The sequence below is a fragment of the Poeciliopsis prolifica genome, unplaced genomic scaffold (assembly GCF_027474105.1).
Source record: "Poeciliopsis prolifica strain line A6 unplaced genomic scaffold, Auburn_PproV2 SCAFFOLD007, whole genome shotgun sequence".
Lineage (NCBI taxonomy): Eukaryota > Metazoa > Chordata > Actinopteri > Cyprinodontiformes > Poeciliidae > Poeciliopsis > Poeciliopsis prolifica.
The window spans coordinates 10474598-10546686 of NW_026562382.1; the positions used below are offsets into that span (position 1 = coordinate 10474598).

The 72089-nt window shown below is 38.1% G+C and overlaps 2 protein-coding genes across 3 annotated transcripts; both read right to left on the reverse strand.

Annotated features, from left to right (window-relative positions):
• Positions 1-311: 311 nt before the first annotated feature.
• Positions 312-21030, reverse strand: atf2 (activating transcription factor 2). Of its 2 annotated transcripts, XM_055031870.1 has the most exons (13): positions 20973-21030; positions 20702-20793; positions 20333-20405; positions 19998-20094; positions 19804-19922; positions 19584-19709; positions 19110-19288; positions 16979-17093; positions 14873-14965; positions 10074-10316; positions 9558-9764; positions 6374-6479; positions 312-3176 (listed from the first exon to the last, which is right to left on the reverse strand). In XM_055031870.1, the coding sequence occupies exons 3-13, from the start codon at positions 20378-20380 to the stop codon at positions 2950-2952; spliced, it is 1560 nt and encodes a 519-aa protein (XP_054887845.1). In that variant the 5' UTR covers positions 20381-20405; positions 20702-20793; positions 20973-21030; the 3' UTR covers positions 312-2949. The 2 variants fall into 2 exon arrangements, with proteins under 2 accessions (XP_054887845.1, XP_054887846.1); XM_055031871.1 differs by lacking the exon at positions 20702-20793 and having other exon boundaries at positions 20973-21006.
• Positions 21031-22716: 1686 nt separating this feature from the next.
• Positions 22717-24768, reverse strand: atp5mc3a (ATP synthase membrane subunit c locus 3a). Its single transcript, XM_055031873.1, has 5 exons — positions 24672-24768; positions 24377-24473; positions 23576-23650; positions 23106-23296; positions 22717-23016 (listed from the first exon to the last, which is right to left on the reverse strand). The coding sequence occupies exons 2-5, from the start codon at positions 24413-24415 to the stop codon at positions 22902-22904; spliced, it is 420 nt and encodes a 139-aa protein (XP_054887848.1). The 5' UTR covers positions 24416-24473; positions 24672-24768; the 3' UTR covers positions 22717-22901.
• Positions 24769-72089: the final 47321 nt, after the last annotated feature.

The following is a 72089-nucleotide window of genomic DNA, read 5'->3' on the forward strand; positions in this document are numbered from 1 at the left end:
TTTGCCATTAGGACAATAACACCTGCATTTCTGTATTCCTCAAATCCTTATAAAGCAAGCCGTGTCAAAATCGACGTCATATGGGTCTGACTGCGCAGACGATCAACCGATTATCCACCAGGTGGCAGTCTACACCAAAGTAAGTATTCATTAGGATTTTGGTCTGAGCAGCAAACTATTGTGGAGGTTATTGTTTCAATCCCATAATGACTGTTTACGTCCTTTATTAAATCAAATAAAGAAATCAGATGTTTTTCATGCACAGCATCCAAAATGTAAGACAGATAACTATTTAAAGAGTTATTAAAAGGTTTATTACAACAACTTATCGTTTTTTTTTTTTTTTTTTTTTTACAGAACTTTCACATTACAATTACACTGTCAACACAGTATCACAACCCGTTTGTAGCCATACAGCTCGGGTGAAAAAAAAAAACAAAAACAAATAAAAAATCACAGAACTTCTACAAGTCAAGTTGTAATAACTTGTTTCATATTGTTTTGTTTTTTTAATTCAGACATAAATAAACAGTAAAATTCTCGCAGAGAATTGTTATCTCATGCAGATAGCACATAACAATAAAACCTTAAAAATCACATTTTAAGAAAACAATGTGTTTGCTGTTTATAAAACTACACAGTAGTAAGCCAGTAAAGACTAAGAAGGAAAATGTAAACTGACTTTTAAAGTTGAAATTTGCTTCTTACGGTTACTTCAATAGTCATAATTATTCAGGAGCTTTAGTTGTAGTGTAACTAATGTAACTGATGTAATTCCAGTTCACATCTGAATGATGGCATTTTACATGATAACCCTATTGAGTCAGTAAGAGGCTTGTCCTAAAGAGTCAGTTTGACAGCTAATGGAGCTGAGATCCTAAAGCCCTATCAAATATGAAGAAGGACCACATATGATACATTGATGTTGTTTTTTTTTACAATGTTTCGTAAAAATGTTCTTGTTCACAGAAAGCTTAACGTTCTGAAGAGTTTTGCATTATATGCTAAAGCCATAAAGAGTCACTTGCAAAGCAAACTGTTTACGAAGCAGGAAAATCTCTGCAGAACCAACATGTTCATGGGACCCTTTAAATCTGGGAAAACAACAATCAACTCAAGCTTAATTGGCATTTTAAAAAAAATGTTTATGTAAAATACATTAATGGCACTGAATAAGGTCAACATCACCACAGACTGAGAAATATATATATAAAAAAAAGGTACTGCAATCCTACAATCACTGCTTCAGGGACAATCAGGCTACAGCTGGAATGTTAATGAGAAAACACACAGATCTAAGCAGCTCACCTCCCTCAGACTATTTTACATGCAGAGGTGAGCTCAAACATTCAAACTTGCACTACAACACTACGGCTGAGCTCAGCCAAATTCAGCTATGTAATGTTTGTGTCAGCATTCAAAAATCTACTTCTAAAAAGCTGCCAGTGCTCAACAAACTCTTGGAAAGTAAAACCCGTCATCTCTTAAATATGTGCAAAATGGTCAAAGAACACAAAGTAAAAAACACCTTCGTCAAAGAGAGTGCTTATGAATCAATTAAGACAAATGAGCCTCTAAGCACTTTGGTAAACTTAATGATGGAGCAAATGACTGCCTTCAATTGAAAAAGAATAAGATACAGCAGGTGATAAAGTGTTGAACACCGTAACCTTTTTCTCAGTAAATAGTTCTCAAATGGGAATATTTGCATGAAATTCACACCATAGGTTAGTGAGAACCAAAATAATGCAAATTTAGAAAGAAATCAAAACAATACATACATTCAGACACGTGTAGTAAGTGGGAGAGAATAATTAAGCAGAAAAAGTTGAAAAAATTCACAGCCAGCCAGGAAATCAGAACAAATCTGCCAGTATTTAGAAAGCTATCCTCCATATCAGTACAAATCAATATAATTAGGTTTAGTCCAATTAAATGGCGTATGAATAAGTATCTCATGATTGATAAAAGCAAAGAGTTTTCTCAAGACCTTTCCAACATTGCTGGAAAACATACTGATTTCACTGCAGTTGCATTTTTCTGATTTGAGTTTTAGCACTTTGGTGCATCATTGAGTTGATGACAGAGGAGCCAATAGAATAATCAGAAGAGTTGCTCAAGAACAAAAGACCAATCAAAGAGAAATTGAGAAAGATTTAAGAAGTTCACTTTTTCCCTGAAAACAAAAATAAGTCACTGAACCTGGGGGTGCAAGTGCCAGACTTCTATGCTGAAGAAAAAAAAAACATTCTGATGCTCATTTAAAGTTTACCGTGAAACACTTTGGCAAGTCAGTGAACTACAGTGAGAATCAGACTAAACTTAAAACACTTAGGATGCTGTTGGACACAACATGTTCTGATGAAAAATAGCATTGGATATCAACCCAACAATGCCACACCAGCAGCTAAGTTTGGAGGTAGGAACCTCACGGTGTGGGTTGTTTTTCTTGTATTAAAGCTCTTATTACCAAAAAGATTGTTCTATGTTCCGTTCTATTTTAGTTGATAAACTAAATCTTAGTTTATTAAAAATAATTCTTATTTGCACACAGTTTGGGTTGCAACCAACATCTGGTGTGGATTTCATCTCAATAACCCCGTTAGAAGTAGAATAGTTGAGAAAATGTTAATTTGTTAAATACTTTTTTTGTTGTTTGCTGCTGTACAAAATAAATAAGTCAAACGTATATGAAAACAACTAAAAGCAACGTTTTTTACAAGTTACACCTAAAGTGCTTTTTTTTGTGAAGAGAAAACATTGCATCTTTAAAAGCATAGACTATCAAGTACAAAAGTTAACAAACATTTACCCAAACAATTGAGAATAAATTAAAGTGTATGGTCCACAGCTGAAGCTGAGCGACAACCCCTTTCCTCTGTTTGTCACAAAAAGGTTTGAGAGCCATTAGCACTCCAGTGTGGGACGCTCTGGAACAGTTTGGGATGATCAGCTCCCTGAGGGCTGGGACCGGGTGCTGGCCCTCCGCGGTTGGCTCTCCTCTGTGCTCTGCTTTGATGTGGCCGAAGCGGCGCTGGGCGGGGCTGAGACCGCCTGGGTCGTTGAGGAGGAGCTGCTGACCCCGTTGGAGGTACTGACGGAGCTGTGCTGGATGGCCTCATTCTGCGGGCTGCTGGGGACGGACATCTCCTCGCAGCTTTCATCTTTGTCGGAAACTGTGAAGGCATCGGGAAACATTCGGTTACTTTGCCTACCGTGCTCAGAATGCTGCTTTATTGGATTACATTCTAGCACATGACATCCAAAAGGCTCGGGATAGCTTTGTTGCAGCAGCCTAATACCTGCAAAACAGCTATCTGCATGTGGAGTTTGCAAACCATTTCATTAATCCCCATAATGCTACTTTTGCACCTCTTTCCTTTAATTAACGCTCCAGTGTCAATTTAAACCCACATCATAAGGGTGCATTACATTCTGGGGCATGTGGCACTGTTTCCCATCCCTAACTGCATTCTCATTTGTTTCTTGTTACCTTGCCAACTACTGCAGCGACAGATGATTACAGCACCTGATTTTAATGATGCTCACACTGGAGAGTAGGGAAGACTTGGAGTCGAAATGCCACCAGCTGTTAGGCAGTTGCCTTGAATTAATTGGATCCTGATGGAAAAAAAAGAGACTCCACTCTCATGCTCTGTTTCATACAGGAATAAGGAGCACAATGATAATTAATATGGCTAATGATATGAAGTCACTTGTTATGGCTCTCTGTAATTAATGACTGGGTCTCTGAGAATGTTTTAAAAAAAAGAAAAAAAAGATGAGATTTCAGCTGCCTTGCTGCCCTAAAGTGCTTTTTTAAAACTCTGTTTCAGGAGGTTAACTTCAGAATGAATTAACTTGGTGAGTTTTGTTTCATGTTCAAGTGAACATCATTACTTTTAACAACACTAAGTGGTGGCCACTGGATTTATCACAATACTCTATATTTCAGCTTCCCAGGTCAAAGAGGGCTTATTTCTGCTCCCCTGTTTTTTTTAAGCGGGCCTTCGCTGTAAACAGATGGACAGCTCGGCTTGCCAAGCGAAACCATGTCCTGGCTTGTTTGCGGGGCAGCCTGGGCTATTCCCTTCCACCTGCCACGGCTACGCCTGGGCAAGACGATGAAGGGTATTACAGGGTCTGGAGGGCGGAGCAGCCTTATGGGATTTGTAACAGGGAAAAAATAAAGCTTGATGAGATCTTTAGTGGATTGGTCAGAGTTTAATAAAAAGACTTTACTCATTAGCAAAGTGGATTATTTCAGTGACTTCCAACAAGAGGGTCCTCAGTGCCTTGCAACAGTAATACTGCCTTTGGAGCCTTTCCACATTTTGTCAACGTTCAATTGAATTGAATGTGGACATTGACTAGGTCATTTTCACACATGAATATGCTTTGATCTAAATCATTCCACTGTAGCTCTGGTCTAATATTTTTAATCCAGGATTGCCCTGTATTTTACTCCCGTCAGAACCAATCAGCTACCAGATCCTTGTGGAAGAAAAACAAACCCACAGGATGATGCTGCCACTATCAATGTAATATTTTATATTGGGAATGGTTTGATCATGATGTTCACAATTTTAAATAATTGTCAGGAGTTGTGGAATCCAAAAGCTTTTCGCTGTCCTTTCAACAGATTTTCAGATCTCAGCATCTCCTTCAAAGTTACAATGAACTTCTTGGCTATTTCTTTGTTTAGTGCTTTCAATTGTCAGCTGATGAATTGAAAGCAATTCACCAGCTTTTGCCTCATGACCTAAATGTCGCCACAGGCTTTCCTCTCTGACCTCTCTCTCTTGTTCTTTTATCTTCACAATGCTGTTTGTCCACTACTGCTCTCCGACAAACCTCTCTGATCAAAATATCTGGATTAAAACTGAAATTAAATTACACACACACCCACCCACCCACCCACCCACACACACACACACCCACCCACCCACCCACCACACACACACACACATATGTTTATTAATTATGTGACTTCTGAATGTAATTGGTGGCAGAAGATTTTATTTGGTATCAGAATAAAGGGAGGCAAATCAAAAATTGATACCACACGTCTCAGATTTTCATTTGTAAGAAATATTTATATTTATTTTACATTATTGGACTTTGCTGTTAATTTCTCTATTTAAAATACAAAAGATGTATGCACAAATTTAATTATAGATTATATTATTCATAAAAGCACATTAGACATTTTTAAAAAGCTGGAGTATATAAAAAACTAAGAAGTCTAAGAAAGGAGATCTAACAATATTTAAATGATTTTCAAACACTGTAAAACATTTTGTTTTGGTTAATATCAGAATAAATGTTTGATATTTTATTTAAAAAATTTATAGCCTCTATATGAACTAGATCTTTTGTTTATGCTCATATTAAATCGGTCTTGCCAACCAGATCAACTGATGTATCTGGGCAATTCCTCCAAAACAGGATAAAAAGTGCTTCAAGTGTCAACCTTTACAAATGTCCAGAGAGAGAGGAAAGATGACCATATTCTTTTGTGGATGCCACTAAGAACAATATCTGCACCACACCAAATGAGCCTTCAACCCCAGCCTGGATGCCCTGAGTCCCATCATGCACAGGAAATGTGTCTGTGCGATGGTAGGCAATAAGAAATGCATAATGAACAGGGCTGCTTGGCGGACGATTCACAATGAAAATTTTCTGCAGTCTTGACAAGACTGCTGCTTTAATGGACTCATTTTAGTGGCAATCACTGTCAATACAAGTCAGGCGATGTGTTTAGGGCTACAATGTGGAGGAGGGGGTGAGTTGCAATCTTGTTTTGCAGAGTGGCTCATCTGTGAGGGGAGGTAAGTTATGACCACAAAACCAAAATGACAGAGGCCCCATCTGACAAAAACGAAGAAAAATTGGTGAAATGATTCTAAATGAGAACATGTTATGATGCTCTGCAGAGTAAGCTGACAACAATAAATTTAAATTAAGAGCCTCAGAATCAGCACAGTCTTTAAGTGTTGATAAAGATGATCACTGTAAGCCGAAAACATTAGCGGGGGGAGAAAAAAAGTTTAATCACCACATACAGGTAAAGCCATAGAACAAGACACCTTGCTTGAGGAGCAGACATTGAACGTCATCTCACAAATGTTTTTCTGGGCGCCAGATGATGAAAAACATTTCACATGCCAGCTGTGGCCTCTCTGAAAGGATGGGAACAGCAGTACCACCAATAAAGATCTAAAGTTCTGAAAAGTTTTACAGAAAATAAAAAAAGAATAGAGCCTCACATGTCGATGGTTCTTTCTGCTAAGACATGTCCTTAGCTGGAGCTCATTTTAGACACGTTTCACATGCAGCCTCAGGCTGAGAATAATGGAACATTACTCACTGTGATAGCCAGACTTCTTCTGCATGACGGTTACAGGGCAATCTTTATGAGCCAGAAGAAGCTGCTTCAGCTGAGCCACTTCGTTTCTCAGCAGGGTGACTTCATTCTTGAGGAAACAAGAGACACACGACGGCAGTCAAAGAAATGGTCTCGCTTCAGAAAGAAGGTTCGCCACAACACCAAGATCAGATGTAGACCACTGCTTTGAGTATTTTTATGAAGAAGAAACATTTCTTAAGCTAGAAATATCTGAAAACAGAAATATAAAAATAGATTTAAAAATAAAAACAAATAAAATTGATTTTTTGCACTAGAAGAGCTCCAGTACATCAGCTGGTGAGCATAATCTGAATATTTTTAATTTGATTGACCTGACTGGTTGGAAACAATTAGATTTTTTTTCCCAATCATATAATTTATAGTAATCACTACCAAGTCATACCAAGAGCAACACTCTTTGGTTTGGTAAGCTCAGTATCAATGAGACATGTACCAATTAGGACAGAGGAATTTTATAGGAAACAGAAGAAGACAGCGAGACTTCAAAATGATAACAGGAAGGCTGAACAGTCTACAAAGTTGCTCAGCTTTAAGCTTTTGGCTTTTCAAATCATGCCTGATATAAAACACATTGAATTCAGAAATGAAATCTCCTATGTAGGTAAGGACCTACATTATCTGGAGAATTCACACAGACACTAAAGATTTATTACCTCTATTTACTCAAAAAAAGCATAAACTGTCAAAATGATGAGCAATTTGCCTTCATTTCAAAGTATTTGTTCAACCATATTTATGTCACACATGACGTGACCTTCCCCTTACTTCTAATATGATAAGTCACACCAGGAATGTATTTAAATTGCAGTCATTTCATTTTTTTTCTATTGTCTTAAAGGGAAATCTCAATAGGCTAAAATCAGTATTAGCAGGTCAAAGCTTCATTTCACAGATTTTGTGTATAAAAATATTTAAAGGCAAAAAGCTACTTCTAAGAAGGAAAATTTTATATCTGTGTGTTAGATGTTGTGCTACAATTTTACACTTATTAAATTGACTATTAGACAATGTTTACATATTAATTTTCTGTTGTTCTCTTGTAAGCTTGACATCTTGGTAAATTCTACATACAAGCTATTCAATGATAAGTGTTTTTGAACAGCCTTGTACTCTTGCTGGACTGAACCTAAAAAGGCAGATATTTGGTTGTTGATGTGGTTGCAATCTGCACCTTATGGCACTAGATGTCACCCATGCCCTTAGTAATTATAATAGGCAAAAGCTTTTCCTCTCATCCATGCAGTAAACATGAATAATAACGCGCACACAAGTACAGCTTCTATCTGCCTTTGTTTCGTCCCGTAGGAATAGCAACATTTTTTTAGAGCTAATGACGAAATCATTAAATTACAATATTCAGGGCCCCATTTGTACTTTAGTGCTGTGCATTATTCCGGGGAACTTGCATTTCTTCCCCTGAGAAAACAACAAACACAAGAATGGAGAAACAATATAATAAATTAATAGAGGATAAAGTATAAAACACTGCTTGCTGCACAATAATTATGGGCCTTCACTGGCTACCAACCAGCACATTTGTCAGAGGTGAGCTGTTAGGCTTGTCAGTACAACTTCGTAGAGGCTGCAGAGATTTACACTCCTGTGTCGTTACAGCTCCCAAGAGGGCTGAGGATTTCTGCATGTCGTAAAAGAGAGCCACATTACGCTGAAGGTGACTTTAACTGGATTTAGAGCGGCCAGGGGCCCGCGCAACAACCAGTGGCAGATTTAAGCTCCTTCTCTTCTCCTTTAAAGGACTGCGAGTGGCTTAATCTATTAGTTTAAAAGCAGCCAATTTATCTGATTCCATCTGTTTGGTTTTGCTGGTGTTGGCAGGGCTGAGCTATTGTAAGCCAGATTTAAACACAGCTGGAAGGAGCATATGTATCACATGTAGCCAGCACCATATTCAGAATGCTTCCAGCATGTCTGCTGCCATTTAAAGCTAATATAAACACAGGTGGGCTCTTTTTTTAATACTCCTTCCAATTTATTACAGAGATAAAGTTTTGACTAAAAATGTGACACAGGGAGCATGACGACAGATCTGCCGCTTACTTTAAAGGATCGTTTACATCAAATTACACCACAGCCACAAGTTAAAGTAACCTAAACAGGACAATGGAGAGTTAGAACTCGTTTCTAACTTAATCGAAAGTGAGCAATTGGGCTTTGGATAATGCTAGGAACCCTATGAGCTGTCTGGTCTGACACCTCATTAAAAAGCCAGTTAAGGATGATGTTAAAATAATTGTGCATCATTAGAGGCAGTTTCGCTGATCAGCTGGGCCATGTCAGCATGGGTTTCTTTTCCTTTTTTCTTCTCCACACAAAAGCTGCTCTGCTGATTAATGCTTTGATATAAAGTGGCCTTATATTCTCTACCACATGTTGTTCCCCTCTTATTTACAAGGGGCACTTTTCTCTGTTTATATACCTGCTCTTACTCACCTACGTCTTAGTTTTGATCCTCTCTCATTCAAATATAATTGTAGACAGAACAAACATGAAATGTAGTGATAACTTGATTTTGAACGGTGTTTTATTCTGAAGCATTTTTTATGCTGCCGAGTATTCCCCTTCTCTTTCCTACGTATCTCACTCTGCTTTGATAAAAAAAAAAACAAGACGGTAAGCAAGTAAACATCACATCTCATTTAATTGTCTGGAACACCGATGTGCCGCACCCCCGACTCACACTTATCAGCAGAGACAGCAGACACATGAACTGTTTCGAACTTGTCAGCATCAGATCCTAATTGCTTCCTGCAAAATGAAGGTTCAAAAAGACACCTTTTCCCTGGGAGATTTTTGAGGCCATTCGGTAAACTGCAGAGACAGAAGCGGCGACACGCTTGTGTGCGGCTGACATCTGGAGGATACATCTTTATTGACAGGGACGTATCGACGTAAAGGGCTCACACTCTACTGCTGTCACACGGCAGCTCGGCTTAATCGGCTTTAATGACTTCATCACAGCAGAGGAGGAAAAGAGTGTGCAACATCTCTTCATGATGCATGCTGAATACACACACATATTTATCCATCTGAATGCTAGCATACACAAAAGAATTGAACAAAATAAATAAACAGGTTGTTGCATGCAAAAGGTGTCTGGGATCACCTGTAGTTGTGTATTCATGGAGCCCAGGTCCTCAGCCTTCTTTTCCAGAGACTGGACCCACACTTTCCTCTTCTGTCGACAGCGAGAAGCTGCGGCCCGGTTACGCTCCAGGAACTTGCGTCTCTTCTCATCGGGGTCTTCGCTTGTGGTTCTGCGCCGCCGGCCCCCTGTGGTTGGAGGATTTGGCACAGGAGGAGCAGGGGAAGCCTGAAAAGTGACAATGGGAAGGACATACATGCATGTAGTTCTCAAAAGATGTTCAATGATTGCTCATGGGAAAACTTCAGCACTACAGTTAGGGTAGTGTGAATATACTGAATGTCAAATATGAAGAGTTTCAGAACAAAAAAATCTTATTAAAGCAGTTGGCAAATTTGTTCTTTGATACTCTGTTTTATGCAAACAGATCATCATTAAAATACCTGCTGAATTTTAGAGGCACACCTCAACAACATCTTCTGCCACTAAGTGGGGTGTTTTCAGGGTACAAGTTGGACTGTTGGCATGAAAACCTACGGGTGTTTCTGTGGTGGAGGTGGCTGGCTGCTGAAGGGAATGTGTGGAGGCTTCCTCAGTTGTAGGCAGTTGGGGAGCCGGAGTTAGGATGGCAGCCGGCGCCGGGGATGGAGTCGGGACTGGAGTCGGTGTCGGAGCAGGGGAAGCGGGATTAACATTGTGGGTTACTGCACTGGTCTGGACGTCGCCTCCATCTCCATTGGTTACCTGAGGAAGCTGTTGGCTTAATGTGGCTTTCAGTTTCTGCGAACAGAAGAGGTCAGATGGTTATTGAACAGCTTGAAAAACAATTATTATAAACAAGAAGCGGTTTAAAACTATGTGTGTACAGCTAAATCCTAACTTATTAATACATCTCAGATATTTTGATTTAAAATTGTTTTTTAATAAACGAGAGAGTTTGTATCTGATAGGAAATCGGACAGGCATCTCTCAAATTATTAAAATTATTTTCACTGTTCTCAATTATTTTTTAGACATTAAACAAAATGCGTGTTGGCCATTCAGTCATCAAACACTTCATGCAGCTGTCCCTGTCAGCCAGCTAAAGTAATGCACTTGGAAAACACTAAAACCTCTAAATTATTGCACACATCATAACCTTGCATTTTTCAACTTATTTCAAGTGCAATATTATGCTTCTGCAATAAAAATACATTAGTTTTAAAGTTTTTTACTCATCTGCAGTTGCTGTGTTAGAAATTGCAGCATTTGTCATAAATAAGCAAGATTATGAATACTTTTATAGTTACTAGCTTCTAAAGTCATACAATGCTATAGGCTACTTAAAAATTTAAAAGGGGAAATGCATATTGATAATCATATCAATATAAAAATGCCAGAATTAGCCAAAAAGCTGCTTTCTATCTCTATCACATGCTGTCAGAGAGAGAGAGAGCTGTGTTGGAAAAGTTGAAATAAAAACAGTAAAAAAAATGTAGTGAGTAGATCTTAAAATCTTGCTTCAGAGAAGGCTTAGCACTAGCTGCAGAGGGGGTCTGTTTCCTGTCCTCCAGAGACAGAACAGGAAAAACTCCTCATGTCATTACTGAGAACATTTACTAGATATTGTAAAATATCCAATTGTACAGCATATTTGACTACATTTAGTTTAGTAAGAATTAATATTCAAGTTTTCTTCATAGACCGTTAAGAAAAAATATGGTTGATTTATGATACTGCTTCTAAAACACTTATAAGCTAAAAAAAATCATGTGTATATGACACTTAAATACTTAACACACAACTGAATTAAATGTTGTTGGTTAGCAGAAGTGATAGTTAGCAAAAGACCCGTAAAAAATGTCATCTTTCCCATTTTTGTCACGACTTGTCAGGCTTCGCACAGTTACATCGCATGTTTAATAGTGAAAGAAAAAAACGGTGTTTGGTGAAATCTACTGATGACTTGAAATAAAAACTGTCTATTTGCAGGATCTCTTCCTCTAAAAGCCAGTGTGTGAAATTCACAGGTCAATTTTTTTCAACATCAAACCTTCCGCAAACAAGGTGAAAGTGAATGAGGCTCTCCAAGCAATAACAAAGTGAGAGAGAATACATTTACATGGCAAAACAGAGCACCGCATTATTCTAACAGCTACCTTTGCCAGACCAATCTATCTACCAAATTAGTTTATCGTGTAATACCCTTCCAGAAGCTCTTCTGGCAGAAACAAGATATTATTCTCCTGGAATGGCCTGCAGAATGAGGGAAAAGCCAGTCAGATCCATATTTCATCTCTGCCATAGAAACCTCATCAGTGTAATAACCCTCCATCTCATGGGTGTTATTCAACCATCTGCTACTATATTACTTATCTTTATTTTGCAACTAATTAACAGCATAATCTTCTAAATTCAGCAAGTTAATTATCATTATTGTGGTCTTTGCAGCATCATCAGTCCTTGTAAAGTGCAGTCTACGCCGGCTCCCCTCCTCACGAGAGCCGGGTGGGGGTGGGAAGCGGGCAGGTTGAGCTGGGGGTCTGTTTTCTTGATGCAGGCTCATTAGGTGTTTGCTGATGAGCCGGGTGTGGTGAGAGGCGCTGCTAGTGAGGAGGGCGGAGGAGGGGGGGATGCAGGTCAGGCAGGATTCTGCTGAACAAAAGGTTTCATGCGGGGTGAGGCTGACTTAATGTGCCTCGCTGAGCGTTTGCCAGGATGCCCCCAGCTGGCTTTCGCTCGTTGCCCCCCTCGTGCCCCTCCTCCTTCCCGTCAGGTTGGCCCTGGTGACGGCGTGCTGTGCAAAACGATGTCTCGGCGTTTGTCATCTCTACTCTGCATGATCTTGAATAACTCCCTGCCCCGCCCTCTATTATTCCCCACCAGTCAGGATCAGTTCTTCCCAATCAACAGACACACTTCTTTACAGCTTGGCTGATAATTTCCACAGGCAGAGCATGCTGTGAACACTTACACGATGTTCACGGGTTCTGTGATCTATGCTTCATCATATTGCCTCTGATGTCTCGCCCACACACTTCAGAACAGTGGGCTTTAACTATCACTTCTGTTATATAGAACTGCTGTGACCATCCTCACAACATAGAGGGTTAATATGATGCATTTCTTTTGCACAAATACATCTAATTATCTTTTCATAAGACACCATATGAAATCCATTTTTAAAATGTCATTGTCAGAAGTACAAAAGCTATAAAAAAAGAAAAAGAGGTACAAATTACAAAACTTTTTTTTTTCTCTATCACCTGCATAACAACAAATGCCTTATTCAATTGAATGTTGTTTCAGAGATAGTTTCCAGCAGGTGGTTCAAGCTGGGAAGGAAACAAAATGATGCCAAAAATATAATCATTTCTGTACAGTTATCAGAGTTCCTGGAAGAAGTCATACGTTGCACATAACAGCTTTCTTTTTAGAAATTGTTGTAACAAATCATCAATATTCCCATCGTTAATGTTTTCCTACTGTGTCTTTTCTCAAACAAGAAAGAAATTCTTTCACGTTGCTTTTATCTGATACCATTGTTGCTGAATTTTAGACAATATGTCATGTTTTTGGTGACTTATGTGTCTGAGAAACATAAGTCTTCTATAGCCCAAGGTTATAGAAGAAAGAAAAATAAAGGGAAACTGACTGGTAAAAGGTCAGTCTAAATTAAGATTGAAAGATAATTGGCTATTTATTTTGTTAATCAAAGGGTTGTTATTAATGAGTATATATTATTTTAAATTAATTTAAACAAATTATTCTGAACACTTTCCAAATTGGTTTTATTTGTCTCAGTGAGTGATATATGGTCAATATATGTTTAGCAGTTCTTGCTTTACCCCCCCATGGAGCTGATTTTAATTCATCTTTAATAAATATATTCATCAGCATTAAAAAATTGCTTTTTTCTACACATCCTGTAACAAGCAGTCTTTTTAGTTATATTAGAACCCAAAGCAATGTAACTGTATGTGTGATAGCACTTGCTGTAAAAATAGGTTTTATGAGCAAAGACAAAACAATTATAGTCTTGACATTTCAGGCGCCTTAAATTTTCTGTTCACACATACAGTGTTTCTAATTGTGAAGCTCTGTAGCGTCTTTCAGAACATACTTCCTTTATCTACATATGTTGAATGGGCCTGACATAAAATGATGAGTTAAAGTTAACCCTACAAACTGTAAGGGACGATACTGGATTACATAACACAATAATTTCCTCATCCCATATAAAGGATTAGTAGTTGTCTTGAGACTTTTAAGGCACTTTTAATGACCTACCACAACTCTTGACATCTTAATTTTAATAATCCATTATTTTTATTGAAGCAATTTTTTAGGTTTATTTCAGGATGTTCCCAATAGGTCGGTTAAAATTATATATAAAAAAAGGTTTATTGCATCTTAGAAACTTCATTTTGCATAAAATTAAACTATGTGGTGTTGCCCGAGTAGTAGTGGTTATCGATCTTTACTGCATGTATCACTGCATGATCTGTTCAGGAAACGCGCTCCGAGCCTATAGCTCATCCTGTTGGACATCATATTTCTCAGATCAGCAACACAGGAAAATCTTGCTGTGCCGCTACTTAGTGAAAAACTTGTGCTGATGCTGTTTTGACTTTGTTTCAAATCATTACTCCACACTCTTTAAAGAAATATTTTTCACTGCTTTAAGTTCATAATAATTACAAGTTTGGGAATACTCTCTGAGGGGGATTAGGGAAGTGATTTTGGTTGTATGACTTCAAATCCCCATTCGGTATTAAGACCTGAGGTGTAAAAGACGTGACAATCACAGAATAAGTAATGATCTAAAAGTGGGTTTTAAGTCTTCTTCACAACTCTTCTACTCTGAAGATTGTTGTTAAAAAACAAAACAAAACATATTTTTGAGTTTTCAACTAGCATGTTAGCGTCAAGGGCTGGTTAAGCTCAAAACAGTCTAATACCATCAACCAACAAATTTTAAAGTCCAACTCTAGTTTATGTTCTAAAACTATTTCTGATAAAGCTTTAATGTATCATTTTTTACTATTTGTAGATAAAATTTTGCCAATGACCATATAATATATTGTGCGTTTTGTAAACATGTCATGTTTTTTATGACTTATGTGTCACAAAAAACATGGCACATAAGTGTCATGTTTTTTGAGCGCATCAACACCAGAAGGATTGTTGAAAAAAGTATAATTAAAATCTTCCTGGGCGGGGGGGCGTGGCTAACAATTGTATTACTCCTTTTATGCTTGATCCTCTTATTACCTTGGCTGTTATCATCTCCCTTAGATGGGAAATAACAGACACAGCATGGAACTGATATCTGATGTAAATGAGTTAATAAATACCAGCTTTGCTTCTGATTGGATGGGTTGAGGCTGTGGCGAGGGAGGTCCAGGGATTCCAGGGACGGCAGGCACTACGGTGACAGGTCTGACAAGCTGACAACAGAGACACAGACACAGATCAGAGCAGAGAAAATTAGTCTTCGGCGGCAAAAAGCCTGGTGTTGGCCCCCTCCTCCTCACCCCGCAACACAAACACTCAAAGCTATGGCAGACTCTCAGAGTTTCCCCCCATATCTCAGCCTCATTAGGTTGGATGGCCTGTTATTTTGCGGAGGCAGCGCCACATGGAGATGCAGCATGCACGCTAATGAACCTCTGCCTGCCTGAGTGAGAGCATATGGACAGGGAAGCTGAGGAGAGGATGGAGAGACACGAGTCAGAAGGCCAGATTTAGGCCCCTTCTCACAGCCACTGACAGAGAGACAGTGAGGGAGGTGGGGAGCACTTGAGAGAGGTAGGGAGGAGGAGATGATTGAGGAAAAGGGAGCCCCACTGGTGGCTCGTGTTCTCCATCTATTTTAGCCCTTCTTTACTTGTCAGAGGCTACATCAGACAGGGGAGATGTAGGCTTCCCTCCATTTCCCCTGATATCAACACTGTGATAGAGGCACAGTTTTTTGGGGCCAGCACACCCCTGTCCATTATCCAGGTCCCTCACCATTTTTTTTTTTTTTGATTACAGTAAACCTCTCTTGGTTTACCGTTATGTCCTATTTAGTTTCTTTCTTGTTGCGAGAGCTGTGGTGCTACCTTTTCATACTGGTCACTTTTAGCACCCATGTTAACTCTATAAAATAAACGTTCTCTATCGTGGTATCGCCAATGGAGGGGTTCATTGATACACAGTGAGTGTATCGTGATTTTAGTTACATAAGAGCGACATTTCGTTGAACATCTATGGAAGCGGGCACATCCAGACGGACAATAAAAAGCGTTTTAATACAAGCTGCTGCTTTGACATGATCCACAGCACTGCCATAACATATGTACAAAAATCCAAAATAAAACATAAATATTTGAAAATCAGGCACCAGACAAGTGAATCACAGCAACGTCATCAGCCGGTGCGACGCTGAACTGATGCGGTGAAGCTACCAGTAGCAGGAGAAGCTGACAGAAACACTGAAGAGAAGAAGAGCGACCATCTATACAGTTGCAGCTAAGCATGTTTTAATGTTACACAACACAGTTTTAGCAAATTGCTCAAAGTCTAAACTGGTATTATTGTGCATATAAGGTGTAAAGTTTACCTTCGAGCAAACGCCCCCCAAAGGAATCCCAGCGCGTCCCCCTTTTTGTAAAAATTCCCGCCAGCGCCCCCTGCCGTCCTCTGAACGCGGTACCGCCCCCGTTGAGAAACCCTACTCTATCAGGGGATGATCATTTGCTGCTCAGCGTTCCACGCAAAATAAGACAGGCTACAACGTGAGGGAGTTGCACTGTACGGACCACTCGTGAGGTTTATATTACTGAGACAATCAAAAAAGCATTTCTGTACAACCTTTCAATTGTGCCAGAGATGAAAACCTGGTTGTTTAATTCTACAAGGACAGAGCTCTGTAAGGCATCCTGGCCTGAAGCCTGAAGCAGCTTAGCTAAATCCTGTTTCTTTCTAGCACTGGCAGACTGTTTTACTTGTAAGTTCATTATTCTCTGAGGTGACTGCCAAATCACGATAGAGAATCTCTCAGAGTTCCTTTGTATAATATAATGTGTTTTATGCAATTTTGAGTAATATTTCTGGAGAGATAATTTTAAACTTACTTAAGTGTGAAATTGTGTATCCAGGTCAATTTTAAAACAAGAATATGCTACAAGTAATTACATTTAAAAAGAGAAGCCAGCAGGTCAGCAAAACTCACTGTTTCCCAAACATCAGACTCTTCAGTTTGGTGCTGACCAGTAACTAGCCAATTCCTCAAGCTAAAAGCTGGTTGATTCCAGTTACATGCCTATTTAATCTCTATGTAGTATCTTTGTTTGTTACAGCAATTGAATTCTGCGTTTGACCAGGACAAAATACAGAAAACCCAAAAGATCTGATACAACACAGAATGTAATTTCTGGAAGTCAATTTGTGAAAATTATTTTTGGTAAAGCACTCACTGGGATTGTAGTTGGGATATGTACACTTGAGCTTGTTATTGATGCAGGTATTGCAACTGGCATGGTCTGGCCATTAGGCAACTGTAAGAGCACAGGGAAGGTACCAGTCACTGGGCTAAAAGAGAAAAGAAACCACAATTAAGTAAAATACAAAACAACTGTGCAATCAATGCATAAACAGAATGTCTTGAAGGAATAAACTGATTCATTTTAATTCAGGTTTTGCAGAGTTATTGTCAACAGTCAGTGTTTACCTGCTGTAAATAGTGGCCCAAGACTTACTGAAAGCAAAAGAAAGTAATTTTGATTGGTGCTAATAACTGGTAATAGCAGAGTAAGAACCAAAGTTACACCGTTATTTTAATTGCATAAACCAGCTATTTAAACTGAAGGTCCATGCTTGTTGTCAATTAAAACTCCTGCTTCGCTGAACAAAGCAGGTGAAGTGACATGACAGAAAAACTGAGTCACCTGTTGATTTGAAAAGTAAGTAAATGTAACCCTTTTTCTTAAAAATTGGAAACTTTAAAGTAGATAACCATCCACAGCGTAAGAAACAGCAGTGTAAAGGTTCATAAAAACAGGATTAACATTATTTTTTTGGGGCTGGAAATGTTTAAAGATATTCATTTTAGAACATGTCCGCTTCAGATCCAAGTCACTTTATCCACTCTTTTGTAAAAAGTATTTCTTTAACCTACGTAACTGGTCACAAGCTACCGAATGTGAAATACTGACTGCTGACAACGCCACACAACCTGATTTGGAAAACAAATGACAAAACTATCCCTACAAGACAGAATGATTATCAGTATACAATTATGACAAATTTACATGACAGAGATAAAGGAAACAAAATAAATAAATAAATAAAAAAATAAGTTCCTAAACCTCTACTCTAAAATGCAAATATCACAGACCATACAGGAACGACTCGACGAAAAAGAAAGACTTTACATGACACCTGATAATAATGATCGGTGTTGCTCAGATACAGTGTTATTTCCTCAGGGCAGATGCAGAAAAATCAACTGAGTTTGTCAAACTCTTCTGATACTCATTGCAATCATAAATAGTTGTTCCTGAAAATACATTTCTTCTTCACAATTTTACTACATTCAAAAGGTTTTCTACTTCTTATACTCAAGTAGCACTACAATAAATTCTTAGAACAAGCTAAAGGAATGCATAGATTAGCAAAAATGTATATACTTAGCTTTGCTTCAGACACACAGACGAACAGTCATAAATTCTAACCAAAATACATCCAAACTTGTGTTCAAATCCAGTATCAAAAACATATACACATGCTTCAAATGCATCTTTTTATTTTAAGTTGAACGTCCCTTTGCCAGTTGCCCTTAGAAAACACATTCCTTATCGCAATCAACAAACTTCTGGAATAATTCTGGTGGGATATCTCTCCACTCGTCCTTACAGAATCAGTGTTTGCTTAAAATTATTTCCTTTCTGTGCAATATGTCAAGGAGTCAAGGTAGCACTTTCAAGATCAGGCTTCAGTGTTGTAGCCACCACTGTCAAGCATAGTGGTGGCAGTATCATGCCAATTTTCTGTTTGCTGCCTGTGCTAATGATTTGCACAAAGTGGATTCATATACACAGTTTATGACCTTCATGAATTGTGTATATGAAGGTCTGAATAAAACACTGGGTTTCAGTCCAAACTCAGTTGACTTATTCAACTCTGCCTGAGAAAATCTGTAATAAAAAAATCTAACGTCAGTCGAACAGCCAAAGATTATGGGCACGCAGTTGAAAAATGCTTTCTAATAGAGAAGATTAAATACAAAACCCAATCTCTTACTTCACTTCTCACTCAAAAAAATAAACAGTATCTGAACAACACCAATATATATATATATATATATATATATATATATATATATATATATATATATATATATATATATTTTTTTTTTTTTTTTTTTTACTTTATGAACATAATTTCTTTGCAGTTAAACAAAAAATTTTCAGAATGCAAATAAATTAAAAAAACAACAACAAAAGAACAAGCGCATGCCGCATAAAATGCAAGCTCACCACAATATACTGCACAAGTGATTTGGTAGAAACTGAGATGTTTTTAAAATGGACGCATTTTGTTACTTACACTATAGGCCTATTAGTGGAGGGGACTTGGGTAATAACAGAGCTAGATGTTGGCGATGGGAGAGCTGGCTGTATTACAACACTAGCCTCTGTGGTTGCTAGAAGTACATTGGGAACTTGGAGGGATGCAGGGTGGACTATAGTGGATGTTGGCAGTGAGGCTGGCTGCAAAGATAAGTCCTGAAAACACCATACAAGACCATAGCTGCAGGAATGCGTCATCAACACCAGATCAGTTAATTGTACACCTCTAACATGATGGAGTCACTCATTTATCAGGAGAAGAAGTAAATCTTCATTGGCCCGATAACTCTCGGGCTAATGCACAACGTTGGCCCGACTGTTATCATTACACAAGTACTGTATTTCAAGCAGCTCATAGCAGTAAATCCACAAACTATACAGGAAAGTTAAATTGATAAGACAATCAGGAGAAAATCACAAGACACAAGTCAAGCAGACTTTTAAGCTTTACCTTATCATCACTTGTAGTGGATTCAGGATGAGGCAGTGGGCTGTCTCTATGTGTGTCTATTACTGTGGGTTCTTCAATTTTGTTGCGTATAATTGGTGTAGCAAGAGGCGACAAATCCAGGGGTAGCTGCAAAACAAGAACCAAAAACAGAACAAGGATTATCAGGAAAAAAGTTCAAAATGGATCGAAAAGTAAGATGATCGAGAAGCTAGTTTAACACCTTTTTGATGTCATCTTCAGTCGATTTTTTGAAGTCATGATCGAAAGGACTTGCAAGTTCGTTAAAGAGACCAACTTCCTCGCAATTCTTTAAAAAGCGGGTAGGTGTAGGAGTTTGATCTGAAATTGACATTATTGTAAGTAAGAAAATACTTGTCATTAAAGTAGCCCACCTGAAATTAGTAGTGCACTCACCTGCAATGATAAGATTGTCATTTCTTGCTGGGCCAAACTTCAGTGTCATCTCATGTTTGTGTTTGTGGACAGCCAAATGGTCTTCATTAGTGAATCTCTATGTAAAGTACAAATAATAATAACAATAATAATTAAAAATAATAATAATAAAGATGTTATTGTTTCTTGTGGCAAAAAACCCAAACATCTTTACATTTTGTTACTTTTTATTGTAATACTTTATATATAAGTGTATAATATGAATGAGGATACATGATAAGGATCATATGGTATATGAAGTGTATGTTATTTATTTTTAATGCTATTTTTAATGACTGAAAACTGCAAGGATTTACCTGTCCACACCCAGGAGCAGTGCACTGGAAGGGTTTATCATCACTCATATTAAGGAGTTCCTTTTACTTCCACCTATAATTTAATAAAAAGCTATTTAAAATATGGGAACGAATTTCAATGGTTTATACATGTGACACAACCTTACTGTCATAATCAGATTTTTGCCCAAGATCAGAGTTCATACTAATATGTAAATAAATGCAGCATTGATTGTAAATGAGAACGCTCTGAGCAAATCTGAACAAAGCCTTATCGATAAGGGGCGGTTGCGGTGGTTGCTTACAACTCCATGTTCTCATAGAAAACGTACAGATCATGTTATTCAAACACAACAGTTATTTTGTCCTATCGGGTGTTCCATATCTGACCTGCAAATAATCACTCTGCGCTCACAGAACAGCTGTAAGGACGCTACAGAGGTTCATCTGGTTCCAGTCGCTTCCATGAAGCAGCCGTAGCCCTGCATTGACACACAGCCGTCGCCATATTAGAAGCTAACTGTCACTGTAAATATGAGACGTCAGCGTCTAGTTTAGCTCTGGTTTTACTGCACCAAACACGAGTAGCCCACGGTCACACAGATGCTGTATTTTAACACAGATGAGAACACATCCGTTATCAGTTTATGTGGTCACTTACCCCCTCTGCCACAACCCTCGATTTCTAAAATCCCACGACTGGTCCAAAATATCGCGAGAGCAAGTCGACGTCTTCCGTAAACCTTACACCCGTATAAGCTTGTTGAAAAGAGAGTAGAAGCTAATATTATCAAGGAATGATTAATAAAACATCTTAAAATGTAAGATAAGCCTGTTCAACCTGTATTATATTAACTACATATAAAGTGTTACAATTCATGTTTATTTCAGTTTAATTTGGGGATTGATAGATCACAAGAAATTAAAACTCCCAAACAGTTGAATAAGAATATCAATACGTTTTAATATAGAAGAGCTGCTCTATTATATCATCATAGAGCAGTTCTGCTGGAAGTTATTTCTTACTTCAGTGTCCAGCAAACTGCCACTGGCAGAAGTAATAAAAGGCCTTTGCCAAATACACTGAGATTGCTGCAAGCATATCAATGGAAAATCGAGTGAAAGGAAAAAGTATGGAAGAAGATGGACAAACAAGAGGTACTGTCAAAACCTTAGAGGATTGCGATAAAAATGCCATTGGGAGAGATTCACAAGGTGTCATTTCTTCAAGAACCACATGGACCTACCCAGATCAACTCACATTTGTTGCATTAAATCCCTCCTAAAGGTAAAACGATAGAAGAATCTTACCTGGTCCAAGGAAAAGAGATGAGTTAAAAATCAAAGCAGTATGGGCCCAACTGTGACGTTTTAACAGCCAGTGGTAATTAAGGGAGGCATATTTTGGTGTCGGTCCATCAGGCTCAGTCAAATCCAGAAGCAGCACAATCATTCTCCAGGTTTCTTTTTTTCGTACTTAATGCTGCACATTGATCAAAGCTATAGACTTCATTTTAAAGGTCTTGCATTTCAGTCAGTACCAGTACATGATTCAACAACCATATAACTGTTCAATTAGCCAACAAACTGACTAATTGACCAACCCTCAAATAATTGAATAGGAAAAATAACATGACCCAACAATACAGATGGATTGAAAGCTGCTAATAGAGGAACCTGGGCTTACCATAGTAATGATGCCAAAGATCACCCAATGCCAAAATGTAAGCTTAAAAAAAATTGTATTTGAATACAAATATGCTGTAACATACAGAAGTAGAGTTCAGAAAAATCATCTCTTTATTTTATAACTTTCAGAGAAACTAGATATTTTCCCTTCCATTTAGCTGTATGGCAGAATAATCAAAAACAGAAATGTTTTGTGTAGAAATCTGTAGGGGTTCTGAACTACTCAAATCCCATTGGACATTTACTTTGATGTCCAAAAAAGTAAATGTCTGAAACTAAAGCAGTTGTGTGCAAGAGCTCAAAATTTAGTCTTTGAGCTGCCCATAAAGTGTTCCCTAAACCCTGGATGAGTTTCACTGTTTAATTTTTTTTTTCTAATTCACCAGTGACGAGCTAATCAGAAGCTCAATGACTATCTGCAGCTATTTGTAGCTTTTGAAACACTGTGGTGGCAAAGGAAAAGGAAACATTTAACTCAAATTATCTACGTTTATTCAGTGCCATATACAAAAGCAAGTTGCCACTTGCCGTCTAATTACAGAATTAACTGCAGCTGAATGTCAAAGTTATTAAGGTGGACCCCAAAAGGCTAGGTGAAAACGAGGTTTATGGTAGATCTAAGCAAATCCTGAAAAAGATGACATTCACAAAAGCTAAACGCTTCCCATTTGAACAGTGTGATGTTCCAGACAAAAGTAACTGCCATTACTAAATAGTCAAATCCATGTATTTTAATTGTGTAAGATCTTACATTTGTACAATACATGTTTTGCTTATTTGGACAGTGTCTGAAAGACTTGAAAAATGTACATTTTCATGACACCAACACGGAACAATTTTGGTAGCCACAATAAAATATGTAGTCACATCTGTGGAAGGAAACTGTTGCAGAGGGATGATTTTACATAGCAAACAGGATAAGGAAAGCGACCATCAAACAGAAGAGTCCCATAGCTTCAGACAGGGCAAAACCCAAGATGGCATAGGAGAACAGCTGCTGCTTCAGAGATGGGTTCCTATAAACAAGTCACCAGTAAATTAAATCAATAAAAAACACTGGCGTGCAAATTGCTGCTACATATTTTTGTTAAAATTAAAAACAAACCTGGCATAGCCAATAATGAGACTACCAAACACAGTCCCAATTCCAGCACCAGATCCAGCAACTCCAACTGTGGCAGCTCCTGCTCCAATAAACTTGGCAGCAGTGTCAATGTCCCGGCTGATGGCGCTGGTCTGGAAGCCTCTCAGAGAGACCTGGGTGAGGGGATTCTGTGGCATCACAGCAACCATACTCTGCAGTGGGAAATGACTAAATGTCAGAACTTTTAAGGTTTAAGTGCAATAAAATATTAACAATGACAAAGTCAAATATGAAAAACCACAAAAGAACCAGTTGTGGCCTAAAGTCAGGACACATGCATCAAAATTTAAATATGAAATTTTACAAGAGTAAAAAAAATACTGCATTTTCCATCAACTTCATTAGGTCACACAATTACTGAATTGATTTTAATTGTAATTAAAAATTTATTTAAAAATGTAAACAGCTGATGTAAAGCTTAGAATCCTGACCTCTGTTTTGGCCTCAGGCCTTGACAGTACAGAGGCAGACAGGGGTCTGTAAAGAGCCCGGGAACCAGCACGCACCTGCAAAAACAGAACATGAAAAGTTACATTTAATTCATTTTGATGGCAGAACACCTGTCCATGTTATCACATGCAAGTGCATATGAAAGGCACCTTGAATGCCAGTGTTTGAATGCCAACTGACAACTGTGGTATTCAAAACAGTCTCCCAATGTTGTTTACACTAACAAGTTTATTTCGTTTTGTTAAACAGCATATTGGCAATTAAAATGTCCTCAGTTTCCATTACTGTAGAATTTGTCAAGATATTATTGCAGAGTACATAGACTAACTTATTAGAAGATATGTATGCGGTAACATGACCTTGGAGATAGGAAAGTGTCTGGTCTACAAACACCTGACAGTATGATCAGATAGGCAATGAACATGTAAACTAATTGCTTTGAATGTAAATGTTTTTAATTCTTGCAGCACGGTTAGCTACGTTGGGCTAACAATGAGTTTAAATGACCTTATCCAAAATTATTCATTAAAGATGTCCGCTAAGAGTAAAAGCAATTGTAGCACAACATTTTAACTTAAGAGACCTAAAACAGAGCTCATGCAAACGCTAATGTAGCACTTTATGTGAGAGAGCCTGGGCTAGGTTTAGCATTAGCTGCTGGCTAAGCTTACAGGCCTAGTCGGTGGATACCCTTGGCATCAAGCTATTCAAGTTCAATAGGAGGCCTACATCATAAACCCTAACTATAACTAAACAGTTCGGATAGGAGATTTTTAACTCACCACAGCCGGCGTGGACACAAACTTTGCACAGGCATACATCTTGTTCTTTAGGTAGTTTTAACCGGTTCGGTCAAATCTGGAAGAAGCCCGGGTCTCTCTGAAGAAGGAAGAGCGGAGAAGTAAGGTCAAACGGCTGTAAAAATGCCCAACTTACAAAATAAAGACATTTGAATGTCTATTCACATCCATCCTGCATGCTGTTCACACTTGTATAGAGCAAAGCGAAGCTAAGCGAGAGGATGAATATAGATTTATGAAGATTCGCTTCTCATTCAAAATGCCATTACAGACTTACCGACTGCAGAGGTCGAACCACAGTGGAGGAGAGAAAGCGCCTGCGCGTCGTGATGTGCAAGAGTCCCGGATGTGAGTGGAAGGTCACGTCACGAAAACTTTATTGAAAATTAACACAAGACAAAGCAACACAGTCACGCAAGTGAAAGATGTTTAAAGAACAAAAAAATGGCCAAAGATGAATGTTCATATCGTCATTAACATTCATGGCCGTTTTTATTCATATGAACGCGAATGTTCATTTAAAGATTCATCTTTGGCCATTTTTGTTCTTTAAACATCTTGCACGTAGGTTTGGAAGGTAGGCAGGATGGAGGTTTGTGAACCTTCAGAGCCAGTTGTTTTATTTTTTTTTTTTTCGAGAAGACTGAGCATAATGCGAACAAAAACTTGAAGAGAGATTTTATTAAACACGTAATGAACAACTGAAATAAACAGAATTGAAGAAAATTACTACATTTTGAAGTTTCAATGGCGTTTCTAGCTGAAAGTATGTGGAAATAGTTAGCTACGAAAGAGCTTAAAGATTTTAGCTGAATTTTTCAGAAATTACAGGATGTTCCATTCATTTCAATGCTTCATATTTCCTAAGCCGTAGGAGATATCAATAACAATATACATAGCCGTAATGTCCTGAAACAGCAAAAATTGAATGGCTGAAATAGCGCAAAGTATGCAGAAATAGCTAACTGCGGAAATGTGTCCGGAAAAAAGTGGAGGAATGCCTACAGCATCGACACTAATGACTATTACAACCTAAAATACATTTTGTTTCGACATACATTTGTAAAGTAACAAGATACTTTTTGTCCGTTACATCTTCGGTCTTGTTTTTCCTGTCAAGGTGCTTTCATGTCAACAGTTAAGCAGGAAACTGTCCCTTCAAAACATAAGCATGAAACCCCAAACAGGAAGTTAATCATAGTTAAAATTAAAAAAAGGCAAAATTTTAAAAAGAAACACAAGCTAATACAGAAATTAACTCTGTGTTATTTACAACTACTTTTCACCTTTGCTTGATTAAAAATAGCTTGGCAGTGCTATTCTTAATTTAGCTCAGTTTTTGTGTACTCTACCCAGTGGAAATGCTTTTCTCTGTCAGCAGCATGAATACTACAGAACCCGAAAAACATATGAAATAAACACTGTGAGAGGCAGCAATAAATTTCTAAAGAATTTCAATTTTTCTCTAATTTTCTGTCAATTTCACAACCGTAAACTTAATGCTGGTTTCTCATCTTAGCTGAATCTGTGGCAACTCTCATCAACATTTGAAGAATCAGATGCAGGCATCTTGCATTAATATGTTTGCATCTTTCAGTCATGTGTCAGGTGCTTGTTGTTTCCTAAGACAAGACCTTTTTGACATTCATGTGCTTTAGCTATATTTCTTACCATGCCTTACACAGGTCCAGTTTAATTATTTTTCTAAAAACATTTGCAAACCATACAGGATTCTGTGATTCTCAGAATTTAGTTTTTTTTTCTTTTCAAAGAAAAAACAACAACAACCTGTTTTTAGCTATCACCTGTTTAATTTAGCACTGTGTCTGGAGCGGCTGATGGCTCCAGGTGATATCTTTGTGACTTGCAGGTTGATGGTGGAGCTGCAGGCTACCAGCAGTAGGCAGATTTATAATCGTGATGAATGACTCCGCAGCAGCTGGTCTGTGATGGAAAGGTAATGAGCAAAGGGAGCCTGCCTCTGCTGCACACCAGGCTTTAAGGGAGGAGAGTCCCAGTGGCTCCTCAGGTATGATCTTTTCAGTTTCACAATGAACATAAAGCCACAGATTCCTAACCTCTTAGGCAGTGAGGAGAATCAGCTGGTGCATCACACACAGTATGAACCAAGCACTGAAGAAGACAGTGACAGATCTTATTTATTAGGATAGCAAACAACAGCTGAATACTATACTGCTTTATTTTTGTTTTTCTCTGTTCTGGCTCTCACCATTTTATTTTACTTTGTCATTGGTACAACATGATAACCAAATATGCTGGTTTAGACGCATAGTTTAACAGGTTGCTCTGATTTAAACACAGGAGCATCTTTAAAAAGTTGGGATATCAGCAAAAAGGTCAAAAGTGTCACTTCAAAAAGTGAAGCTATTAGATAACAGTCTCTGGTCAGTCATAGAGACTGCCTAATGCATATCTCCAAAAATATTGAAATGAGATTTGCTTCACAACCCTCTCAATACTGCAGTTATCGCTGTTTCATGTGCACTTTTTCTGACATTTTTTCCCCACTTAATTTTCCAATGAATCTATTTAGGTCTTTAACTTTTTGAATCAGATTACTAAAACAAATTAACTTTTTAAAGCTTTTCTAATTTATTGAGAAACTTAAAACTTTACATTTTCATTGCATTGCTCTTAGATTTGCTCCAAAAAGTCCTGAAGTTCAACTATAAAAGATATATAACTTATTTTACATTTAAAATTGAAATTTTGTACATGATTCAGAGTACTGAATTTTTTAGTGTTGTTTTAAATATGTATCTTTTTATTAAGATGTGACCCCCCAAAACAAACAAACAAACAAACAAACAAACAAACAAATAAAAAATATTGAAATTAAATATTGAAAAATGTCACTGCTCATCCATTGCAGGTACTTGAGCCATGCAAGTTGCATACTTCTATAGCGATAAAGAACAGTACAAGAAACAGTTGCAAGTCCTTGTAATTTTTATCTCAACTAGTAAAGGTTTATGTACTTTATGTTTTTTATGTCATCAGTACAATCACCTTTTTTCCGTATTTGTCAACAATTAATAAACTTTAGCAACAGTTTTAGGACTAAAAAATGTATTGTTGTTCTACTAAAGATCCAGAAGAGGGCGCAATGGTGTCTGATGTGTTCATTGCCTTTGTTACTGGGGTTATCGTTACCTCAGTAACTACAAGATGAAATCAGATTTTATTCCTTTACAATGTTTCCAGCAGGTGAGAAAATAGAATATTTGTATTTCTGATCTCAGAATTAACATAAGGATGTAAAAAGTTGTATCCTCTCCTCTCAGAATTTGGTTCCATACTAAAATCTACAATACTGTTTTATTTATTTCTTTGTGTGTGTGTGGTGTGAGAGGATTTTCAAAGCAAAACTACCATAAAATATACTCAATGTTTTTCATTTCTGGTAATGCAAGATGTAAAACCAAAGAGTGAACAATAGGCCAGAGTGTAATGCAGATTCTTATAGGTCACATCTAACCAAATGGTAAAACATGAACATCTACACTGCATTAATTGCAAGACAGCACATATCAAAGTGGCCATTAACTACCTGAGGTCAATGTCATACTATCTAATTAACCGGCCAGCGGCTGTGTGGTCCCTACATGGCTGTGGAAGGTGGAGAGTGCAGCCCATCCCACTACACCACGCCACGCTTTACCCGCCTTTTACTTCCCCCACTTTAGCCGGTATGCACGCACTCGCTGTCTGAGTTCTTGCATAGACTGCTGTGAGACATTCCATTTGCATGCCCGCCCCATCAAGCTGGATGCACTCAGACTGGTAATAAAAGGCATTGACCCCCTTAACCTTTATGAATTACAATTTGTGCCTGCAGCACGTCCTGTCAGAGGCCTCAGAAAAGCAGGCACCTCAGTCGGAGAGTGTGCATGTTGTTTTGCAGTTGTTAAGGAGAGGGGAAAAGGTTTTTACAGCTCCTCGTCGGAGCTTCTGACAAGCAGCTCGGAGGCGGCCTGACAGCACAAGCAGGATAGGGAGGGACTGCGATGCTGCTGATGGCTCTGTGTTAATCTCCATGGCTGGATGCTGCTCAGAGCTGAGCAGGTTTCTTTCTTTGTCAAGAGCAAGGGCTGCAGTTTAGCTGTCTGTCTTCGCCATCTATAGCCATTCAAGCTGTTCTGTGGGAGCACTTGTTGATTTATGCTGGAAAATTACTTCTTAGACTTTGATTCATTATCTCTGCTTACTTGACAATTAATGCCTTTTTGTGTGAAAAAGGCATTAAGTATATACATATGCCTATGTATATAGATGTATACATCTGTCAAGTTTCACATTGACAGATCAAAACAAGCAGACTTTTTCCACTTGTTAAAGGCATCAAAGTTAAGAACCCTCCCTATTTTTTGTCAATTTGCTTCTGCACTGAAGTAGGTGAAAACTCCAAGATAAATAAAGGTGATTTGATGATTTTGGTGATTTGGTGAATGTCCTCTATTCTTTCCCATTTTGAACTGGCCAACTGCTTCTTAAAGCAGTTGGCCAGTGAATTCATGGATCACAAATGAAAACTTACTTGGAGTAACAGTAATTCTGGCACCAGTGATTTAGATAAAAATAATAATTTATTAACATTTTTCCCCAATGAATACATTGACTCGTAATGATGGATTTTTCAAAAATTTCCAGCTTATGATAAAATGATGGCTTTTTCCTCAATATTCAAAACATATTTGCACATGTGAAATAATTCTAAAAATATTAATAGTGAATGACTTGTACTGGGCTGCACAGTGGCACAGTTGGTAGCACTGTTACAGTGTTATAGTGCCAAGAAGGTCCTTCCCTAGAAGACCCTGGGTTCAATTACCATCCCAGGGTCTTTCTCCCACAGTCCACAAACATGACTGTCAGGTAAATTTGTCTCCTTAAATTCTCCCTATTTGTGTGTGTGCATGGTTGTTTGTTCTGTCTGTCTCTGTGTGCATCCAGCGATGCATAATAAAGAAGGGTTGGTAAATTATATGAAGTTACAACTAGGTTTTGAAAAGTTCCAGATTTGGAAAGTAAACATCACCAGACATACAGCTGCTACGTTTGAAGTCTATTTAATGCAGATTTTATTCAGAAATCTGCATCATGAACCTTATAATTACAGGTTTCCGAAGATTGACGTATCAAAGCAACCTGGGCTTCCTACACCTCAGCAGAACCACAAGCTTTTCACCTCCATGCCATGCTGCACTGATGCAGTAATTCAAGCAAAAGAAGAACCAGTCATGTATTTAGTGCATCCAAATGAACATACTTCTCCTAAACCTTACATTTTTGTTGAAATATATTATTTTCAACAAGAAATATCTTATTTCAAATTTTCTGGATGCTGAATTATGTGATTCAGCATTGTGGCTTAAATTGTTATTTAAGCCATAATAATCAAAATTACAGGAATAAAAGACTTGAAATGTTTCACTCTATTTAATGTATGGATACAATAGTTTCACTTTAATTCGGAGACTGTTGAAAAAAATGTGCATGAGTGTGTGTGTAGGAGATGGTGGGGTAATATTTCAGAGTTTAAAAGGTTATGTTTTATTCCACAAAGTACATCAGAAATTCGCAAAAAGAGTGAAGCATTACCAACAGTGAGGCATGCACATGGCATGATTATGGTCTACGGATACTTTTCTTAAGTTGAAAATTATATATATATTTTTCCAATTAGAATTCATTTTAATACAATCCAAAACATTTTGAACCAAAACTTTCACTTGATTGCTTGTAAGCTGAAGATGAACTCTTTCAGTATAACAGCACATTTCACTCGAGCAGTCAACAAATGGCTGATTTCAGATAAAGAAAAGTGATGGTTTTGGATAGTTAAAAAACAAATCTGATAGAAATAAGGACTGTAGCCAAAAACCTTTATTTCACTTTTTTTTTAATGTATGTTAATATGATAAGTGACATCATGGTACTTTTACACACTTTCCATTATTCTGTGAGAATCCCCCACAGGCTTATGCCTCATGACAACTGTAATAACCTAACCTAAACTCCAACAAACAAATCATTCTTGGAGAAGCTCGATTGTGTTTTAAATAGTTTTTTAAACCATCCATAGTTGATCTATTGTCTTGCAAACTGAAACTTAAGAGTGACTGCAGCTTGAGATACGCCATAATTCTTATCTGCAACATTGTACACACCATACAGTGTCTGTCTATCAAATCCATCCTCCATATGCGGTCCTTAACAACCTTCTGTCTGCTAAAACAAACATGCGTACCGTACGTATGCAGGGCATCTGAAAAAAAAACAAAACAGACAACAGCACAGTGTAGCCACGGACCACAGCGTGAGGTCAAGCACACTCCTCTGACTGTTTTTCATCTTGCTGTCATGAGTTTTGGGAGGCTTTCGCTAAAGTTTCATAAGCCATTTGATTGTAAATTTTAGTGACCTTAAAGTCACTGGAGAAAGCAGAGATCCGTAAACCAATCATCGCTCGGCTGCCCCTGTCAGCCACGCTCCTGTTCACACGAGGACTGACTGAATTTCCTGATGTTGAACAAAGAGAGGAGACAGGATTAAAGCTCAGTTCATGCTTGTATTTGTGAGAACATCGTGCCAGTTTGAAACTTCATTGAAGCGCCAGCTCATTTTGGAGGAATAATGCTTCTGCTAAGGAATTATTCAATAAAATGTGTCTTTTCCCTTGAATACTCCCAGGGCATCCAATAATATATATTATTGGATGCCCTGGGATATATATATATATATATATATATATATATATATATATATATATATATATATATATATATATATATATATATATATATTATATATATATATATATATATATATATATATATATATATATATATATATATATATATAAATGACTCGTAACTGTATCTATATGGTAGTTGAGTGGCTTCTATGACCAGCTGGTTGAAGGAAATCTCACAAGTGTAGATTTGGTTGAACCTCCATGTGATTATACACCTGTTCTCCCGTTTGCTCAGGAACAGAGGCTTCATGTATTAACATGGTTTATGTTCACCACAGCAGTGATTATTAACTGTGTCATCTGGAAGAAATGGCACAGTCAAAGCTTTTAGCATCAATGAAAATGAAATGAAGGGAAAATGGTCATTTGGTGAAAAATTATTGTTGTTTGCTATACTTAAATGGTTCAGTGACTTTCTGGTTATTATTTCTTGTTTCAAGCTTATAAGGGTAACATGAGTGAACAAATTTCCACACGGTTACTTGAGATAACTTTAGCCACCAGAAATATTATCAAACAGCCAAATAAATCTTGAGTGGCAGCCATCTTAGTGTGCGGGGAGGGGATACACATTTCTTTATTCTCTTTTGAGAAAATTCTGATAGATCCAACAGTTTCACTATTCTACAGGAACCAGAAATAAAACATTAACAGTGACTATGAGGACCAACTTCACCAATCAAAGCTCATCCACCACAGGTGATGAGTTGACAGCTGTTCTGACATGCAAAATAAATGTTATCTACTAATTTTCTTGTACTAAAACAACGTCTATATTTTCCTTATCCCAGGAAAGTCCTCGCTTGACTTGCTTCCATTTCAAGGCTCCAAAATTCATTTAACGCAATGATGCAAAAAGGTTCCAATAACACTCGATGCACATCCGTTCACTTTGATACATGGTAAAAAATTGTTTGCCTTTGTCCCATTTCATCACTCCTGAGCACCAATGCACATTGATTAAACCAGAGTGCAGACAGTGCTAGGTAGTATTTTTACTCCCTCTTGTGGTGACAAGTTACAATAATACAAATAACATAAAGTGGCTCCAACAGTGACTTATTAAGACCTTACAGTGCCTTATAATTAGCCACATAACTTATTTAAAAAAGCTCTTAAACTCAAAATCTGTATACTGGTCATTATCAAAATTACCCAAACAATAGTAGATTTCAGGATTATTGCTCATAAGCTGATCTTTACCAGCGTGCTCACTCAGCAGTCATATGGAGGACTGTTGATTTTTATGGGGTGCATGTGGCTGTATTTTACTGTGCTTAATTAAAGCTCTTTAAACTAGGATTAACGTTTCGGAGCAATAATCTATTATATAAAGCCTTCTCTGAAATATGCATCCAACATTCAGCTGCTGTATACTGGAGTTGCAATACTAGGGTGTCAGAATCGCTGCTGTCACAACAGCATTTACTGAAAGAGAGCCCTTCCTGCTTTTAATGACCTGACCTACATCCCAGTTCAGAGAGCTAATAAAGGCAGCCTGGTGTAGGTCCTGGAACTGCACAGTGTCATTCACAGATGCTCAACTCAGCAAGATCCGGAATGCTCAATTAGTTTCTTTTATAGGTCCCATTAATATGCATTAACTCTCTTTCCAGTATGCAGGTAGAGACAAACACAAGGTGCTGGCGAAACGTCAGGTAGGTAGGAGAAGTTTTTCACACTGCTAACAAAAAAATATCACATTTTGAGTAGTTTCCAGGTCTGGACTCTGGAAACTACTACTGCTTACAAATAGCTAAGACATGTGAATACCTGAGATCCCCTAAAAAAAACACAACTGCCTACATTAACAGTTCAGCCAACAAATATACCTTAATATGCTTTAATGCACACAGTGGGAAAACCATCTCTCTTTCTTATCTCTTCACAATATTGAAGGTACAGCCAATCATTGCCAGGGAAAATGTCAGCCAATAGCATGTAAAGTAGCATTGTGCCAATGTATTTCAGCTGCCTAAGTTACATTTTCTTTCAAGTATGTAATAGCCTGTCAAACATTTACAAGTTAGGCTCCAGGGAAAAATCCACAAATTTAAGTGAATTATTGAAATTATGTTCCACAGGAAAATCTGCAAATACTAAACCAAGAAGAGGGAGTCCACTATGCCTTGTTGCATCTCTGATTAATGTTCTCCTTGCCCAGAGCAGCCAGATTGACGGCCATGTCAAGCCTTATCACTGGTCTGCTGTAAGGATTTGCAATATAAGAACACCACGGATATATGATGCCAATGATGGTGATCAAGGAACAAACGACATGAAAAAAATCCCCCTCAGATCTTTGTATTTGAAGTCTCTCTGTGTTGTAGCTCTTGGTCTTTGAGCAGCTTTTGTACAATCTGGGACCATTCCTCCCACACAATAAACTGATCTGGCCCAGAGCACACTTGAATCAATCATGGCACTTTATTATCCTGTCACTACTCTGTTTCCTGCATGTGTATTTACCCCGTCCATGGCCCTGCAATTGTGGCTGTTCAATGTACATTAAGGCGGACATAATTGAGATTGTGGGAGGCCCATAGTACAGGGCTCAACCTCTTGTCGTTAATCTGTCATATGGTCACGAGTCACGGCGGTGGTGACCTATGAGCGGCTCCATTTTGAAAGTTTAGCTGAAGGCGTTTTCATGACAGAGGGGTATCACCTATTTTAAGTTTTATTAGTTTGCCACCAACAGAGATCCCCAACAAAGTGTGATCTATTGGCCCACCTATGGCTTTAATTTTCTGATCTTATCTTAGTTTATGTTCAGATGGCACTCTATTAATCCTCATCCCCTCGACATTTAGTAAAGGTTTTGATGATTCAGTTTAGTAAAGATCTGACTTATGTCAAGGTGTTAGAATAAATTATAAGTACAAAAAACTCTTAGGAGCAGCAGTCATGCTCCATATAATGAAAACTTAATTCTGCTTTTTGTAACATACCAGATTATTCAGGCAATCAATTTGAATTAATTGGAAAATCTTCAGATTTCAGCACTCTCTTTAAATTAGATCACAGATGGCTGTGCAGAAAATTTGCCTTCATTTTGTGCAAATTAAAGCTGTGGGAAAGCATTCGCAGAATAACAAGATATAAATGAATGCAATCGTAATGTTGGAAAAGGTACTTTTTGCAATCACGGCCCATGTTAGAAATAATAGCTAAATCTTGCCTCAGCGGCCTATTATTAATTACCTGGCAAATAGAACCTGTCTGTTTTCAAACTGAGTTATAGCGGAGGCGAGAGATCACCAAAGAAAATTAAACAGCAATCAAAGTACATTTCTATCATCATAATTCTGATTGTCAGCATCACCTTTTCCCGAGATTGCGCACAGCAGCATAACAAACCCAGTTTTTTTTATTAAGTGCTTCAATTTTCTGCTGTTCATATTTCATATTTATGCCGTATTACAAATTCGTCACGTGTGCATTCCGCCTTGTTTTCTTTGCTTGTATAAAACAAGATTTATTAGACATGCAGAATGCGGCCATGAAACTGGATCTAATTGATAGTTAGAGAAACCGTAGCTTGTGGCATCTTATCATATGTGGCAGAATATGTTGACATCACTCTAAAGCAGGAGCAGGAGCAATAACATGAGACTATGTGGAGGTTTTTTTTTATCACATGATGCATTTCAGACTTGATTTTTCACTGCTGAGATTCAAAAACCAATTGGTTAAAGCCTTAAAGAGGATGTTAAGTTTCTGGTTATGGCTCTTTAGACTGTGGCTTCCTTTATACTCGGGGGTTATATCAGCCTGGAGACCCATAAGTTATGAAATGTCAGGATTCTATGCATTCTAATTGACTGTGGAACAGTTAATGGCTCTGGAAATTCAGCCGCTTGACGTCTTATTCCCCCGTGTGCCGTTTCACAGCCGAGCCCATGAGCCTCAATTAAATGACAAAATAGGCCTATTCTTGAAGATAACAACAATAAAAATATGAGCCTCTAAGGCGATGATATCAGGTCTTACCTTGAATCAACAACGCCGGCAGCTTGAAAATGGCTAAGACACTGAAAGGAACATTTTTTCTTGTAAGAGGTCTTTATCTCTCAGGTATAATTTTTCAATTAGTCCTTAAATGTGTGTCTGATAAAATATAAAATATGTACCTTGCAATTTCTGAATAGCTGAATAGCTTAAAATGTGTTTTCTTTTCTTTGAGAAGGACAGAAAATTGTTAAATTGGAAAGTGAGTTGTATGCACTTGGTGCATACACGACTCCAGTCAGAAATTAGCAATTGGGTTTTCCAACAGGAACACAATCTCAAATAAATATAAATGCTGGTTTTGCAATGGATAAATACATTAAGTTTCCATGAAGACTCTGACTTCATTCCTGCTGAAAATGCATAGACTTCTTAAAAACATGACCACAGAAAAATGAAAATGGAATACATACATTTAAATAAAGCGCTACCACATCTAATAGGTAGAGTGGTGAAATATCCAGCCAGAATTATACCAGAAATTATTGTGGGCTTCAAACAGCACAAGTTTTATCTACAACATGTTAAGGGACATTCAAACAAATATTTGGATGCATGTATATTATTTGCTTCTGAATGTAAAGAAGATCTATCAGAGATTCCACGTTTTTCTAAATGTATTGCAATATTTTGAATTCCATTCGCATTGCAGAAAAAATCTTTAAAAAAAAAAATAAATCAATAATTAAAATCCCCCAACTGATATTAATTCCATTAATGAGTGTATATGAACTCCTGTTATCCTGTTGTAAACAAAAGAGAAACTCATCAGTTTATGTCAAAACTAGCGCAGGGCAGGAGGAAATTGGTCTGTCAGAGGTGTCCTGATGTTTAGATGTTTTTCTCACACTCAAATCATTTTTTTTTTACACTTAAGCCTTGTGTCTCAAAGCTTTCCTCTCCGAAACCTACTTACTTATGTGTAAGTGAATAAAACTTTTGAGATACCGAATCACTGCTGCTTAAACAGTTTCTCATTTTCAGCAGAAGTCTGCAATCTACAAATGCACATGGAGCATATCCTATTAAACCTTGTGACACAGTGAGAGCCTAAATATTGACCCATCTCTGATTGGGGAGGATTTTTTTTCATACCCTTGCTTATTGTTTTTATCACTCTACGACTTTAACCCCTTTACTGCTTCGCTGATTTCATGCGGCAAACAATAGCTTTTCAATAATTCAATTTATAGCTCACTATAAATGGAATTCAAAGGACAATGCTGTTGCAAATAAACAGCAACGATGCCTTCTGGCTGCAGCAACGGCCCTGCTTGCTGGAGGAAACTGAGAATATTTATTTTATGGTGCCTCACATCCCCATTAAAAGGAGGAAGCTACATTTCCAAGCCTGTGGAGTAAATGTAATATACAGAGTTGAAAGAGACAGATGGTGGAGGGAAAATCTCATGTGGCAGCAGTGTGCAATGGTAACACTGCAGCCAGTGCCAATGAAGAAATCCTCCACAAACCATCTGAAGCCGGAGGAGATCCATTAATACGTGTTCATGTGCATGTGTCGTGTTTCTGTTGCACATGCACTGTCCGTGTGGGCAGTCTGATCCACTTTGGTCAAATCTCGTTCATCATTTGTTGCTGATGCCAAAGCCGAGAGGAGTTATCTGTGGAAATGGATCTAAGACACAAAGCAGAGAAATGAATTACAAACCTATTTATTTATCCAGGCCCTTTCTGTCAGTCACAGCCATAATCAGAGCTAACTCATTCAGATTTTGAGAAAATGAAGGATGCATTCCCTCCAATTTTCAATTTGGAAGTGGCCACTATGGCCATGATGAATGTCTGAATAGTCCATCTTCCTCCCCTCATTTCTCCTAACCTTTCCTGACAGCTTAGATATTGCCTACCTGGTAATTTGCTCGACAATAATTGTTAGTGTGAGATTTCCCCCCAGCTTTTTAACAAGGATTCTCAACACCCTCTGTAGGTGACGAAATGCAATTACAAACACAAGTTGGCCCCGTGGAGACCGGTCATCAGCAGCTGCCACCCCAACTGGTCCCCATTAATGTAGAGAAAAACAACAAGGCTCTGTGAACATTTGCTGTGAATAAAAGTCTAATTAAAAGATATGACTTTGCTACATTGATAAACGAAATCAGCGACTGAAGCATACACCCTTGCCTTTTTTCTTCAATAATTTTTCTATTTTGCTCCCGCTGAGATCATTTATTATTGCTGGTTATTGATAAGTGTGTTTGATGAATGCAGATGTGGCTGTTAGGAGAGTGGGCTTGCTGATGGAGCGATCATATTGTGCGAAACACCAGGCTCAGACGAAGAACAGCTGTTCTGGCTCCATCCGGTGGGACGCCATGTTTCACCACCACCCCGGGTGCACATGCAGGCGTGGTGCTGTAAAGCTGCTGCGGATGTGTTTGCACCGCTCTAACAACTCTATGAATTTTATGACACATCACCAGAGCTCTCTCATCTCTGTCCAGCACTAAAGCCTTAATTATTGGACTAATTGCTATGGCTATATACATCTCTCGGTAATCCTTCAGTGATTACATTTTGTGTTCAATACAGGGCTTATCCTTTAATTAAAAAGATTATTAACCTTTAAAATGGAGCCATTTGGGATCATACCCTCAAATTCTAGTGTCTATTCTTTTTCTACCAAATAAGTTGAAAAATTGCTCCAGTTGCTCTAGGTTGCACTGGAAATGGACTTACATAAGCAATAAACCTTGGTCCATATCTACTTCCAATTAACGTCGACAAAATGCTGACACATTGTGCCTGGTGGGCTAACAATCAGTGCAAATAGATAGATAATGATACGACTCTGACCATGGAGAACATAAACGTAGTGAGAGCAAGGTGAAAGGGTGAAAAAGTCAATGATAAAAAACGGGGGAAAATCTCATTATAGAAAAACTAGGAGATCTTCAATGTGAGGAGCTTTCAAGGCCTTTCACCTCCAGAGCAACATGGCTCAAGGTTCAAAGTCAGACTAAGCAGAGCGAGAGGGGAGATCAATGGAAATCTTGGATTAATCAGAATTGATTTCTGACACTGCCGCACGGAGGAACAGTTTGTTACACTTTTGCAGTGTGGCAATAAAATCCTGGGTTCAGAACCCAACCTGGGGTCCAACTGCATTGAGTTTCCATGTTCTCCCAGTGTTGCGAGGGTTCTCACTGAGTACACTGGCTTCCTCTCACTGTCCAAAAAATAGTAGGTTAATTGGTCTCTCTAAGTTGTCCTTAGGTGTTTGTCTTTGTATTGCCCGGTGAAAAACTAGTGACCTGTCCAGGGCCCAATGACCTCTCAAGACAGGCACTCCCCTGACCATGTAAGGATATAAAGGAACAGAAAATGGAATAATGGATACATGTATTTTAAATAGTGATGGTGGAAGACAGATTTTGTTGTGAAATCATGATTATTGAGTGATTGACATGCTAGTTCTTATTGTGAAAAATTATATTTCTTGTTATTAGGCCTCCAAACTTTGATATGCAGGTCCTTCAAGTAAAAAAGGCCTCAGGGAATAAAACTATTTGAACTGCCTTGTTACTGAAATCCGCTGTGCAAAAACTTTTGACTTATCATTCAAATTGGCTCAAATGTTTTCTGTCTGAGAAAACACAAAATACTTTATTGAGTCAATGACTTGAAACAATTTTGAAAGAATTATTAGTTGAAAACTTGAAGAGTAGATATAAAATGGTTGTTGATGGATTGTGCAGGTTCTTTTTAGGTCTTTGCTGGATTTTTCAGCTTTGACTTCCATCTGCTGTGGGAACTTTGTAAGAGCTAATACTGGGGAGCTTCTTTCATCTTCAACTTTTCCCACATCTTTCAAGCAACACATTGTGTTATCACAATCACATAAAGGAACTGGAAAACGTTTTAGATGTATCTTCTAGTGTCCTGAGAAACTTTGGATCAAGACCATTTTAAAAGATTATGAGGAATGTATATCTTGCAAGACATGAATAAATAAATTAGCTGTGTTTCAAAGCTTTGCACAGCACTGCTGACAGGCATAAAAGATGTTCTGTTGATAAGTTCACTGTCATGGCTGTTGCTTTGGTAGTCCAATATAACAGTGACATAATGTAATTTTGTCTGTTCAATACCTGGTGTCATCAATAACTTAGATCAGCTATTTGGCACCAATGAGCCAAGCAAAGGCACAGGACCATGATACCCGCCTCGGCTGTGTCATGCAGTCGGAATCAAGAACTGTTTGCCCATGCAGCATTATCCAGAGCAAGTCTTCATTTGAATGCCCTAATTAGTTAATTAGTTGGTGGTTAAGGATGATATGAGCATCTCATCAATCTCGGTATCTCTAAGAGTAAACACCCTGGGACGACCGTGGAGCGTCATTAGAATACTGATGACTGTGGGAAGTGTGTGTGAGGATGAGAGGTCCGCTTGTGACACTCTGTTTCCATAAACCACCCGAAAGACACGAAGAAGACTGAGGAGCACTGCGCTGTGTGCACTGTATGGATGGCAAGCCAAGCATGGTGTAATGAGTTTACGGGAACTCTGAGGAGCTCAATTAATGTTTTTTCAAGCGTTTCTTTTTGGAGGATCCATTTGCTTGTTTATCACTGAAGGAGGGAAGCGAGAATAAAACAAGAAAAAGAAACCTGCTTATTTTATTCCTTTTTTTTCAGGGGGAGGGATGCGATTAAAATAAATTTAAGAAAGAATCAGTCATGCTTCAGGTGTCAAAGGGGAAGGCTTGTGACTTCTTATGTAGATTTGAAGTGATCATTCCGGATAAAGCAGCAGCTCAGAGATTTGGTTTGTTCTGTATTTCCGCAGAAAGAAGGATGGTAGAAGAGAAGGAAAGAACAGGTTAAAAATAGTTAGCACATGTCAGTGTATGATTGAGCTTTCAGGGCTAAAAAATCTCCCTCTAATTATTCAACGGTATGGCTCTGTCATCCTTCCCTACATGAATTTCTTTGTGCAGAATTACAAGTGACTCCAAGTAATATACATAATTCTGCCACTTAATTGGCACAGATCGGGTGAAAGTGGGCTAAGAAATCTCCTTAGAGACTAATAGGGGCACATATCATTGGCTCCATCAGAACAGCAGTCCCACAGGTGATAGGAGTCAGCATATATTTCATGAGCAGCGCTATCACGGCGTCTCACCTCTGGAGTCTTCTGCACTTTCCTGCGAGGAACACTCCGGAAACGGTTGCACTGTCAAGTGTATTTATAGCAGGCCGGGCCCATGACTGATGCTAATGCCACTGAAATTATGCAGTGCGCCGCTGCTGTCATAACAATGAGTTAAACTTAAACAGGAAGGTTAACTAAACTAGTCATTTAAGTTATAAGTGGGCCACTGGTGTATGTCTGAGTACACAGATATGAATTAAACTGAGAGCTGCTTTAACCTCAGCCTGCTTTAAAATTAGCCTGGTTTTGATTAAACTAAGTTCCTTTGTGGAGGAAAGTATAGCCTACTGCCTGGGGATTAAATCCATGATGACGATCAAAATTGAGAAAACATTCATTCATCCATTGCCTACCTGCTTACCCTCACAGAAGTCATGATATGATCATGAAGATTCAATCAGGGCAAAAACAGCAGAGAAAGAGAGTACCTCCACAAAAATACCCACATGCCATGAACGATTTTCAATTCTGTCACATTGTAACCAAAATCTGGAATTTATTTTACTGGGATTTTACCCACACAAAACAGTGGCAAATAAAAAAGAATATTATATGTCTACAAAATGGAAGATAAATTATATATGGGTTTTAAAAGTTTTAAAAGTGTTGTGTATATACATACATATATAAATATAAATATATATATATATATATATATATATATATATATATATATATATATATATATATATATATATATACATATATAATATATATATATATATATATATATATATATATATATATATATATATATATATATATATATAGAAATATATATTTGGCCTATTTCAATTTGATACATCTAATTAAGTCATCAAACTGCGTTCAAAAGTCACCTTTTCAGTAATAGAGTCCACCTGCATGTACTTTAATCTCATTTTATATCCATCTGTTCTGTGAAGGCCCCAGAGGCTTTTTTGGAGAATATTAGTAAACAATCAGCATTATAAAACCAAGAAATAAAGGTCAGAGGTACAATACACCGTCAAAGCATATTTATGTGCTAGAATGACCCAGTCAAAGTACAGATTTAAACATCATAGAGAACCTGCAGAAATATTTGAATATAGATGTTTAGAAATATTTCTGCAGGTTCTCTATGATGTTTAAATCTGTACTCTGACTGGGTCATTCTAGCACATAAATATGTGTCCCATCTGACTGGCTTTGAGTGATTTTGCAAAGAATAAGAAGCAAACATTAGCGTGAAGCTGCAAGAAACATACTACAAAATACTAATTACAGCAAAAGTTGTGTCCACAAAGTGTACTTTTCATATTTTTATTTAGAAAATGAAAAACTAAATATTACTTAGTGTTGGTCTATGTAAAATCCCAATGATATACAACAAAAATATCTGGTTGCTGACAAAATGGGAAACATTTCAAGAGATATAATTACATTTGTAATATAATTATATGGGATAACTATTCACTTTACTATAATGGAATTGTTAGATAATGGTCTAAAAACCGTAACTCACAATCATAAGTATTTTTAAATGCATATGATCAGATTAAGGAGCTAAAGTGAGAGACAGAAACCCGTAAATGGCTTGTTGAGTCTGGTGAGAGCAGTCATTCGACTGAGTCTTTAGCACGGATAATCAGCTCAGTAAGATCTCATAATAGGTAGGGAATATGAGGCTATTTTGCAAGACTGGGTGCACCCTAGGGTGTCAGTGCTGTTCACTCAAGATGCTTCTGCATGTAATTACAAAACGAAAATGCCACAACTACATATATTTCAAGAAGGCTTTCAAAACAGCCTGGATGAAGAGCCCAGCAGTTCACTGCACAGTTCAGGTCGTACATGACAACAAACAAGGGCAACTGAGCTTGATATTCACATCCTGTTCCAGCTCAGGCACTTCCATATTCCTCTGTCTCGTTGTTATGCAGTGTTTATGGCTGTGATGGTTAAGCTGGTGGGAGCATAATAATTCAGTTTTACTGCAGTGAATGAAAGCTTAGCATATTTAGAGATGAATGTTTGAAAGAAGCAGCCTAAATGTTTTCTTCCAGGTAGTTTTTAAAAAATATATATATTTCTATTTCACAACTGGTTCATTTTAGCTTTCAAGGCTTGAGTATTTTCAGACTTTAGCTTTTGTTAGAAAATGCTGGCTCAGACTGGAAACCTACATGGAAAAGCCCTTTTTAAGACCTCTTTTGTTTTCCTGTTTTGCCAGATTAAACTGGTCAGATCACCAAACTAATTTGAAAATCAGACAAAGATATTAGAATAAATCTTTTTCTATTTTCTGCTTTTTCAGCAAATGGAAAAAGCAGTTCTCAGATGATGACTTAATTTATTAAAGGGAAAAGAAACTGGCTCAATTTGAAAAAGTAATGTTCCCCTGAACATTACTTGGCTGCGAACTATCAAGTACGACAGCTGGCAATCGTTTTTTTTACGATGCTCTGGACAACTTTTCTCACTAATTTTCTTTGCAGAATTTTACTTCAACCACATTGGAGAGGGTTGGGGTTAGGGCAAAGCAGCCCCATTTGTCTGTATCATTTTTTATTTCTGATACCAGACGTAATGGTCAAAGAATATTTTCCCAGCTGTTTTTTGGGATATTTAACATAGGAAGTATTTTATTTTTGGTCAGTTTTGGGATTTTAACTCAAAACTCTCCCAATGATGTCATATTGATTCGTCTCTTGTAGTTGACTCAGGAACAGTGTGCTTATTCAAGGCGTGTGTTGTGCTCTAGATTCAGCAACATAGAACAATTTTTATTGTTCTATGTTCTCTGGATGAATTGTTTGTGCTCTCAGAGGAATTTTGGTCAGACAGCCACTTCTGGGAGAATTACTCTATTCCTTGTTTTCTCCACTTGCAGATATTAGTTTTCACTGGAGTCTAAAGGTACAGATACAGCTTTGTAATTATTTCCAGACTAATGGGGGACAATGGCTTTGTTTCTGATCAAATCAAGAGTTGCTTTCTGAGATCTTTTAGTCTTCTTCATGATTTCTTTCTACAAATCTGGCAGCATTCCACCTGTGTGTGAAATTGAAGCAGGCGACTTAAAGGCGACTGTGGAAATCAGAAGGTTATAGGTTCGATTCCAGCTTCCTCCTGCCACATGTCGATGTGCCTCTGGGCAAAGCATTTAACCCCAAATTGCCTACCGCTCTGCGTATTGGTGTATGAATGCGTTTGTGAGTGCAAATGGGTGAATGTGACTCTAATGTAAAGCACTTTGAGTGGTCAAAATGACTTTAAAAGCGCTATATAAGTTCAGTCCATTTACAAACAAATAAAATATTAGTTTAGTAATGATTTAACATGGAATTGCCATTCCATAGCTATATTTTCACAAAAACCCGGATTGTTTAGAAAGCTTTTTGCAAGAGTGGAATCAACTTCAGTGGTAATTCTTTATGGTTTTGAGAAACTCACTAATTTTTATAATTTATTTATTTTTTTGATCAACTGTTATTTATACACCTGTCATTTCCGATTTTTATTTTATAACTTAAACCTCTATATAACCTCTTGGTTGGACGGGTGGGTACTGCGATAGGGTGGAGGGTGCAGTATGGTGATGTAAAGTCTGTCAACTCTGTTATTGTATGTTTAGATGCCCTTTCTGCTTTATTGTGAGCTTCACAAGTGTTTGTTTGAATTTAAAAAAAAAAAAAATATTTGGTTGCCATATTTAACTTCCTCATGAAAGACATGAGGGTTAAAAGAAATGTTTTTCATCACTCCTATGTGTCAAAATTTTTATATGAAAAGTGTCGACCGCTGCACAAAGTGTACAGTTCTGCCTGTTACCTACTGCTGAATCATAAGGTTCACTAGACTATTATATTACAGACTTATTGAGAAATATTACAGTGGTATGTAATAAACACCATTTATCTAAAACAAAAGCGGGTAAAAAAAAATCTGATCTAAAGAGCAAAGCAAACCCACAATAAAAAGGTTTACATTATATCAGAAAAACATTGTGCCCACTAGAAGAATCAATTGTCGACATTTCACCTCTCTCCATAAAGAGTTCACCGACCTTGGCTCTTAAATTTACAGCTCTGTGCAGCCTCTATCAGGGTGGATGTCAACAGCGCATTCAGTTGAAAGTTTCAGTGTAACACATTGCTGATCATGACACATACGGATTTAATGGGCCCTTGAGCCACCCTTATGTGTCTCATGTCTCTCACAAAGGATAAATATCTAAACTCTGAGTGTAATAACACAGGAGGAGATTTGAGGAACAAACCACCATTTGTGATCTTCGGTCTGTGAAAGTGCTTCTGAATAAATAAATCATCAAAGTTGTTCATATCACCGAGGGCTAGTTAGATGGATCAGTAGAAGGAAGGAAATATTTCAATTTTAATTTTGTTTATTGACAATTTGTGTAGAATCAAAAATAATAAAACATATACAGTTGTTGGAAAAACATTAATACTGTGGACTTTCTATTTGCTTTTTTATGCTGAAGTCACAAACATCAATGTATTTTATCTGTACTTTATATGAGAAGCCAACACACTGTAGTTGAATCTGTATTTTTTGCAGAGAGTACATATATTATGATTTTCCTCCTGCCCCTGCTGACTGTTCCCACCTGTGCCGCTGCCTAAGTCATGCTCTGCATTCACTCAGTGCAAGATCACCTGTCGTCATCCATTTCACAGCCTTCGAACATTTCATATCCTTGTTTCCGATCATATATGTGATGTGTTTTCTTCCTCCTGATCTTGCCTTTGCCTGCTCCTTGTCAACACTGTGAGGTACTAACCCTAAGATCTAAGCTGAGGTCCAAGTCTTTGGAGAGAATGTCCCAGGAAACCAGTAGTGTTGAGTAATATTTTACATGCTGTTTCCACTTAACGTTTTGTTTCCCTTTCCAGTCACTCAAGTTCTTGTTTGGTTTCCAGAATCTGGCCTGAAAGCTGTACCCAAAAAGATGTCAGCAACCATCTTGCACATTCAAATTTTGTCTTTGAAACCTGCTAAACATTTGCTGGGTTGTTGTCTGATTTCTGCATCTGAGCCATACTTAATGCATTACAGTAAAAATGGAATAGTATTCAAACGCTATAATTAGATGACTTCTTATGACATTTGCAATGATGACTGTATAATAAAGGAAACTGAATACACACTTTTCAGTTTTTATAAATTAATATATATATATATATATATATATATATATATATATATATATATATATATATATATATATATATATATATATATATATATATATATATATATATATATATATATATATATATATATATACTGTACATACATACATGTATAGAATATATCTGTAGATTTTTTTTTGGAAAGATTTTTGAAAATAATTTTTCACAAGCATACAATACCAATTTCAATTAATTACAATTAAGTACAATAAGAAATCTCATGTTCATGAACAAAAACCAATAGTTGGCTTCTGAGAATCTGAAAAAAGTGAAATACTCAGGCTTAGGATTCCCCCTAAAAGCAGCAGAGACGAGTTTTTCCATTGCTGCAAAAGGCTGTTCAGTTTGCCCAGGGAGAGGGATCATGAGTACAATATTGACTTTAAATTACAGCAATAGCTGCTGCTCATGCTGTCTCAGTACCATGCTGTGGATCAAACACAAAGATCAGACCAGGATTAGGAAAAAGCCACTGACAAGCACAGAGACGCCTCTCTGTTGCGGCATACTCAGCACCGCCCAAATCTCACCCTAAGCTCTCCACCGCCCTGCAGCATGTAACGCAGAGACCTTTCGCACCTCTCGTTTAGATTTCAAAGCCAAAATTGATCAGGAAACAAAATAATTTAAACCCAAAGCAAAAGATTGGCTTCAGAGATATTCCCTTACATTTCCTTCACACACCCTTCTAAGTATGCTTTTACTTCTTGTTTCCCCCCTACAGTTAAACACAGAGAAAGAAAAAAAAAAAACAGTAGAAATGATGTGCCGGGTTTCATTTTCTTTGCTCTGGGAGGAGTGTGGGATGTGACGGGTGTGATAAATGATTATACCCTGCGCTTGGCGTGACAAAGAAACAGCAGCACAATCTGCATGTGCTCCATCCTTTCGCCATCATTAGGTGTAATTGGGACTCATGGTGAGACATGTTCCCTTTCCTCTGCGGAGGCATAGAGAATGAAGCCCTTGCTCCCTAATTGTAAAGGATACAGACAAGGAGACGTGTCCATGCCACTTCTACAGCAAAAATACTACCTGTATGTACTAATGTCACACTCCTGGCTAATTCTTGACTTAACATATATAAGCTTGGAGTAAATTCAACCTCAAACCAGGTTTTATTGTTATACTCCACTGTTTCGATGTCAAGGGCAGTGCACTGGTTGTTACTGACATCTGTCTGAGAAAGCTGAAGCACGTTCCCCAACTATAAACACAAAGCTGATTACAGTGCTGCTCATTAGCTTTAATGGGGACGCATAAGGAATTTACACTGCTCTGCAACAAGGTTAAAACAGACTCATGAATCGCAGTATTTATGCAGAATGGCCCGCTGCACTATTATTCATCATTAAGAATATCCAAACAGCACAGTATACACAGTAAAGCTGGGAGCAAACTGGAATAGCAATGTTTAATGTGGAGTGGTAATGTGTGCGTCCTCGTTGCCCCCGTTTCTCTGTGAAGCGTTCCAAATCCCAATTTGAACTGTTTTAATGCAGCAGCAGAGTAAGTTTTGGTGGCAGCAGAAACACAAAGGCGTTGTTTCTTGACCTCCGTCTGTATATCCTCTCCTCTTTCTTTGAATCAAAGCTCCACCACCTCCTCCTCCACACACACCATCTTTAGCATTTAGAATTAATTGCACAGTTATCCTCAAATTAATTCCTAACTGTTTTACAACACACACAGAGAAAAGGGCAAACCAATTATTATTCTGTTTTCACCTTACAGAGGGGGATATTATGCAAATGATCCTCTCTACATGAGAAGGAAGAGTGGGCTTTATTTTCCTCAGCAGATGCTGCTGAGACAGCCTTGCGTTCTGTTGAGGGGGGACACAAAAGTAGGGATGCTGTGAAGATCTGATCGCCCCACCTGGCTTCCTACTGACTCCATATCTGGGCAATAATAGAAAACACAGATTAATTATTTATTTCGAAGACGCTTATAGGATTTTTTTCTCTCTCCATATTTTGCGCTGGACAACTAAGGTTAAATGGAATGTTTTAGGCGATGTCTGGAAGTATTTTACAACTTCTGTGATTATACGAGCTGGAGGTGTTTCTTGATGGAAGACAAAAGTCTCTGGGCTGGGCTGCCCTGCAAAATGTTTTATTTGCCTTTTTCCCAGGAAATGAATACATACTAAGAAGGGCCTGTGAGCCAGAAATTGCAGTGTAGCTGGCAGGGCAAGCTACCCCTTGAAATTTTTCACATTTCAACCAGAGTGCAGTGTAAAGGTCTTTTCTGTGGGAGATCAAGTCAAAATATAAAGTAAATGTGAAGCGTATGAGAAATTATGTTTTAAAAAGTTTTAGGAATGGAAATCTCAAAAGTGAGAACTATTGAACCTCCTTCACTTTCTTATCCCCCAAATAAGCAGCGGGCAGGCCAGGTGCAAAGCTGTGGAGACGTCTAAAGCAGGGTATCATTATCCAATGGAAACACTGTTCAATCCATTTTCTAAAGATGGAAATCAGTATTGCACAACTTCAAAACGACCAAGACAGTAAGACACAAGGGAATGTAGAGATTCACAGATAAGACGGGATTATTTTTTGAGTGGAAAACCTTTAATAATTGCTCCACTAATATGGCAAAAAAAAAAAAAAAAAATGAAAATGCCCACAGTGAAACATAATGGTGATGGGATTATGATGTAGAGATGCCTCTACACAAAGCATTCCTCTTTCATTTAATCTGCAAGGAACACGTTGATGCAAATGATGAGTATTCCTGGGTTTGATTACACTGATCTCTTTTACTGGTCAGTATTTAAAAAGTTTGCTGTAAAAGCTTAATATATTTTAATATCTTTGACCAACCAGGTTACAAACCTGTAATCGGGTTTGTACCTACCACTGCACTCTATTTTTCTTTTACCTGGCCGTCAATGTATACCTGCTGCAAAATCCACTGCTTTATGTCAATATAGAAAAACTGTCTCTGACTTTCAACAACGATTGAACTTTTCTGGATATAACACTCGATCTGCAAACCTGATTTATTTCAACAGTTTCTAAAACAATTTTGCAATCAGGCTTGTTGTCATTTCAGACATCTATAAGGATGCCTCTTATACTGAATAGTTATCATCTCTAATTCACTGTGTATAGAATCACCCTTTTTTGTGTGTGTCAAGGTTTTGTTATTTTGTGGTACATAATCTAATTTGTGTTGTTTTAAATGTTATGTTAAAGCCCCCTCTCATTGTTTTCAAAAGGCCTTTCTATTTGTTAAGTCACAATTGTAAATAATTTGTGTTTTTGCCTGGTTGAATAACTATATGATAATAATAAAAATAAATAAAAAAAATTGCCTACTTTCCAGGAGGGGAATGACTACAAACATACAACCTTAACTACAATGATATAGTTCAGAACCATATTACTGGTTCTAATCCAATTATATGTGTCTTACAATGAAATGTTTCTGGCAAGATTTTGACAAAAGATTTTCACATATGTTTCTCTAGTAATATAAATAACTGAGTTTTTTTGCAGGGAAAACTGCATCAGCAAAATCAGTATGTAGATGTGCAATGCTTATAGATTACTCCACAAGAAGACAAGCAATGGGGAAACAAATGCAAGCCATACTACTACAATTTTTATTTAATTTATTTTTTAAACCCTCAAATAGTTATCTTCCTGCTTCCAAATTACACACTACTTTGTGCTTGTCAGTCAAATAAAATTTCAGTTGAATATGTCAAGGTTTATGGTGATAACAAAATAAAATAAATAAATAAAAAGAGTTTAAAAGTCCAGTGAGTATTGATGCCACTTGGCAGTGGCAAAGCTGCACAAAGGTTGGTTTGAAAAAGGACAGGAGGCATCTCACCTCCCTGCGATGCTTTGCATTTCTGACCATGGTGAGTGTTTATTAATCTGAGACTTTGAGACCTCAGAGAAGTTTCTGAAATGGTGACATGGAGCATCCTCAACTTTTTAGCTGAATGCTTTTTTTGTGCAGATTACAACAAAAACTGACTTTTCTCATAAGGTATAGCAAACAAAAGCGCTAAATAAGCTGCAATGATGAGCTAAGGTCAAACCACTTATCATCTGTACAAATCAGGAGAAGATGCATTCATGGAAATAAGCTCCCCTGAGTATCCATCATCACCTCAAAAAACTGCATGCCGTGGCGTAGCTCCAGGTGCTCGAGCAAATTGGGCTTTTCGATGTGGAATGGATCAAACGTCGGCTCAATATCCATTATTCTCCCTCGCTGTGATCTGCTGGAGTTCTGCAAGTGGGTGTGGGTAATTGTGTACCTCATTGTGTGCGTGTTTTGGACCAAACTTAATCATGATGTCAGGCTGTTAATAAAAGGTTATTAGAGGGAACAAAGATCCAGGTTTTACATATGTTAGGCATAGAGAGGTCCCAGGAACCTCTGTCTCTGAGGTAAACACAGGCCCTCGTGACAAATGATGTTCACGCTGAGCTCAGATAGTTAACAAGAGACCCCCTTATTATTAGGTCTGCATAGATAATTGCCATTTGAGCCTCATGTTTTGAATCTGGCTTGAACAGCGTCATTTATCAAGAACTCAAGCATGCTGTCATGGCTGCGTAATAAGCTGCAGTAACTGATGACTCCAGATTAAGTAGCTGGATTGAGAATGAAGGAGGAGAAAATGGGACATGGCCAATGTTGCAAGCACTGAGATGGATGTACACAATAGTAAAGGAGCCACTGTTTGTTATATGAACAGACTTTTCTTGCATCAATCCAAAAAGTCTGTCTTGACAGGATTTTTATGATGAAGGGCTTTCAAAACTTTGCTTTCACAATAGTAATAAATCCTTGCTGAAAACAATGTAAAATATTTTGAGTAATTATGTCAGTAAAAATGACTACTTTGTCATTAATTTCAGAAAGTGAACCATGTATTGTATAGATTGCATAAATAGAGTGAAATATTGAAAATCCTAAGACTCGATGTGTATTGTGAAAACTACATTAGAGACTCATGTTATCACACCCTAATAAGCTAATTAAAACACACTGTAAGGTTTTGTGAGGCTCAAAATGGTAAAATAATCACAAGGCAGACTGCTTACTTGAGAGATACCCAGAAGACAGACATTGAGATCTTGTGCAAACAGCGTAAGCCACAAAAGGTCACTGCTAAAGAAGTTGATTGTTCCCAGAATGCTGAATCCAAGTAGATATTAATCAAAACTGGAATAAAGAGTAAAGAGTGTTGGATGTTTAATGTAGCAAGTTCATACTTGGATGATGCGAACAGGATTTCTGTTGAGCTGTGGCGAGGCTGAAGGTCCTCAAATAAATTTTTGAATGACAATTTTGGGAAATGATTAAAAATACAGTACAATTAAAAACACCCCAAATTTTTCATCTTTATAATATTAGACATCTATTACGCTACATAATCTTTGGTACCCTCCATATTATGTGTACCTATTAACATGCTATGCAGGGTGATGTAACAGCTGCTTATCTCCATGCAAAAACAGCCCAGGCTGGGATTCACCATCAAAATTCCTGAATACGTTGCCCCTCCTCCACCTGTTGCTGTGAATTGTCGGTTAACTGGCTAAAGGAAAGTTTTTGCTATGGTTTCCCCATACTTTCAATAAAGACAATTTTAGCAGTTTAGAAACATTTCCAGTCTCCAAAATTCCGTAGTTTCATGGTGTGGAGCACCATCTGTCACCATTGTTAACATCACTCAAGTTTACTACCAAGCTTCAAGTGAAATATCTACCAAAGCAATTGTTTGGATTGAGGCTGTGACATTTTCATCAGGACTAGATCGTCGACCAGCGATAGATTAATGTCGTACAGGAAGTTTGCAGAAGAAGAAATAGTCAGAAACACCTTTTTTCTCCCTAAAACATCTCAGATTGAACATTTCTAAACAGCCATTCCTTTGCCAGTGACTGTTCTTAAGTCTGAAGCTGTAAAGTTATTTTAATGGCGGATGCATCAGTTTACCTGATGATTGTACTGTAAAAAAAATTCACTTCAAAAATCTGAATTTATCAAAAACAAAATACCAATTATAGCTTTAAGAATCAGTTTCATGTTTTAGTACCAGTTGTAATAACTGAGCTGTTTCAACTGTACACAATTAGATCAAGGCATGAACCTTGGGTACCAAAGATTATGTAGCGTAGTGAATATGGTGATTTTTCTTTTCTTCTTTTTTTTACTTCATGTTGTCAAAGTGGGAGGATTCCCTTCAGGTTCATGCCCTGAACCGTCACTTTAAACTACTGTTCTTAGTTTTCTTTGCAATAGGAAATGAAGACGCCATATTACAGTCATTGAAGGAAAATAATACCTTGAAGTCAGAATGTGTGTGTGTGTAAGTGTGTGTGCAGGTTCAGCGGTCCTCCGTTTATCTCTCTTGTATATAAGTGCAGTTAATTACAGATTATGGGGCTGGTGATCAGCTGCAGGTATGGGACCCACCTCAGGCCTCACCCAGCTACATGCACCTCCAGCCCTCCCCTCGCTCTGTCAGATGCTTTTGGCAGTATCTCCTTTTCCTAAAGTCTCCAGATGTCCAGTGGGGTGCGCCAAGTCACAGCAGGAGTGCCTGCAGTCCACTCTGTCTACGGCCCATATCTTTCAAGGAGTGTGTATGTGTGTGTGCGTTTAAAGGGAAGTGGTGGCAGTGAACAGAGGAGAAATGGGGGGGACGAAAGTGGGTGTGAGAGTGGGGGGGTTCCTCTCTGTACTCGCATTACTCACAAGCAGAAGGAGCTTGCTGCCAGGATCCAGCATGTCTGCCCACACGCCCCTGCCCCGACGCTTAGACCTCTCGGTTGGAGGAGATGATGGAAAGAATCTGGGATCGAGGAGGGGGGCGGATACCAGAGGGATCCGAGAGACAGAAAGATAGCAGGGACTCGGGTGCTCACCTCGGACAACTCCACCTCATATGGTAGTCCTCATCTCCTTGTTGCGTTTGTTTTTCAGCTTTGGTGAAACTGACTGTGAAATGACAGCTGGGTTATTTGTAGATGGTTTGTGATTCTTTTATGCACATAGCACCTTTCTATATTCTACTGTTGACAGCTGCCAGTTTAAAACAAGCAGCTAAATACCCCATATTGACTTTTCAGTACAAGTACTTTCAGTACTTGCGAGAGTTTTATATGGGGACTAAATAAGAAATATTAGGATAGTAAGAAGACTTTGACGGCAAACATTTATGGGAAACAACTTGGTGCAACACAAGCTTGTTTGCAGCAACAGAAAAAATTTAATAAGTAAGTACATTTTTATAAAACAATAGAGTCCTAAACTATTTCTAAAACATACTTAAATATATGTCAATTTGCTAATAAAAATTATACCCTTTAGGAAAAATGTCTGCTCCTAAATCCTCCTTTAAGAAGACTTATTACTGCCAGCTGGCACTACTCCCATGTACCCACAGGGGGCTCTAGTGTACCACACATTTTTACTGCCAAGACTCAGTTAACTGCAGCTCAGAGACCAGAGCCACTGATTGTGTTCAGCGTGGACCTTTTGAACCGCTGTGTTATACGATTGATACAAACATTAAGCAAGTACAATATGAGCAAGCGGTAATATTCAAATTAAATGCAAAATAGGTGAAAGAAAATGGTTAAAAAAGCAAACAGACATGTGGTGTTTGGTTTCATCAGAGGGACGGAAAGTGGAGAAAAACTGGAGTGAATACATACCTCATCTCTGTACTTATATATATTTATATGTGTGTGTCTTGGTGTGTGTGTGCGTGCATGTCTGTATGGAATTCTGAGGTGGTGAGCAGTACTTGATGAGCTAGCTCTGGAGACCTCTGAATTTTAATGATGTTGGAGATGATATTGTGTGTCCTTCAGCTTGTTATACTGACACAAGCACTCCATAAATCATCATACCTAGCTATCGTAAAATCAATACCAAACTGCTACCTCAGCGCTAACCCGTAATAAGTTTTTCAGCCGTCTAACAGCTTAAACTTTGCTGTAATGCCGTTCGACCTATAGGTTAAGATCAGAGCATGCTTAATTTGTTTTGTAATAGAGACTTTCTAATCCTTAATGAACCGCCTATTAGGGAGGCTTTTGTTGGCACACTGGTGATCAGTTGGTGGAACAGCCACTGCAATTAAGTTTGAATCTTTGTCCTGGAGCTAAAAAAAAAAAAAAAAAAAAAAGAAGCCCAGAAGGAAAATAAGGGGGGAGAAAAAAAGAAGCAGAGGCGGGAAAAAAGCAGCTTGAGCGGTCAATAAATGTTAATCCAGTCAGAAGTCGTCTGCGCCTTTGAACAGGGCTCATGCTGGGTTTTTTTTCCACATGCACTTGTTTCATCCTTCCCCCTTAAGAGAGGCCATCCCTTAAGGATACTGCCACTGATCCTGAGACCAGACTAGCTCTCACTAATAAGAGCCCATGTGTAAGCAATATTGTCCACATTAAACACATTATTAGTGAGCTTTGTGTAAAACAAAAGACATAAATGCAGCCCGGGAAAATAAGAAATGGGAGACCACACTTCTTCCATGGAGGAGCAGAAATAACAAGAACCCATTTAGGTTCAGAGAATTATCTCTGCACACTTTGTTTGTACAGCAACAAGGATGCAAACACGATGACACAGTTACACTAACACTTTGAAGTTGTTTTCGTTTTCCTTTAAGGGAATGATAGTTATAACCAGGGCAGCATTTTCCGGACACACAACATATGTAAAAGCTCTTTGCACAAGAGAGAAGCCATCGCCACAATTTGTGAAGCGTAAACAGCTTATGAAAGTCAAATTGATATGTGGCATAATCTGACACGGCCAGCCGCTGCTTCAAAAACAGCCTTAACAAACCACCAGTCCAGACGGCAGTGACAGTGGTGGGATGTTTTTTCAAACGCTCCACAGGTGATCGAGTTGTAATGGGAGGGGAAACGCAAAGTCCAACAAAAGACATTTAGACGGGTTACTTTACGCACTCCACTGCAAACATGATATTGAATAGCATTGCCTTGGATTTAGTTTTAACAGGCCAACCAAAGGTCAGCATCCAAAAACAAAAGGTGGGAAAGGTTACGCAATGAAGCAACCTGGCTCCACAACTCATCCTTTATTTGAGGGGGAACCGATGTACCAGGAAGATTTTTGGGGAGACTCTGACTTTGGTTGCGGTTCACACACAGCGAGGTTATGCTGGCTGACAATGAAACATCTGTATTTAGGATGTCTTGATGATGAGGAGACACCAGGGCAGCAGGTTGGAAAAAGAAACTGGAGTTTCGAAACAAAAGTAACCAACATGGATGCCTGTGACTGTATTTTAAAATGACTGGTATCTCATTATTTCATTTTAAATGGCAATTTGAATTTTGGTCTTTTATGATGTAAAATTACTTTATAAAATGCTGTGTTCCAATACATAATGAAGTAAATTAATAAATAATTCTGTCCATCTTATATTAATAAAGATCTAAATCACTGCAAGTTTACCTTTTTACACTTCAAACCAAAAACTAAATTTATATCTTGCAACATAATTTTAAAAAAATGAACAAAACAAAATGTAGTTTCATACATTCAGGGTAGCAGAATGTTAAAATAATAACCCTAATTTAAAAATAAAATGGTTAAAATAATGAATTAAAATTCAAATAAAAAAAGACTAGTGTCAAGGTTTCTGTAAATTGTTAATTACAATCTTGAAAGAATGTGATTTAGAATGATATGGTTGGTTATAAAATATCTAATAATACTTGAAAAACAAACCTATAAGCTAATGAAAAATAAACTGAACGTGTATGAACTGATTTTTTTGTTGTTGAAGTTGTGTTTTGACATTCAAATAGACGCCACATCTTATTTTAAGCAACATTCAGACTCGTGACTATTTCTCTGCATAAATTGAATTAGTTGGTTATTTCACATAAAAAGGATTTTTTTTTGTCTAAACTTCGTGAAGAAAACACCACATTTAGTGGTTTGTGAAGGATGTGACATTCCTGTTTCTGTTAAAAAGAGCAATAAGCAAATAAATAAGTTAGAATTTATATTTGAGGTATTGTTCATGAATTATTATTATTATGAGTTACAATAATAATAATAATAATAATAATAATAATAATAATAATAATAATAATAATAAAATATTTTTTAACAATTATTAAAATATTATTATTTCATTTATGTAATAATATAATATTATTATATAATAATACAAAGTTTATTATTATTATTATTATTATTATTATTAGTAGTAGTAGTAGTACTACTAATATTTTTTATTATAATTATTAGTTTCGTAGTAGTTAAGCTTACATCTATTCATATTCCTCCCTTTTATTAGGAGTCTATGGAACACAATAGAAAAACCAGCAGAAATCTTTTGAACTCTTAGATTAAATCTAACTTAACTTTAATGCCAAAAACTTTACAAAAGTATATTTTGCATGCAAAAAAACACCAACAAGCGTTGGTGATGAAAGATGTCTGCAGAATCATATTGAAAGGAAGCGTTTCATTTGAATACTAGGCTCGATTGGAGCTCCTTGGTACAGACGTGTCTGTTAGAGGTCTCCCACGTGGCTCTGATCGGGCTGTTAGGCACTGGTAAGACCAGAACAGAGCAGAGAGCAAGAGGAGAGGGGTTGGAGGGGATTTATACTTGAGGCCAGTGCTTGGGGCTGTCGATGTGGGGGAGTTGGGTCATCTTCAGTGTGACCTGCCAACCTTTGACGGAGCTCTGAAAAGTGCAATCTGACCCCCGATTGCGAGCAGTCGTCTCTCACTGTCATCATCCAAAAGGCAAGCTCTTTGCATGTTATTGGTTTATAATACTTGGCTCTATTCAAGTGCAGTTATTAACAAAACCAATCAGGAGATAACATTAAGCAACAACTGAAAATCCAGGCATGGGAAACACACCAGTGGCTTTTAATTTGAGCTGCACAGCAGCATCTACTCCCTCAGAAAACACTGATATAGTTTTTCACAATTGCATGGTCTGCCAAAAAGTCCAGAGTCGCCCTTTGTTGAGCATCTACAGCAAGAGGGGAGCACATAATAAAGGTCTTTTTATGATAAGAGTCTTTCGCACAGGGGGACATAGAAAAAATATCTATCAGGAGGTGGGAATTACACTGCTCTTTGAAGCAGGCGTCTTCGAGCTCGGAGGCAACATAACCTTCAGAAAGATCCTATTTTTCATTAGACTAGTGTCAGCTAGCTCTGCCTTTAATAACATTCATCCCCGCACCAAGGAGAGGATAACTCAAGCTTTAGGCGCATAATGAATGGGAGAATCGGCCCCGGCGCTGTTAGGAACAGGAGGTGTGTGCCGGACAGGCGGAGCTGCGTTGTGGTGAGTCTTTCCCACAGGCTGCATTAACATCAATGCAAATGAACATTCAGAGGCTTTCCTGAGGTGTCTCTCTCTCCAACGTGAGCCTGTTAATTACTGTCATTAAAGCCAAGGACCAGGGGAGAGTACTAACAAGCCAGCGTTCACATGATCTCCACATTTGAAAGTCATCTTAGGCGTTAAGAACATGTCACAGCCACGCAGAAAGAAAATTGCAAATTGCCAAATTTGCTGACAGAGTGGAAAAAATTTCTGCTGACTCCCAACAGCCCGTCGGTGATGGATGCATTCTTGACACAGTCTTGGTGTTTAGACTAAGGAAATAATGAGTATCAATGTCCCAGCCAAAGAATATGCAAAGACGAAAAGAGCAGTGTGTGGGTTTAATTAAGGGAAGCGGAGGCAAGATCGGTTTTCAAACTGACTGACCTGACATGATCAGGTTCTTATCGCTGTCATTTCGGTGCCCAAACATGGCTGCCAAGGTAGTGATGGCAGTTTAACAACTCCAGTGTAATGTCTTGGCAACTTGCACACTATTAATGCAGATATAAACTCCAAGATATCTTTAAGCCAGCATGTTAAAATGTACCATTTGCATGAAGGGGGCAGAAGGCTCTCTGGTTAAGGCCAATTTTGTTTAGAAAAAAAGAGAAAAGAAATTATCTTCACTGCATCATTACAACCACGGGGGGTGAGGGCACTCATTGTTTCCACAGTCAAGTAAAGTATTTTGTTTTACAAATGCCCTCTGGCAATTTGTGCTTCCTACATCTGAGCAGGAGGGGGAAAAAATGTTTCTCATACTTCAGAGAGCAAACCAAAACATACCCTATTATGTCTGTGATACATCAGATCCCTTGTGTGGCAATGAATTTAGTTTTTCCTCTAAAACCGGAGGGTGACACGGTCAATATATTCAACACGCAAGGCCACCACAAGAGTAATATGGAGGTACTTTTACTCTGTCTCAGGTCTGACTTCCCTCCCGTCTTGTTTTTCAAACGTCTAAGCTGCTGAGGACAAATCAAAAGCTGAATTTTACTAATGTAACATTGAGCAGACTGCAAGGTGGCTGTGGAGATAATGAGGGACTGCAGGGATGTGAAACAGACAGGCTGAAATGGATAATTAGGACAGAAAGTTTCTGCGATTGCAATGACACTCTTTGGGAAATAGGATCATTAAGTTCCATATGAAATCTCTGTGCAGTGTGTCTGTATGATCCTCCTCGTCCAAATTCATTCGTTTCATTACAACTTTTCTTTTCATTTACACCCAAGTTCTGCTTAACTTCAGGTGCAGCCCTTACCTTTGTTTGAGAAAGATGTCAGAATGTAGATACTTTATCTTTACAACAACCCATGGACCTATTTTACATAATTACTACCTTTACCTGCCAGAGAAACACTCGGGCTTGTGAAAGTTGTCATAACCATTTAACTTTTTCATACTAGGGCCACAAACCTGAATGCATTTTGTTGGGATTTTTGTGAGACACCAACATAAAATAGTTGTCAAAACTTACAGACACCGTGTTTATCACGCTACTGAGAAACTGGAAAATGAGAATGATTTCAGCTAGCATCATGTTGTTAAACACAACATGATGCTGCCTCTGCTATGTTTCATGTAAAGGATTTGTGGATTTCTTTCAGGGATCTTCTTAGCATATTGGGAAATGTGTAACTAATACTAATCCTGTTAATGAATATTCCTTCCTGAACTTTAAATCTCTGCAGCTCCTCCAGTGCTGCCAGGTGCCTGGTAGCTGAGACTCTACCTTACCAGGACTCTCATTTCAGTTGTACGGCCATGTTGGTTTAGTGATACAGTTGTGTTCTTACTTTTTCTTTAATTTGTGAATGTATTTGGTTGTTCCTCGTTCTTTATGACACAATTTGTTCATTAATGTTCTCTAATAAATATCCACAGAACAACTGCATTTATACAGAGATTGTGGTACTCACTGGAATATCCCTGTAAGGTGAGATCATCATTTTGCAGAACTGGACTTTATTTATGGGTATCAGAGTGAAGGGGGAGAAGTATAGATACATGTACATGTAATTTAACTTCTATTTCATAGCTATGTATGTTCGTTTTGGTCTTTCACATAAAATACCTAAAAAAGTATACATTAAAAATTGTGCTTGTAATGTGACACAAAGCAAAAACCTGTAAGAATACTTTTTGCAATGCATTGTGGGTACTTTAACTCTCTTTAGTGGATATGTTTTGCATAATTACTTCCTTGACCCAGCAGAGAAGTACATGACTATGGTCCATATTTAGCTATCTTGCAAACCAAGCTTATTGTTCACATCAGGGAAGAAAGCCCTGGTGACATGTGAGGGTAAAGGACAGGAATACTTCATGCTGCAGAGGGTTTTATGCAGGCAAACTGGATAATAAGCTGCAATAGCTGTTAAAAAGCGTTTGAAGGAGATATCACGCTATGTTGCTCTATTATGATTAGATTTCTCCTTGACAATATGAAAAGATCAAATCAATATCTACTGAGATTTTTATGATCCACAAGCCAGCCTTCTCTTGTTCCTCCCTCCCAAGGCTCTATGAAAAGAATATGATCTGACATCACTGCCCGTTAGATCTGCTTCTGTGGAAATATGTAACTTCAATTAGAGAAACGCTTCACAAAAATAACCCTTGTTTCGGATTTGCTCCCGAATGTTTTGTTTTGGGCTGCTGATGACAGGACCCATTGTGTTCCACTTAAAAGCAATTCAATTAGGAGTCATTAGTCCTCTGAGTGATTACCAGTGGCCTATCGATGGAGCGAAAGGACACTCTAATTAAAGGGCATTTAGATCTTTCTCAATGGAAAAATAATGGGGAGGAACACAGCATTTAAAAAACAGTTTGAAGGAAAACATCCACACGCAGCAAATGATCGACATAACATCTTCACTTTGCTCTCTGTAAATTCCCTTTATAGACACATATGCACTAACGGATCCCTCAGGAATAGTAAAACGTTGCCATACAAGAAGCCACTATCACTACTACGAAGCAGGTAAGCATTCAGATGTCATTTTTACCTGCATAAAGGGAAAAAAAGAACAGACAGATTAAATGGCAGAACTGATGCAAAATCATGGCAGGCGTTTATACGTAGTACACATGTGGAAGGGAAAATTCCTGGAAGGACGGTGCGGACTATCTTTCATTTTTAATTGACTGTCAGTGTTGTGCATCTTTGAATTCACTATATAAAGATAGATAGGCACATTCACTGCATATCATGACGTTAATTCTACTCTGGGATGAATCATTGTGATTATATTAAAGTCAGGAGGCTTTCATTTTCTAAAACGCTTCCTGTACATTTAATATAATCAGCTGAAAAGAGATATATTAAGTGTATGCTGACACTATGAAATACACATTCAACCAAGATCTATTTTGAGAAATCAGTTTTGATATGGGCAACATAGACAGTTGCCCAGGGTGGCATGAGAAGGAGAGAGCACCAACATGGAGCCTCGGGATCAGGGGTATGACGACTGCATATCGAGGGACGACTTAGTGGACTGAATTAGAAGGAGGTGCTTGTCCAGGGCTGCTTTTAGGTCGCCACTTTCTATTATTATGATGTTTCATAACTCATTTATCTAACATTTCCACACAGTTTTGAGAGAATGGCATTGAATTAAGATCAGTATGAATTACATCCAATTCTACGAGATTTGTGGCGCACTTCAGTCTAGGTATGCCAAGGTTTTTAAAAGTTGTGGTTTAAAAAGTTACGTTTTGCAGTGGGGTCACCATCTGTTTTATTTTTCACATATGATAATAGTCTATCTATGTAATTGTGAAGGTTCAGTGGTTATGCATATCTTTGTGTGCCCCTCTTTGGTTAAAAAAAAAAAGGGTAGCTACGTAGTTTTTGTTATAGCTAGAAAAAAATCAAAAGGTTAGAGTTCTGTACCAATGGAGTCACTAAAAGCATTTCCAAGATGTACAATCTTCATCGGTGTAAACAAAGTGTCAGACTCGTGTACAGTGTAACACCACAAATGTTCCATTTTTCCTGTAATATTTGACTAGCACCCAGATAAGTTTCTCAGTAGCGTGATAAACACGGTGTCTGTAAGTTTTGACAACTATTTACAGGTCCTGAAAATGAGTGACAGTAACTGGAGAACAAATTGTGCGGTTTGCTATTGGAGGCATAAAAAGGTGACTGCTGAAAGGTTATGTGCTTAAAGCCACACATCATCACATGTCACTGAAACTCAATGCAGATACGTTATAATGTGGCAGGAGTATGAGAAACAGGGCAACAGATGGCCAGATGAAAAACCACATTTAATTATTTAACCACAATGTGAGGTGGAAGAAAACAGCTGAGCTAAAAATGTGATTGTTGCTTGTTACATTTTTAACTATTGCTGTTTAAAAAAGCAATGCACTAATCACTTAGTGATCAAAATTAGATTTTTTTCGGCTTTTATTTAGTTCTTGTAAATGGAAAAAACAAAAATTCTTTGACTAACTGCTGCAATTGACAACACTTAAAAAAAGACATTCATCATTGAAAAGCAGGGTCAGGAGGGTTCTGATATTTATTTTGTATTATGTATAATAAGTGAATAAACTTCTTTATTACAAACTTACTATGGCATAAATAAATAATATTAATAATAACAACAACATTAGACTTCAAAATGAAAGCAAACATAATCTCATTGATATGAGCCTTATTTTGGTAGGAACAGGGAAATAAGTGCATTTTATAATTTTTGGCATCTAATTAGAAAATGTAACTGCATTCTCCAACATACAAAATTGTTGTTTTCTTGGGTACAGGTATGTGGAGCTAAAAATAATGTGTTTGATTGAAATTGATCACCAGAACTGAGCACAAATTTACAATGCATTAAATATTTAGTATTTGCTGAATGCTGCTGTGTCCAAACAAATGCTGTGGAAGACAAACTCAAATCTATTGTAGTAATCAGTGTCTCCTGCTCTCTTCCTATGCCGTTTTCTGACATCACAATAAAAATGTCTACATATTGATAAGATGTAAGGTTAACTTAATATCTAAAGTGTGAAACGTGAAAAAGTAAATGATGGGATTTTGCATGCCAGCTGCATTCCTCTGTTTTCACCATACAGCCGAAATAACTGTGAAAAATGTCCCCTCGGTCCGACTTTTATCCCTCACCTTATTCCCAATGTCATTCATTTGCCACTGAAGGTAACAAGCCTTTTCCACTCGGTGCTCTGTAACGGCAGACCTTTAATAGCCATTTCCCGGTGTGGCGAGAGGAGAGAGCGGGAACATGTTTATTTGTGTGTCTGCACATGCTTCTCCAATGATTCTCTCTGCTCCACTCACCCAGCTGCTGGCTGGAGGAGTGATTCATGGGCCTGACAGATGCCTGGTGCAGCTGGATCTGTCCTTGATCATCCCAAAAGCCTGGACAGCACTGTCATTCACCATTGCCCAAATTATCTCTGTATTGACTGCAGAACCCTCTGTGACAGCGCTGTAATGGCTAATTACCCAGGATGCTTTGGGTACTTTTAAGCCCCAGAGTGTTCCCTAGCTGTCTTTGCCATGCGGCGGCTGCTGCTGGCTGCCGGATTGTGTTGCTGTGAGGGCGACCGCTTCTTCTGCCCCACCTGAGGTCTGTAGCCTGGAGCAAAATGTCAAGAGAGGGAAATGCACAATGTCTTCGTTTGACTCTATCTCAATGCAAGTCAAGTTTATTTGCATAGTTCAATTAATAGGCAAGGTAATTCAAAGATACTGGAAAATTAAGAAACAAGAAAAAAGAACAAAAAAGATAAGACTTATATTTAAAAACATCCCAGCAACATTTAAGCAGCCCATTAAGAGAAGTATTTGACTATGGCATGATAAAGGTGAACAGATTAAGATATCTTTATGCTTCATAGAATCAGATTCAGAATCAAATTTGTTGGCCAAGTATTTTTACATAAAAGAAATTTGACATGGTGCTGTTGTAATGTAGAATTTCAGCATAGGAAAGATGCAGCAAAACAATGCTGTCAATCTAGATCCAGTAGTTTCTGCTCAGAGGAACGTCACATGTACCGTACTCTTTCTGTAATACGGCAAATATAAATCTGAGAACAACAAAGTAGTCCCATGCTGCAAAGTAGGACCTGAACCAATCCAACACACCAGACTTTCCCAAACAGTCTAACCAACACTTATTTGAAAGACAGAAAAATGTGTCATTTACAGTTTGTCTGTTTCTCTTTCCAGCTTTCTGTATCAGGGGAATTACCTTCAGAAATATACGGTTAATTATCAAAATCTGTCTAATTACAGCATGAATAATTTGCTAGCTGAAATCATTCTCATTTTCCAAACATGACAGTGTGGTTTATGTTGAAGGCATTCGGTAAAAAAAAAAAACAAAAAAAATATTTACACAAATATCTGCTAAGGTTTTTTTTTTTTAGTAAGTCACCTTTTTCATATGCTGCAACATTACTTACAAACTCTGAGGTACATTTTAGGGAGACAGAGGAAGGAAAGAGGAGCAGAGAGGAGAGACAGAAAGAGGTAAGAAGAAGGTGAGGGAATACAGGGTACAAAATCCCATCCTGACTGTTAGAGAAGATGATGAGGTCCCCTGAGAACGAACAGAGTAGAAAGGGAGCAGCTTTTCTCCGCAAAGATTCCAGTAATTTGCCACATCCTGTCCGCACACCCAGCGTGGAAACCACTCTGTCCTTAATTACCAGGATAACAGGCCCAACCCCTCCCTGCTCCTCATTGTCCTGTTCTCCTCACGTTACTTTCTCCCCCCTCTTCCTCCAGCTAGGGACTCCACCTCCCGGGCTTCTGCTGCTCTTCCTCACCATTGGCGTAGGGGTAAAAATGAATGGCCTTTGTGGCTGTCTGCAGGCAGTGGAAGAATGGACACCAAATAAAGTGATAAAAGCTGCGAGAGTGACCCTGAATCTGTTCGCAGCTGTGATCCTGATGGACAGGGGCATTATCATGACACCAAGGCCTTTACCTGGATAAACTAGCAGCTCTGACAGCACTCTTAGTCAGACAGAAAGAAACATCTCTGAAACAATGGGTTTCTGTTTAATCCAGCGTAGTAATTTAGATCTACTCTTTCATAAACATTCAACTTTTAAAAAAGTGTCAGCATTAATTCTGCATAGAGGAGACAGCAGCATACTGTGCTTGCAACAACAATCAATGTCAGGAAGCAACCAGGGTGTCAGGGTTGTGGCCTCTTCGTCTGGCTGGCGTCTGTCATCTCCAAGATGGCGTTGTGTCTGCTGCAACTTTATTTGCATCAGCTTTTGCAAACGTTGCTGCCTTACATATCCTGACTCCACAGAAACCTTTTTTTTTTTGCTTAAAAAAAGGAGGAGATCCACCAGTGACACCACAGTCCTGACCTGCTGCTATATAGATGCGATGAATGACGAGGCTGAATTAGTGTTGTGTTTGTGCGCCCTTTCAGTGAACAGGCAGTGGGAGGGTCTGATATTCCTCAGGGTGAAGGGGTTACAGAGGGTGTGTGTGTCTCTGTTACCAGTCACCTGCTGCTAAATCCTATTAGCAAGGCCCGGGGGTTAAACCAACCATCACCATTAAAGGCCTGTCAGGGGGGAAAGCCCACAAATAATAGGGCTGATCGCTACAACTCACAAATAATTAGGTGCTTTGATAAAGAATATTCAATTAGCAATGATAGGAGGAGGCTTGATTTTTCTGAGAGACCTCAAAGAGAAGCTTACAAACTCAATTTTATTAATAGTCGTAATCTTTTTTTTTTTTTTAAATCAAACTCCACATAATTAAGAGAAAATCTCTAATATATGAACTTTATATTTTTATTTACTTTAATTCAGGAAGAATTCACAGCCTAAGTAAACCAGACATATTTCAAAACGGAAAAAAATAGATTCCGTATATAACATTTTCTCTCATCTGTGAACTTCCACTGACTTTATTTTAAACTCTTGACTGAAACATAACAATTGCTCTTATCCCTTCAGTAACAACTTGTACATCTCAGAATATCGGTAGAAGCGTGAGCTGAGCAATGTGTGTTGCACACTGATTGTGCAACACCAAAGCTGTACATCCTGAATATCTACTATGGTAAAAAGAAAATCAATCCTGAAAGTACTTGATTTGGAAATTTGATATGAAAGCCTTGGCCTTTTCTTTAAAAGTTTCTAAAATGATCATTTTGATAATATTTTGACATACTGTGCTGTTTTTCTGTATCCCTGTCACTTTACATGTTTTACTGAACTTCAGCTTTTTGCTGGTGTTTTCACACAATGTCACAAAAGTGAGCAGTCACTAGTTTTTAATTATTTCTAGCGATATTTAGTCCTTCTGAAGCAGCGTTGAACACTATACGGTGAGAAAGGCCAAATGGAAAAATTAAAACATTAAAGTTGCTCTCTTAAATGTTACCCTTTTCTCCCACTTTGTACTCATGAATGCTACACACGAGATACTGCAGCGGGACTCTTAAAGAAGATACTACTGTTCTACAGCTGAGAGTGCCCACGTAAACATATCCATATGTTTAGTGGCTCCACGAAAATGAGGTGAGAGGATTTTGGCAAAGCAAGTGTTAAATAAGATGAGAAGTGACAGCTTACATCTCCAGCCACAATTAACACGTTGATAGCGTTTTTCGCTGGCCCCCTCACAGTGATAATGCCTGTTGTCAAATCTGTTTAGCACACCAAATCTCCCGGAGCCTTCAACTAGGCAGCAAGCTTTTGACAGATTGAAGGTTCAGAGATAGGCTATCATGACAGATGGAAGCTGGCATCGATGTTCAGCTCTCGCCAATCACAGGGGACCTGCCCCCCTTATTCTGCGGGGCGCAGCTCCGCAACCTTCCCCCCTCTGATGGGAGCAGGGGATGGCATTGTTAAGCAGTGCATCTGTGAGACTCAGTCTCCTCTGATGGAAGCATAAGGCAAAGAGCTCTCAAGCAAAAGACGGCCACTGCTGTAAGCGCATTTCAGATATGATGGGAGGCTAACTCTGGGGAATTGTGGAAGAGGAAAAGTTTGGAACATTTTGAGGAGCTTAGGGGGACCCAGGAGAGATGAGAGAGACTGCATCAAGCCTCAGCTACTCAGTAATGCCATCATTAAATTTGATTATTACCTAAATGCTGGCAAATGCTCTGTACAGTCACAGCACAGTGGAGTTTGACAGAAAGATTTACTTGATCACACTTCATGTCTGCTGACTAAAATGACAATTTTTCTTGTGACCAACTGCATCACACCTGTTAAATATCAGATATGAAGAAGGGAAATCAATTTAGATACCCTTGGTCTGTGCAGAAAGTCCTCCTAGAACTCATACTACAGTATGATTACCCTTAATGAGATCCATCTGAAAACGGTGGCACAGGAGAAACTCATTAAGCCAAGCTTGTTCTAATCAGACAGCCTGTATGGATTTTGCAGACATCAGAAATTGTTCTGAAAAAGTAGAATACACCAGGGCCCCTGAAACAGAAGAAGGGATCCGATAATTAAGTATCTGCCATGCGCTGATGATATCACGAGTGTTAATGATCACTATAATGACAGTTCATGCAGCATTCGGTTGATTTACAATACACCTTCTGTGAGGCACCACTGCAGTAAACACATCCAAATGGAAAGCGTTTAGTATAGATTTAAAAGGCATCATTTAGACCCTGTCGCAACGTTTAGGGAAAAGGAATTAAATGCTTACTCGCACGTAAACATTTTTGCAAGAGGAAACATTTGACAGGCAGCGATGTTGATTTACTTTTCTGGCAGGCAGCCCTCTAAGTTGTTTGGTCTCTCCCTCCCCTGTTTAGGCGAACACATTGTTGATTCAGACCCATCATGTTGAGGCTTGAGGTCACCCTGTCTCAGGCTTGGCTAGTTAGCAGCAGCCCACCTGATGGCCCAGAGGAAATCACAGCAGCCGCGCTCACAGGAGAGGGGCTGACAGCTAAGGCCCCACACCAGAGAGACGGGTCCAGGCATGGCTGTGGAGAGAGGAGGGTCAGTATGGCGGGTGGAGGGAGTCAGAGGAGGGAGTTTGTGGTGAATATAGGTTTGGAAGGGGGTCCTTAAAAGCCGGAAGCAGGGAGGATAAAATATAAGATGTAACTTAAGAGGGTGGTGGGTGTGCGTGTACACGCACACCCACCAATGTATATATATGTGTATATATATATATATATATATATATATATATGTATATATATATATATATATATATATATATATATATATATATATATATATATATATATATATATATATATATATATATATATATATATATATATATATATATATATATATATATATATTCTACTGTAAGCAGAATATATATATATATATATATATATATATATATATATATATATATATATATATATATATTCTGCTTACAGTAGAATATATATATATATATATATATATATATATATATATATATATATATATATTCTGCTTACAGTAGAATATATATATATATATATATATATATATATATATATATATACACATATAAACATCTGTATCATCATCCAGAACATCTGTGCAGAATATGGACTGGAAACCCCAAGATCAAAGTGGGAAACACCCCCAAAGGTGGTGGAGAACGCCAGAGCTAAGATCCTGTGGGACTTCCAGATCCAGACAGACAAAATGGTAATGGCGAACCAACCAGACATTGTCGTAGTGGATAAACATCAGAGGAAAGCCGTTGTGGTAGATGTAGCAATACCAAGTGATTGCAACATCAGGAAAAAGGAGCACGAGAAACTAGAGAAATACCAGGGCCTCAGGGAGGAACTGGAGAGGGCCTGGAAGGTGAAGACCACAGTGGTGCCTGTGGTCATCGGGGCCCTCGGGGCAGTAACCCCCAAACTGGAGCAGTGGCTACAACAGATCCCAGGAACAACATCAGACATCTCAGTCCAGAAATGTGCAGTCCTTGGCACAGCCAAGATACTGCGCAGAACCCTCAAGCTCCCAGGCCTCTGGTAGAGGACCCGAGCTCAGAGGATAAGAACCACCCGCGGTGGGTGAGAAGGGAATTTTATATATATATATATATATATATATATATATATATATATATATATATATATATATATATATATATATATATATATATATATATATATATATATATATATATATATATATATATATACGCATTTCTTTGTATATGTATACAAAGAACATATATGGAGATTTAGGCGATAGGTGAGTCTGTGATTTATGTAAAGCAAATGTTTCTGTTAATACCTGAAGTTCTGTTTCAAAAGCTGTTAGGATATTACAATAAATAACAAAAATCTAAAATTAGGCCAGCCTACTGTAAGCAGAAAAATTAAATGCCCTAAAATTAGGCTGTGTTGACTGTGGTCTTTCAATCAAGGCTCAGGAAACGTTATAACAGAACTTAAGTTAATAAGTAATTTTTGCTCGGTTCAGTCTTCAGATCCACTCTCGGATCTTGAAATGAAAAATGCATCAAAACACTTGAACTGAATTTGCTTTATAGTCTTATAACAGCAAAAATTATCCCTGTTCTTGTGCACCTTTGTAAGCACTTTTTCTTTCCACATAACTTATTATTTTATGTTTTTAAATGAATTTATAAAGATAAATAACCTTTTCAGCATTGTTTTTAATTCCAGTGCACTTCTATGGGAAGCAGAGAGTAAATGATGGAGAAATCCAAACAACAGTATTCAGCTGGAGGAAGAACAGAGATGAGCATCCTCATTATTAAAGAGGAATTGGTGAAATTTTGAGGAAGGCAGAAATGCTTCCTTTCTTGAAAGATGTTCGGGGGGAGGTGCTCTACCCTAATCGTGTTGTCTAGTTTTTTTCAACACCCAACAGCAGTTTCTGGTCAGGCAGAAGCAAAACTGCTCTGTGTAAATGAAGTGAGGCATCAGTGCAGACTATCCTGGGGCAGTGATGCTGCTCTTGCACAGAAAACGTTGGCTGTAAAATGCTGTGATGAACAGCAGACATTTCCAGTTCACAGGACTCCCAGTCTCTCCTGAGAGTCTGCTTCATCCTTATTATGGCCAATAATAGCCCATTGTAGTCAAATGCTCTTTCTCTTCACTGTGACTGAATGAGGACGCATTATTTAGAGAGAGGAGACAACGCTAATACACGCCTGCAGAAAACTGCTGACAGGAAGAGGGCAGAAATCACAGGGCTTTTCCTCCTGGAGGACGTTACACTTCTTTGTATTTATAGCTATGTTTAATAAGATCCCACAGTCTGCTAATACACCTCCAGACAACCTCCACAGCCACTCTCCCTGCAGGTTTAGATACAAGCTGTTAGACTGAGATCAATGTTTAATTTCTGTATTCAACAGTAAGCCTACGCTGACACTAGCAAGGCCATTCAATGAGAGACAAAAAGAACCTTATCATCATTCATATTAGGGTTAGGCAGCTGAACAGTATTACTCTGAATACTGATTTTAAAACATTATGTTGATCATGCAAATGTAAGTTTAAATGTGTTTAATGTTTCTGGTAATTCTTCTTCTCCTGCTTCTCATTAACAGTTTTACGTTCTCAACAGTGACACCTCGTCTTTTGTGACGTGAGTGACTAAGTCACATTTGTAAACAATTAGGAAACCATGATGATTGTAGCACATAGAACACAGCGAGGTCAGAATCAAGACTAATGAACCTTTAGAGATTCGGTTGTGTTTTAGCTTACATCGTTTTTGTGCTATTTTATCAATAATTATAAAGTTTCACAAGGGTTTTGGTGTTCCACCCAGATAATTTTCAAACTGAGGAAGTTCCTAGACATCTCACTAAGTGGGCCAGAACTGATCATTTAAAATCCAGTACTCATAGTGTTTTGTATTTCATAGTACTAGCAGTTTCCAGAGCAAGAGTTAATATCTTTGATTTTATGTTTTGTTAATGTATGTTTTTTTTATTCTAATCAACTCTTTAGTTAAAAAATCTTAGTTTGATCAATTGTAAATAGAGTAGGAATCATTAGCTGTCTTCTTATAATCTTTCCATTTAAGAAGATCATAAAGATTAAATTAAAATTTGATGACATAGGATAAAGGTATGCTTTTCAACAAATCCTTACCGACTCTAAGAATTTCTCTGCATTCCTTTGCTGCAGAAAACGGCTTTAAGTTTCCATTATGTTCTTATGTCCAAAGGCATCCTGAGACAAATGCCCAACCCCAAAGTCATTCACCATTAATGCAGTCAGCAATGCTGCAGCCTCAGAATCTTATTATCTTAGTTGGTTCAGCCTCATTAGCCGTTCTATGCATATTAATGGGTGGGAAATGGGAAACTATACCCTATTTAAGAACAAAACATGCTCCTAGTGCTCGCTGCATCCTCGGATACAGAACATAACTCACTCGGCAAATTGCCATCATCGAGCTTGTGGCAGAACCCCGCTGTTTTCTTTACCCAAAAGCCCCTGGTTCCCTCACAGACACAGAGTTTCATTAACCTGCACTATATTCAGTTGCCATTATGGCTCTAATTATGGCACAGGCTTTCATGAGGAAGAGCATGGATTCTCAGAGACTTTTATGTCCGGCTGTCCTGTCGCCAAGGCCAGGGTCATCTCCACTGCGGCTGAACGTCCAGACAGAGAAGATGCTGTAATCTTAGATGCATTGAAGTTAGCTTTGAGGATTTATGCAGGCTTATCTCTTATGGTCACAATTGCATTAGACATAAGACCCTGAGTTCGAAGCCACTGAAGCAGAAAGGGAAGCAAATTAAAGTCTCATCTACCTCCTCAGCTGTGTCTAGATTGCATCAGTACAAAAAGAAAAGAAACACTTGAGAATCTCTTTGATGATTAAATTGGCACCTAAAAGTGTAGAGGTAAGTCTTTTTACTTTCTTTTGTTCTGGGTGTTCAAAATGTTACTAAATAGTTGTGAAAATTTCCAAGCAGTTAGTAGGAAAACACAACGATGACAGCTTGCCATTTTGGACTCAGTCCATCTGCCAAGAGAGAGATGGAGATCTTAGCTTGGGAAACAAATAAAAACCTCTGTCCAGTGTCTCATTATCCATGAAAGTATCTCCAGACTTTCCTCTGTCCAATCAAAGACAAAAGAAACACAGGAACAAGTTGAAAAATCCCAACATGAGGGAGACTGAAACAGCTCCCTCAGTGGAGAGCATTGCTCACTCACTGCAGATAGTGAAGGTATGAAGATCCTTTTGGCAGGTGCTGTGTGCTGTCAGAGCTTTAGATGAGCTCTGCTGCTGGATAACATCTTGCCAAATGCTCAAAGCTTGTCAGTTAACAGTCTGCCAGGAAAAGGTGGACAGCTACTAACCTCTCAGAGAAGAGACAAAGACCAACAGCAAGTTCCATGAAAAGAAAGTTTTGAGTTTCCTGAGTGAAGCTGAACAGCATCATTGCAATGATAACCCTCAATATTAGTTGTTTTTAAATTAGAAACATGTAACTTTTTCAGTACAATATCCTTAACAGTTTCTGTAAGACATTTTCCATCAGTACTAGTTATAATCTTATTTTATCCATTTATATGTAGCATTTTGGTAATTTTTTTTCATGGAACTTTGAAAGTATTTACGCACTGAGAACTTTTAAGAATTATTTATCCATGTGCAAACAAAGCTGCTATGTGGTGCAGCAAGAAACTCCTGAGTTCAGATTGTGTGCTTGAGGCTTCTGTATGTATCTTGCTTGATTTCCTTGTGCACAAGGATCCTTCTGCGTGAATACTTCTTTCAGAAGAAGAAGCTGGAAGAATAATTCCAGCTTCTTCCCAGTGATAAAACATGACAATTTTGTATATTAAAACCCTGTTTGCCAAATAATGTCTCTAGTGAAAGCTTTATTTCTCCCTGAATCATCACAAAAATGTTTATGTGAGCAGCCCAGAGAATTCATCAAAAGCACTCATCTGATCACTAAAGTTACAAATGTTTCATTCTGTTGAGTTTATGTTTAATGTGACATTCCAATCCCAATCCAAGGAGGTTCTGCAGCCTAAAGGGCTCTGCTGCCAATGTCCTTGTGCCAAACACCGCAGGACGCCATGTTCAGGCCCTGATGGGTCAGAGCTGCTTTGGCACGGTAAGGAGACTCACAAACTCTTCATTTAAGTTTCTCACTTCCATAAGGACATGATCATTTAA

Bases quoted from the DNA above. Each gene is read 5' to 3' on its own strand.
- atf2 (XM_055031870.1), bottom strand. From the start codon at position 20,380: ATGAGTGATGATAAACCCTTCCAGTGCACTGCTCCTGGGTGTGGACAG. The intron at 17,094-19,109 runs GTAAGTAACAAA...TTTCTCTTTTAG, and splicing joins TCCACTAATAGGCCTATAGT to CCCAGTGACTGGTACCTTCC. The intron at 3,177-6,373 runs GTGAGTAATGTT...ATGCCTTCACAG, and splicing joins GAAGAAGTCTGGCTATCACA to TTTCCGACAAAGATGAAAGC.
- atp5mc3a (XM_055031873.1), bottom strand. From the start codon at position 24,415: ATGTATGCCTGTGCAAAGTTTGTGTCCACGCCGGCTGTG. The intron at 23,651-24,376 runs GTGAGTTAAAAA...CTGTTTTTGCAG, and splicing joins TTGTGTCCACGCCGGCTGTG to GTGCGTGCTGGTTCCCGGGC. The intron at 23,297-23,575 runs GTCAGGATTCTA...TTCCCACTGCAG, and splicing joins GGCCTGAGGCCAAAACAGAG to AGTATGGTTGCTGTGATGCC.